General features: G+C 42.1%; 2 protein-coding genes and 1 long non-coding RNA gene across 3 annotated transcripts; 2 read left to right on the forward strand and 1 right to left on the reverse strand.

Annotated features, from left to right (window-relative positions):
* The first annotated feature begins 2,732 nt into the window (after nt 1–2,732).
* On the forward strand, nt 2,733–19,984 carry LOC307181158. Its single transcript, XR_013826048.1, has 3 exons — nt 2,733–2,794; nt 12,972–17,306; nt 18,850–19,984. It is a non-coding gene; the product is annotated as an uncharacterized lncRNA (long non-coding RNA).
* A 4,545-nt stretch (nt 19,985–24,529) lies between these two features.
* On the forward strand, nt 24,530–27,509 carry LOC307181157 (nuclear envelope pore membrane protein POM 121-like). The gene is made up of 2 exons (XM_079946598.1): nt 24,530–25,829; nt 26,060–27,509. The coding sequence occupies exons 1-2, from the start codon at nt 25,805–25,807 to the stop codon at nt 27,505–27,507; spliced, it is 1,473 nt and encodes a 490-aa protein (XP_079802724.1). The 5' UTR covers nt 24,530–25,804; the 3' UTR covers nt 27,508–27,509.
* A 6,397-nt stretch (nt 27,510–33,906) lies between these two features.
* Nucleotides 33,907–45,444, reverse strand: LOC307181159 (uncharacterized protein; the record flags this gene model as incomplete). The annotated part of the gene is made up of 2 exons (XM_079946599.1): nt 33,907–34,674; nt 44,856–45,444. Coding segments are annotated over 2 exons (672 nt in total), but the record flags the coding sequence as incomplete, so codon positions are not given.
* Nucleotides 45,445–70,170: the final 24,726 nt, after the last annotated feature.

Raw genomic sequence — 70,170 nt, forward strand, 5'->3', positions numbered from 1 at the left:
CAGGGCCTGGGAGCTGCGGCCTCACAGTTGGGCTCCAGAGGAAGATGTGTGTTACAGACCTCAAACTGACCCAAAACACGGAGCAAAACCAGCCATCTAGAGGTCTAAAAGAGGGCCACTGCAGCTAGCCAATAGGTCCAAGAAAAATAAATTCTTGTTTATGGAACTGAGTTTTGGGTCGATTTGTTCCAAAGCATTATCACAGCAAGAACTGACTAACACAACATCCTCCAAATCATTGTTATGTAAATGGCTGCCACCATGCCTACAAGTAAGGCAATTGTGTACTCAAATTGTGAGAGTTCTTGAACTCTTGGTGCCTCTCCAACACAATGTACATGGCTAAATTTCCACAAATAAGTTCACTAATATACCACAGAGATCTCCCTAAGCTTTTATTAAATGTAATGCAAAGTTTATTCTTTTCATTTTCTGCTTCTACATAGTTAAAATGCTTTTTGTCAATGTAAAATGGCTCTTACCTTTTGGCTTCTGTCGTGAGAGTCTTTTGAACTCTGAAACACTGTAGGATATCACCTATAAATGGAATCTAAAACATACAACAATTGAACGAATATAACAAAAAAGAAGGAGAGTCACCGATATAGAGAACAAACTAATGGTTGCCAGTGCGGAGGGGGAGGAGGGGGCAATACAGGGGTGGGGAAGTGAGAGATGTAAACTACTGGGTGTACGACAGGCTCAAGGATGTATTGTAGAACACAGGGAATATAGCCAATATTTGGTAATAACTGTAAATGTAAAGTAACCTTTAAAAAAGATATAAAATTTTTTTAAAAAAGAAATCTTACTTAAAATTCGAAACAATTTAAATGTCCATCAACAGGAAAATGCACATATAAATTATTGGATTTCCCTACATGGGAATCCTACGTAGCGAGGAAAGTACATGAACTAGACAGATCTTTACGTGTCAGCATGGATGAACCTTGCAAAGATAACGCTAAATAAAGCAAGTAACAAGAGAAAACAAAATAAAATACGATATGCAGTTTAAGAATACTTAAACATGTAGCCTACATAGAAAGACATCCATGCCACTGATGGAGACCAAGTTCAGAAGAGTGGTTACCCAGGGTCAGCTGGGGAATTGCTGTGCTTGGGAAAGTGGTCACACCAGAGACTCTTCAACAGGAATGGTAATGTTTCACTTCACACACTGGCTGGAGGACGGAGGAGTGTCTGCGGTGTTATAATGTGAGCACGCTGCATGTAAAAGCCATTGCTGACCACATCTAGGGGAACTGATGAGTGGGAGCTGGTAGTGGGTGGAGGCATCCAGAAGGTGGTGGTAGAAGAGGAACATTGTACACGTAACGCCTAAGGCCTGACCAGAGGACGACCATTGCTCTAGAAACTGGACACAAATCCAACTTCTACGGCCAATCCTAGAAGACAAACTGAGGCATATTTAAAATTTTAACACTTTATGTGCGCAAAAATAGATTCAATTCACGCACCACAAAGCGGAAGAGGTGAGGAGCACTCCAGCCACAGGAGCTGCAGAGATGTTTATTTTAAAAGGGCAGAAGCAAAGCAAGGAAACGAGTGATTTGCTATGGCTTTAACGCCTAGTTGGTGGTTTGTGACTGGGTGTCCTCAGCGGTGTTCGTCACCCTGAGGCGCTGACAGGCTTAGATTTGGGTTGGTTTAAGTGGGCGACCGCATCGCTAGAGCCACCGCAGGCTAACGGCCTCCTTGCAGGGTTAATTTACTAACACCAATTGTCTGAGTCCTTCCTCTTACTCAGTCACTTCACTTCCTACGCCTCACTTTCTCTTCTGCAAAGTGGATATTCAGTAGTAAATTCTCTGTGGAGGTGTCAGTACAAAAAAAGTGATTATTAGGAACCACGATCATGTCCTGAATGCACGGAACACGTCACCGTTTGCCAATCACCGTGTCAAGCCAGCAGAAACGACAGAAATTAAGAGCTCTCCGCAGAAATTCACACACCCGTGCACCAGGTAAGGGACCACAGGCAGACGTTCACTCAGCCTTTCCTGTGTCCCTCACGGAGTTCACGCTCTCTTCTGGGCGGGGCGAGCACAGACACTTAGCGGGAGTTTAACTACTTTTAAAATGTGCTGATACAACCATGTCTCACTTTTGTTTGGATCAGTCAGCAAACGCTTTTTGGAAACCCCAAATTCTCCACACCTCCTACCTTTCACGCTCCCCTAGTCTCGAAGCTGCCGACACCGCTCCTCAGGCCGCGTCGTCAGGAGAGGCGGGTCTGCGTGCGGACGCACGGCGAGCTCGCAGAAGTCCTCGAGCCCCGCCCCCACGGGCCCGCCGGGAGGCTTAAACCGCAACCGCGCGGCTCGGGAGGGCGTTGATGCCCGCGCCAACACCAGGCCGCGCGTGGGCTCCGGAGCGCGGCATGGAGGGCCCGGCCTAGCTTGGGCCCGTGGCCCTGTGTCTTCGGGCCGCAGCCGCCGGGCGGTGGGCGCCCGAGGGGCCGGGAGGCGAGCCGGGGCCCCCAGGCGGGTGTGGGCATCCTGTCTGCAGCCAGCGTCCCCGAGGCCGCGCTCAGGCCGTGAACACTCGGTGAAGCTGCGCCCGGACAGCGCGGCCGACTCCTTCTCGCGCTCTGAGGACCTGTGCGCGCTGCAGGACTCGGTGCCTCTGCCCTCCGTGCGGGCTTCCCTGAGGGAGGGCCTGCTGGACTTAACGCCTTCTGCCTCCGCGGGTAGACTGGGCGCCACTCCTGAGCACCCTCTGCCCCTGATCTGTATCCAGAGCTTCTTCCAGCCACGGCTTGTCGAGACAGGTTTGTACTTCCCGCTTCCAGGGGCCCTCGTGTGGGCGGTGAGAAGCGGGGTTTTAAATGGTTAACGGTGGAGGGTGGGCACTGGAACCGGTGCCCAGTGACCGGGTGTACGTGCACTGGACGGGGCGTGCGGCCTAGGACTCCTGCCAGCTCGGTGACCCCGGCCGAGTGCCTTAAGGCTTCAAGGTCTCAGTGTTCTCATCTGTAGCATGGGCTTCACAGGACCCAGCCTCTGTGGCGGTTACAAGGATGCACTGTGTTAATGCTTCTAGACTCTACAAAGTAGAACACTTAGCACAGTTTGGAGCATCGTTAATTGTTGCACAGATGTTACCTGGTCTGTTGAATGACTTTGCCTGGTACACACCAAAGCGATTAGGAAATGGATATATCCCAGCTTCATTTCCTTTCCATTCAAACAGGGCTCAGGAAAAAAAAATTTTTTTCAATAGGTGTATCATATATAGTGAAAAGAGCACCGGTGTCAAGGCAGCTTAGGGTTTGAATTCCAGGGCTTATGCTCTCTGTGGCCTGGACAGGTTTCTTTTGCACTACAATCCCCACACTTGTAAAATGACATTAAAAACCACTCTTTCTGTGGGTTCTTAGAATTAATTAAGCAGGTTATGTGTGTAAAGTATCCTGGCACTTGAATGAGTTGTCAGAACCAAGGGCTGCTGGAGACGATGCTTCTGCCCTAGGTAATCGTCCCTTCTACTGGGCAGCAAGTAAACACAAGCACAGGAGTCAGTGCTCTGGAAGAAGTGAGTTCTGCTGCTACAGAGCACAGAATCTCTTTTTTCTTTGATTTAATTTTTATTCTATATTGGAGGATAGTTGATTTACAATATTGTGTTACTTTCAGGTGTACAGTAAAGTGATTCAGTTATACATATATCCATTCCTTTTCAGATTCTTTTCCCGTACAGTTTGTTACAGGATATGGAGTAGAGGTCCCTGTGCTATGCAGTAGGTCCTTGTTGATGATTTTATATATAGTCGTGTGTATATGTTAATGCCAAACTCCTAATGTATCCCTCCCCGCCATCTTTCCCCTTTGCAGAGCACAGAAACTTGGAAGGGAAAGTTCAGGGTAGGATTCTTGGAGGAAGGGCTGTCCTCTCTAAGGATATGTAGAAGCTCCTGGGGTGGCAGGAGAAAGCAGTGTGTGTTGAAGTTTGAGAAATGTAAGAAAATATGGCAAAACTAATGTACAGGGCTGGAACTCAGGGTTTGGGAAAGAAATGAGAGTTAATACTGAAAACTTAGTGGGGCCCAACAAAAAGGCGCCTTGTTTGTCCTGTCAGATGTTTGGATGTTTATCCTGAAGGCTGCAGGAAACACCAAAGAACAGTGAAATGGAATTCTGGTTTAGAGACTCACTTGGACCTCCATGTGGAAGGCAGTTGATTGGGTGCAGGGTGAATTGTAATCTAAGGGTCCCACTTAAGTTATAAAAGGTGGGACCGGGTTTTGCAGATCTGAGAGAGAATGGGTGAGGCCTGGTGACCAGTTAGAAAAGGGAGGGCAGCAAGCGTGGGTGACAGTTTACAGCTGCATCTTTTTGAGAGATACAGAGCACAGTAGAAAGGGATTGGGGGTGGTGAGAGGATCTTCCTTCATCTTCAGTGCTTTAGAGGGGCCTGGTAGACAGGTCTGGGCCCAAGGTACAGATGTGGGCTTTTGGGAGGACAGGTGTTTGAAGGCATGGTAGAGACTTAGGTTAACCACAAGAATATCCAAAGGATCATAGGTCTGAGAGTTTTTTTAAGTGAGTATATTTGAGGATGTTTATAAGCTGAGAGAAAGTAGCCAACAGAGGAAGGGTGTAAAGATCTAGGAGAGGAAGTGATTGTTCATTTGTTTTTGAAAAGCTGAACACTTGTCGTGTGCCTGGCCCGTTTCTAGGATGTGGGGTTCACACCATCTGTTACCTCTTCTGCAAGGACAGTTCAATTCATGCCCTGGTGAACAGAAGTCAGATTATTCTTTGCATCCCATTCAGGTGTAAGAACTGTTTTGTACCTCGGAAGGGAAGCAAGCTGTATCATTTGGTCACCTGCTGATGATAATAGCATTGGCTGAGACCTGACCATTTACAACGAAGGCACTTCTGTAGGTAATAAGTTCCAGGAGGGCCCAAACTGAGTATGTCTGTTTCAGCATTTAGCATGGTTTAGCATCTGAGAGGCCGGTACATTATTGGCATATAGTAGACTTAAAAATGAATATTTGTGGATTGTCTGAATGAGTGGATGTGTGTGATTCACCTCCTATTTGCAGGTCCTATGCCCTGCAATGGATTTTCAGTGTCAGGTTGTGACAGTATTTATGATGGGGATTGGCATTGTTCCCTATCTAATGGATAAAGATTACACATGAAAGGACTTTACAGTGACATCTCAAAAGCCTCATAGGAATTACTTAACAAAAAAATAAAATTGGATTCTGTATAATTTTTAATTTGTAAGCTGGCCAGAACACTGGTATTTCAGCCAGTCCTCTGGTAGTTCCGATGACGTCCCCATGATCACCCAGGCATAATCAGAATGGCTTTAGGATTTGGGAGCCAAAATGTTCCTCAGTATTTACGGCTTTGCTCGTCCATTTAAGAAAATGGACTATTGAAAAAATAGCTTCAGACACAATATGGCATTTTATGATTTAGCATGAAATCTGAGAAATATAGAGGTTATCTGAAGCCTGCAATGGTAAAGTTCCCTCTGCTATTGAAGTTATTGTCTTTAAACAAACATTCTACATCACTAATGCTATATATATATTTTTTATGATATTCAGGTTAATTTCCTGTTCTCTCTAAGGAAGTAATTGGTTGCTTGGTATGAGAGATGGTGTGGCTTCCAAAGGTGAAAAGTATTATTTTGTTGTAATTTCCAGCTACCTAAGGATGGGAGAGGCCCAGGACACTGCAGTCAGTATATTATGTGGAGCAGGTTATATTGTGGTTTATTTATGAACTTTTACATGTTTATTTTCTTCTTTGCGGTACGCGGGCCTCTCACTGTTGCGGCCTCTCCCGTTGAGGAGCACAGGCTCCGGACGCGCAGGCTCAGCGGCCATGGCTCACGGGCCTAGCCACTCCGCGGCATGTGGGATCTTCCCGGACTGGGGCACGAACCCGTGTCCCCTGCATCGGCAGGCAGACTCTCAACCACTGCGCCACAAGGGAAACCCACATGTTTATTTTCTATGCAAGTTTGTGTGCTCCTTTTTGAGTTTTGGTAGATAAGTGTTTTGTAACTTTGGAATACTTGGAGTTTTATATATATATATAACTTATATATATATATTTTTTTAACGTAGTAGTTAAAGCCGTGGAGAGTGTACTAGTCTACCTAGGTTCAAATTCTGGCTTTACCCTATGAATTCCCTGTGGCTTCCTCTGCTCACCTATTAAAATGGAGGATAATAAGACTGCTGTGGTGAGTTACTTACTAAATGCTATTTAAGCATTTGCTATAATGATCCTGTATACTCGAAGGCAAGGAACTTGCCCCTTGATTGTCTCTGTATTCCTAGTGTTTAAGAATTCCTAGTGCTTTCCTAGTGCATTGTCTTAGGATAGAAATAGCTCAGTATAGTTCTTCTCACTATAAAGTACTGTTACGTTGAAAGTCTTTGCTTATGTACTAATAATCTATGACATATCTGCTGAGGACAAGGAAAGGAATAGTTTTAAAACTGCAATGGATAACAAAAGATTATATGATGTAATGCCTTTATTATGTAATTATAAAACTAACAAATGATCATGGTAGAAAATTTGAAAAACTCCTAGACAAAAGAGAGGTCAACAAAATTTGGAGTAACTTTCAGAGTGTAGAGTTGTCCATGAATATTAGTGCTTTCATTTTTTCTAGGACTTTAAGTCGACTGCTTCTTAAGAATGTATTCCTGATATTTTACTTTAATGATGTTTTCATCATGGGGACACACACACACACAGAAATCTGTCAAAAAAAAAAGGCATGTAAATCACTGATGTTTCAGATAGCCACATGAAATAAAGTGAGAAAGGTCAACAAGCTGAAAGAATGTGGAGTAGCATCTCCTTAATTGCTTACATAACTCTGATAATTACCTCTTTGTGGATAAAGTAATTAATGGGGAATCTAATTCAAGAAAAATGTATGAACTTCAAGCCTTCTCAAAGCCAAGTATTTCTTTCCACAAAAGGTTACTTTCCACGGCCGTGCTTCCTTATTACCAGACAGGGAAAGAGTATTGTATGGCAAAGGATCTTCCTGAAGGAGGGTGCTTCCCACACTGATTGTCATAAATGACTTCGGAATTACTGTTGCTGTATTACCAAAATCTTAAACTAGGATATTTTTGACAAATGCGGTTCTTAGTTAATTTTTAGAGCTACAAACTGTCAGATGGCTCTGAAATAACAATTGTCTGGCTATTCTTCAGGGTGATCACAATATGGTAATGACCTTGAGGTATCATTAAAAAGCAGGAAGGTGTGAGTCTTCCTTTGGTGCCAGAGTGAAATGCGAGTTGGAGTTGGAAAAGAGGCCCACAACCAAGTGATAGAGAAGGAAATGTGAGGTCATTGGTGAAAAACCAGGTTGAAGTTAAGGGGAAGAGGCATGAGGAAATGGTCAACTGTTACAGTATTACAAAGATCATCAAGGAGCATATCCATGAATGTGGTTTGTATTGCAATCTGCTGAAAAAGAGACAAATATCCTGGCCTGGCCTTCATGGAGATTATATTTTGTTGATTCTGATAATAGATTATTGTTGAAAAGGGCCTCCTATAAATTATAACCATGCAAAGGCAGCAAGATAAATTTATTTTTCTTTATGTATGTGTTTCTCATTCCTACTCACTTCTCTCTTAGGTGAAGAGAAAATCACACACACAAAAAATGTCAAGTCTCAGCTATTCCTTTTCAAAATAATTTTTTTCCAAATTCCAGTGGAGGCAATAGGTTAACTGTTAAGATTTGTAAGCCTCAAAAAGCTAGATTTTTACAAAGTGTAGCAAAATTTTATTACATAAATAATAGATTTGGAAAGAATATATGATGAAGAAAATTTGGCAAAAGCTGGCTTTTCTTCCGTGAATGACTTCACTGTGTTGGGAGAAGAGGCAGAGAAGAAATCAAAGTAATTAAACATGGGGTGAGTTTTCCTGATAGGGGACTCTAGTGCTTTAAAATAGACTAGATAATCCTAGAGATAATCTGAGGGTAGAACAGACCAATGCCTCATTTCCAATCTGGTACCCTGGAAGAAAACAGTATATTTTCTTTGAGGTCTTGAGAGGTTTTTCTTCAGTTTTGTTTTGGTTTTGGTTCATTTTGTAATCAACCTTATTAAGGTATCATTTACATACAATAAAATGCAGACATTTTTAGTCAACGGTTCAGTGACTTTTAATTAATGTATACATTTGTTTAACTACCACCCCCATAAAGATAGATAACAATCCTAAAACCCTAGAAAGTTTCCTCCTAGGCTTTTGCAAAAGTATCCCCATCTCCCACCCCAAGGCCACCACGGATCTGTTTTTTATCTTTAGAGATGACTTTTGCCCAGTTTAGAATTTCATGTAAGTTGAATAATACAGTCGGTGCCCTTCTGATCTGGCTTCACTTGCTCAGCATATGGTTTTTGAGATTCATTCATGTTGGGATGTTTTAAACCAGGACTTTAGCCTGGGTGGCTGATGTTGTCTGAAGGCACCTATAGGTACATCTGAGTCTCTGGCATTGTCACTGTCTGTTCTTGGCTCCGTATTTTCAACTTTACTAAAAACCACAAGGTTGAAGTAAGGAAGATCATTGTCAGTATAATGGAGGTGAAGTGGGTTCTGTTATATAATATTCTCAGCATAAATTGACCTGCTTGGAATCATTGTGTTGGTAATCAACAAGGATACTCTTCCTCCAAAAGCCTTGATACTATAAAACTTCTAAAGGACGCTGTCGTAGGACTCTTTTAGTTTTCATTTTTTGGGAAACATTTCTGGAAAAATCAAATGCTCACAACCTGAAAGAAGCAATTATTCACCTGAAGGCTAACTCTGCTAAAGTTGAGTTGTCTGACCTCTACATGCTGATAGAACCCAAATAGCCTTGCAAAACAATGCTCTCTTATTGGATATAAGCATATAGATTGTTTAAGATGGACGTGTATATGCAGTAAAGTGAAAAAACAAAGAATCTTTGAGTTTCCCTTGCTGGTTTTTTTTATTTTTTCATTTAAGTTTCTATAGCGTATGCTAATAGTTCAGGGAAACCTCAATTTAGTTTTAGGTCCACTCTACATAAATGTTGAAGTACTCCATACCCACCTTTTTTCTACCTTCCTTCTTTTCTTCCATCTTTCCTTTCTAACTTCTTATAATCCATTATACTTAATCCTGCATTTGCTGAGGTGGCAATTAGTGTAGGAAAATTGAAAGCACTGTGAAATTTTGCTGTTCAGAATGCATGTTGACCAAATTCTATATTGAGAAAAGGTCTGAATTTACCCAGAGTAACCCTTTCTCAGCGTCTTTGAATAAAGGCCATAGAAAGTGGGCTATATATAATATCCTGACAGGTATGTAGAACTCATAGCAATTGCCCTAAAGAGCTTACCTAGCGTAGATGCATATGAATGCATTTAATGATTGTTTTATTGGCAGCAGTGCCAACATACACAGTCTGTTTTGTTTTATATCATTCTCATTACCTGCTGTTTACCACTGTATACATTGCTAATGGCGTGGTTTCTATGGCTTGTGAATTTCACGGCCAAATAATATGTAATTTATTGCACACTTCAGTGTAGAAGATGGAGACTCCATAACTTTTCATGTGCTCTTTGCCGCTTTGGAATGTATTACACTGAGATCAGGCAAAGTAATAAATTTATTTCAAATGTGCGTGATAGCTAAACATCAATTAGGACTGATGGGCAATATTTCTTCTTCCAGCAACATAACAGTTTTTAAAGACTAAGCCACTGAAGGTGGAGTTACTGAACATGGGACTCAGTTCACTGGGATCCTACTTAGAAAAATAAAGGACAACTTGGATTGGATATGTGTGGCTTATTCAAGTAGTAACTAATCAGCTACATCTTGGTGAACTTAATTTGTCACAATCGTTTGGTATTTTATTAACTCTCTTCCCCTTCTTCCCCCGACTCTCACGAGAACGGATCATGAGTATCTTAAAACATACTAAGTCGTCTTCCATCCCTGTTAATCTAACTACAGAAGCACACTTTCCTTATCGAATGCAACTTACTGTCTTTTAGAGTAGCTGTGGTTTTAATTCTCTACAAAATTAAAACCAGCAAAGAGAAACATTTTCAAGGAGCCACACATTGTAGAGCTTTAGAAAGAAGACTTTAGAATTAAGGGCAAATATATCGATTTATAGCTAAAGCACCTGAGGCCTAAAGTAGGCAGGTAACCATCAAGGTCAGGGAAGGGGTTGAATATCAGGTTTCAAGCTGAGAAAGAGTCTACAGGGACTCAATCTGAGCAGGTCAAAAACCGAAAGGAGATCACGAATGTTCTGGGAAGGCTGGCATCTGGCCTCCAGTGTGGGATTCAGATGGGGAGTGGTTCCTGGGGGAACTGAGCTTCTGCAGTAGGCAGAGAAGTCCACCTCCCCTCCGGAAAGTGCCACTGACATCAGGGAGTTGAGGGGAAAGAGCAATGAATTCCAGTCCACCTGAGAAAGCAGGCCAGACTGATTAACTCTGAATTTAGGCTTATTTCAGATACTTCTTGAGAAAGAACTTGGACAAGAGCAAGTCCCACGCAGCCTCTTTTAAATCCATGCCCAGTATTTTCTGGTGGAGCTGCTTAAACCCTCCAAGTGACTCCAGTATTTTAATTTCACTCTGTATTTAATTCCGACAGTTCTATGATTGATTATTTAATGGGAAAATAACTAGGGTCACAAAAGAGTGTGAATGTATTTTACAGGATGAGGATGGGTGGAGTGGAGCAGTCTGGAACAGGACACCAATAAAAAGGGATCTTGGTAAAGAAGAACGTCTATTAGAAATGGACAGGAATTCCCAAGGGAATTAGTGCCTGACACCACGCCCTTCTCTCTGCATGTTTAGAAGCTAGTTTCTAATTTTATTTTCATAGGAGATGTCCCTGTGATGAACTGTCTTTAATTCCATACTATTTATCACATGGACATATTGTGAAGTTTGTGTGAGAGAAAGCAAGTATTAGAATTTGTCTTGCAAGCAGCTATAAGCACTGCCTGTAACAGTCTAGGATAGAAGGAAAAGGAAAGGAAGGTGGAAACAAAGGAGAAAGACAGCTAATGATGCTGGAGTCTCTCGCTAGGATTTGTGGTATCTCGTTTTGAAACTAAGTACAGAAAGTCAGAACTTGACTGATTGTTTCTTGATCACGGTTTGTTTTCATTTTTGCTTTTTTCTTGCTCTCTCATCAGTTATTCCAGCCAGTGCCATGTCATTTTCAGTTTCAGTAAGCATGCCTGTCTTGTTTCCATTTGCATTATTCATGCAAACGTTGATTGAACTGATGACCCCGAGTTATCACGGAAACATTAGATGCACTTGTGGATACATTTCTTAATTTTAGAAAAAAATTCCCGAGTGAAGGTTAAAATAACTCCTCTTCAATTTGTCAGTTAAAAAAACTTCTCCTAACATACAATACCTCATTGCCTAACAATGCCAGATAAATGAAGAATTCCTATGTATTCATGAATGCAGGCTAGTCTGTATATCTTTTGGCAGGTATGACCGTTACCGAGGGTAATGGCCTTGTTTGCTGGCCATGTCCTGTCTCCTAGAAAGTTGTACTTTCCATTTTCTTTCAGTTGGTCCATTGGATATCAGAGGTGAATTTATAAAACTATACTTCCCTTTACACTTACTTTGTTTTGTTTTGTTTTGTTTTACTTGAAGTATAGTTGATTGACAATGTTGTGTTTCAGGTGTACCGCCAAGAGATTCAGATATATATATTTCTTTTTCAGATCCGTTTCCTTTATAGGTTATTACAAGGTATTAAATATAGTTGCCTGTGCTATACAGCAGGACCTCGTAGTTTATCTACTTTATACATAGTATACACTTACTTTGTGTGATCCACGCTGGTCAGACCACATAATTATTTTCACATCTGATATAATTTTTTCAGGTCCAACCTCAAATCTTTGATGAGAAGATATTTTAAAATAAGTTTAGCATGTGTGTGCTCTAAATCCAACAGTAGTTATTAGAGATATGATTTTGCACTAGGTATTCCTCTCTTTTTTGTTCTTGGCCAACCCATTGAAAATTAGTTTTTATTTTCTGGTTGGTTTGCTAGATGTTTATGACTATAATAAACGGGTTAAATTTTCTCTTATATCTTAAAGCACAATCTGAATTAGCAATGGATATTGTGCTATACATAGGGGCTGTGATATAAATATAGTTTCTAACTTCAAAAACATATAGCCTAGAAGGGAACACAGACACATATGCAGCAATTATGGCAACTGCATTTGTTTACTAAGTGAAATAGCACTGAGATGGATAAAGTGCTAGCAAGCCTTGAACAGGCAAATCAGCTTCAAAAATAGATGCGCAGTTCTTTAAAAATCTTTTTAACATTTTTCTGGCTACATGTAGAATATAACTTAGCATAAAAACGGTATGGGTTTGAGGATATGGGGAGGAGGAGGGTTAAGCTGTGACAAAGTGAGAGAGTGGCATGGACATATATACACTACCAAACATAAAATAGATAGCTAGTGGGAAGCAGCCGCTTAGCACAGGGAGATCAGCTTGGTGCTTTGTGACCACCTGGATGGGTGGGATAGGGAGGGTGGGAGGGAGACAAAATAGGGAGGGGTTATGGGGATGTATGTATATGTATAGCTGATTCACTTTGTTATATAGCAGAAACTAACACACCATTGTAAAGCAAATATATTCCAATAAGGTCGTTAAAAATAAATTAAGTAAAAGAAGACTGACTCATCCAATTAAAAAAAAATTCTCTCATCCTGGATTCAAGAGAAGGGATGAAGTAAAAGGATGAGGAAGAACAAGAAGAGGAAATGTGAGCCTGGAGAGGGTAGGAGGAAGAGCAGAAGGCAAATAAGTGTATGTGCTTCCCTTGCCATCCCTGACTTTTTTTTTTTTTTTTTTTTTTTTGGTGCTTCAGGAAAACCCAAAAGCCAGAGGAGAGCACAGAGGTGCTCACCACTGCATGTGAACAAAAAGGTGGAGAGAAGAGAATGGTGGTAATCTGCGCAGGCAACTGGAGGATGACCTGAGTGCATCTCGCCAGGAAACGGTCCCCGTTCCATAGAAGCCCTGAATATGCCAGGCTCTTATGTTTAGATGGGGGGCCGAAGGCATCTGTGGGGTCACCACATACATCACTCCTGGAGGTGTTGTTCACATTGTGTTCTTTGTAAAGAGTGTCCCTGGTGAGGTTCAACATCTCCCTCTGCAGGACCCAGCCTTGCCCTCCCAACCCGCCGAGGTCAGCAGGCAACATCCCCAGTTAATCACCAAGTGTGGTGAGATATCTGGAGTGGCCCTGGTACCCCCCAGTTCAGGCGTCCTGGGGAAAGGGTGAGGAGGACAGAGGCACCGGGGCTTCTTCTCACGCAAGCAGACAGCTCACCTGGCCCAGCGCTGCTGCATCCCTGTGGGCACGCGGTAGCCCTGGCATCCGGTAGGGGACACTGCAGGATCCACACCTGGCTGGGATTTGCCCACCCCCTGGGGACCCCTCAGCCTCTGTGGAGCCCCACTGAAGGGCCTGGGTCACCTCATGGCACCATTTCTCAACCTGAGGTTCTATAGATTTTCCATAGATGTGTTAAAATTGAATACAACACACACACACAAAATGAAGGCAATTCAAAGCAATGCTAATTTAGGATGAGTTAAAGGGCCAGGATTCCAAGTTAATTATGACCTTAAAATTAGATAACAAATACATCTGGTTTTATTACACGCTGAAAAGCAGTGTCTTCTACAAACTTTTCATGTTGGGATACAGCAAAGCTATAGAATTTATGATTCTATGACCACAGCATCAGGATATTTTTAAATTAAAAAGCACAGGCAAGTTTGGCTGGGGTGTTAAAGAAAGAAAAATGATTCTTAGGGGAAAAGGGAACATTGCGGTTCTCTGCCCACTTCCACTGTGCTGATCTCATGATGGGCCGTGTTGCGTGTGGGCTGGAGGGACAGGGTCACTACTCCCACCTGTGTCATCAGACCTCCCACTCACAGCGCCCAGGTGGGAGGGACCCACACTTTTCACCCTGGAGCCCCAGAGCCTCCCCTTTCCTCTGCATCACTTTCACTGTTCAGGGGACCAGTCACTTGAACACCGCCCGGCCAAATGCCCAGGTTAAATCGCCCCTGTAGGACAGGTCTCTCTGCTACCAGAACACACTTGGCAAAGAGCAGCAAAGAGGCCCCAGTGCCCTGGGGATGTGAGCCCTGGGGATGTCAGGGCCCAAAGTCACTTGCAGGGTCTGAGTAGCCCCCCTGGGTCCCACACACCGACCCCAGGGAGCCCACCTCCCCACTGACTCCAGTCCCTGCCTTTGTGTGGCAGGTTCTGGTCTGACACCTGTGAGGACTGTGACCTGGAGGCCTCAGCCTGAGACTCAGAGGGGATGGAGCTTGTGCAGTGTCTGGCAGCTTAAATGAGACACGAGTCCAAGGAAGGAGGGCCGCCTCTCTGCTCCCCCTCTGCTCCTGAGTCAGCTAGTGAGTGCCGGTTACTTCCTGTCGGAGCTGTACAGATTTAGCATAAATTTTAGATACATGTCTTACTTTTAACAGTGAAAGGCTGTTACATCAAGCAAAATTGATCTCCTCCTCGGTTTTTTTTTTTTAAACATTTCTATGTAAGATAACACACAAGTACAGAAAAGCACCCTCCGCAAAGGGAGGGCTCAGTGAATTACAGTGGGCGCTCCACTCTGGGGAGCAGTAGTTTTTCCCTCTGTGAAAGCCCAGATGCTTCTGAGAAGCTCCTCTCAGCTTCCTTACTCTGGCCCGACCTCCACAGCGGAAATCCCAAAGGGACTGGATTCTCCCAGCCCTCCAGCACCCTCCACTACTTTCTGATTGTGCTGCCACACTCATTTTGAGTTATTTGTGTGTAAATCACTGCACTTGGAATATACGTGGAGTAACTGATTTCATTCTTATAACCGAATAAGTCAGCACTTATTCTTCTCCCCTTCTACAGGAGGCAGCCAGGGTGCTGGGGACATCCTGTATATTGAACTGTGTGTTGGTAGCAGATGTGTTTATATTTACAAGAAACCATAAAGCTCTACGCTTAAGATCTGTGCCCTGTACAATACACCAAGGAAACTTCAATTAGAAAGAGATGCCAAAAAAATTTCCCCACAAAACAAACTTCAGGGCCAGGTGGCTTCCTCTGATTTCTACCAAACATTTAAGACAGAAACGATGCCCGTCTCCTACACACTCTTCCAGAGAACAGATACAGAGGGAACACACCCACACTGCTTTCATCGGACCAGGAGAATACTGATGTCGTACCCGCAGCAGATATTACAGGACAGGAGAAATTACAGGCTAAACACTTCTGAATGTCGATGTCAAAATCCAAAAGCAAATATTAGCAGTCTAAATCTAGAGGTTTTCAGAAAGGAAGGAAACTAGGGTTTCGTGGCGGTATTTCCAGTGGTTGATGTGGACAGGATCACTGGGTGTTTGGGTGCTGCCTGGGAACGTGGAGAGAAGGGACAATGCCATCGGGTTAGTGGAATGAACATTTGGTGACAGAGATTAGGAGGGCCTGGGTCATCCTCAGAGACAGTCCTGGGATGGGGTCTCTAGGCTGTGGCTATGGAGGGGTCCCTCTAGAAGGGCATGGGCCTCTCTCCTGTGCCACTGCAGGGTCTAGGGATGGATGAGGAGTTTGTAGGGGCTGGATTTTGATGAGGAAGGATGAGCAGGGAAGGTGCGCCCTCAGAGCCAGTGCAGCCACGGCCCCTCCCCAGCCAGGCCGTAGCCCAGGCTACTCCGACAGTTGCTCACATCAATAGTCAGGCGACAGTGGGGCACGCCAGCTTCACCCACTAAACCACCAAGCACAGCCCAGCAGGCCACTGTCCTCATTAATCAGCACTACCTGTGCATCCAGGGCTGGTTGTTGAAGACCAAGCTAATTTGTTAGAGACGTGCCATGTGGGCAACTGGCTTGGAGAGACCAGGGCTCTGAGCCACGTGGAGACAAGCCGACCACTGGTCAGACCACCAGGAGGCTCACCCAGTGTGTGAAGACGCTGAGGGAGGAGGGACGTAGATGGGACCCCCTGATCCTTCAAGGGACCTTCTTTCAGGGATATTTAAGAGCTGTGGGGTCAGGGATCAACATGTAAGGGAGGCAGCGGGTCAGGCATGGGCCCTCCTGTTGGCTCAGACCCCTCCTGTCCTTGGAGCAACCATGGGGCAGGCAGGAGGATTGGGGTCATGGAGGGAGGGGAGCCCTGGGCTCAGGGGTCCAGAGCACCATCTAGAGGATTCAGGGGTTCAGGGATTTCTGTCCCAGGGAACCAACTACATTCCTGTCCCACATCCATCTGTCATCAGCTTTGCGACTCCGGGAAAGTCACTTAAAATCTCAACATTTTCGTGCCATGTACCATAAAATATGGTTCACAGCACCTGCCATGAGTTCCCCACGGGGCTGATGTGGGGATCACAGGAGATGATGACAGATATTCTTCACAAGCTCTAAAGCATCACACCCATAACCTTCCCCACTCCCCTGCCCTGTGGCATCCAGGTCCCCTCTCTGGAGGCAGCACTACCACATTTCTTGCTTATTCTTCCAGACATTTAATATTTGCACACTTAGGTAGAACTTATGAAGTAACCATCATTTTTCATCAGGGTCTACCTGATTTGCTGTATTAAGCTTCATCATGTAATACTAATAAGTGGGCCCTATTAACGTTTCCATTATCACAGAACAAGGAACTGAGGACAGAGGGTCTGCATAACTTTCCAGGTTCATGTGGCTTCTGGTATGATTTGAATCCAGACCATCAGGCACCAGCCCCCACTCTGTCGGTCACTGTGCTGTGCTCCCTTTCTGTATTATCTCACTAAATAAAGTCATGTCCCCGTGCAGTCAGGCTGCTGGCTATTTTAAGGGCACACCACATTGCAACACCCTCTTCTCAGCCCAGCTTCGATTCACTTGACTCCCCTAGACTCCCCTAGGAAGCTGGTGAACAAAGAGAACAGACGTGTGACCTGGGAATGAATTGACACCTCTGCATGGTCTTCTCCCAGCAACATATCAATAGTTCTCTCAGTTTCTGTCGTGTTTTCCAGGATCATGACTCGGGTACCAAGAAGAAAAGGAAGATTATAAAGGAGTCAAACACAGGATGCACAAGAATATCATCTGCGATCAAGATAATCTGCTGGCCATCTGCAGCAGTGGTTCAGGTACATCAGAATCAGCATCTGGCCAAACAACAAGGTAGGGACACAAATAGCACCCCCACTAACCACTCCATTGAAGGTACTGTGGAAATAATACCAGCAAGTAGATTCAGGAGCAATGGCTGTAGTTTGTACAGCAGAGCCTGGATCTGGCTGAGGGAGGATTGGGCAGGGAAGGTGCCCACTCAGAGCCGGTGCAGCCACTGCCCGCTCTTAGGCAGGCCTTAGTCCAAGCTGCTCAGATGATTGGTCAGTTTCTAGTCAGTGAGACCCTGGGGTCCTGTAAACTTCATCTGTTAAGCCACCAAAACACCAGCCCAGTAGACCCTGTTCCCAGCTAATGAATATTAACTGCTCATCATCCAGGTTTGATCAGTTGAAGATGATGCTAATTCTCTGTGCAACTGTCATGTGGGCAGTTGGTTTGGACTGTCCTGGGTTTTGAGTCAGTTAGGGAGTCAAGTAGACTACTGGTCATTCAGGGTGGTCACCTGACCACCAGGAAGTCTCACTGCAAATCAGCTGCTAGAATCAAGTGCTGAGGGGGAAGGGAGGGGAGATGCACACATATTTGGATACCCCGGTCCATCAGGGGGTCTGCATTTGGGGGAAAGACATTGTATTTGGGGTCAGGGATTGAAACGTAGAGCCAGGAGGTAGGTCCAGATTTGAGCCATTCTCTTGGGCCAGGCACCTCCTCCGAGTACCAGCTGTCTCCCTGCAGCATCCTTGGGGCAGGAGGATGTGTGAAAGGGAGCGAGGAGAGCTCTTGGTTTGTGTATCCAGGGCATGATCTCATGTCCATGTGTTCAGGAATCTCTATCCCTCCCCTGCCTCAGACCCATCACTCATCAGTGTTGTGACTCTGGGCAAGTTACTCAATCTGTCTAAATTTCAGTGCCCTGAACCATAAAATATGGGTCACAGCCCCTACTCTGCCCACCCCACAGTGCATCACAAGAAATAATATTCTTTCCATGAGCTCTAAAACTTCTTACTCATGTCATCAATGTGAAAAAGTAGGCTCTATCCTCCTGTTTGTAGCCTCCTAGGTGCCCTTTCTGGAGACGACCTACTTATTCTTCCAGGCATTTAATACTTGAACATTTATGTAGGTAGCACTTATGAAGTACCCATCATTTTTCTTCAGGCTTTGTATTTACTAATTTTTAGCCTCAGAACATAATACGAATAAGCAGGTCCTACTAATATTTCCATATCCCTGGCCAGGGAACTGAGAAACAGAAGAGCTAAGTTACTAACCTTCCCAGGTACACGTGGCGTTCAAATAGGATTTGATTTCAGGCCATCAGGCACCAGCACCCATACTCTCCCTCTTTGTGTTGTGCTGACTTTGTACTTGTCTCATGTAAATAAAGTTATTTTCCCCGTGTGATCAGCCTGTTGGGTATTTTAAGTGCACGCTAAAATGCAAGGTCCATCTTCATAAGCCCTACTTTGCTTCAGGGGACTCCCCGGGCAGCTAGTAATAAGGAGATCTGAAGTTTCACCTGTGAATAAGTTAAGGCTTTTGCCAGGAAGGTGTCAACACCTCTCACTATTGTGAATGTATTTCCTAGGAACTTGTTTCAGGAATATGAAGAGAAAAAGACAAGGATTCAAACCAAGGATACATATGGGGATTGATCCTCCGTGAAGAAAATATACTGGCTTGCCCTCACCGTCATTCAACAGCTCAAAATGAACATCTAGTCCCAAAGGGTTGAGCCTCAAATATCATCCCATACAAGCCACTCCATTGAAGTCACTGTGGGAATTCCATCCTGAAACTGATCAAGAGTAATGACTATAAAAATGTTGTCATATTATCTTTTGATTGAGATATAATCCATATTCCATCAATTCATATATATATATATTTTTGGCGGTACACAGGCCTCTCACTGCTGTGGCCTCTCCCGTTGCGGAGCACAGGCTCCGGACGCGCAGGCTCAGTGGCCATGGCCCATGGGCCCAGCCGCTTACGCGACATGTGGGATCTTCCCGGACCAGGGTATGAACCCGCGTCCCCTGCACCGGCAGGCGGACTCTCAACCACTGCGTCACCAGGGAAGCCCCACATTTTTTATTAACTGTGTGATTCGGCTGCTTTTAGTGTACTCAGGTTTTGCAATCAACATCTCTAATTCCAGTACATTTTCATCATCCCCAAGAGAAACCTTATACCTAGTATCAGTCATTCTCATTCTGTCCTCCCCTTTCACCCCAGCCCTGGGTCTTTCTGTCCCTATTGATTTTCCTATGCTGGACATTTCATATGAAAAGAACCACACAATGTGCGGACTTCTGTGTCTGACTTTTGCAGTAAGCAAAATGTATTCAAGGTGCATCCAGGTTGTAGCATGTATCTGTCCTTCACCCTTTTAATGGCTGAATAATATTCATTGTATGGATATAACACATTTTATTTTTCCATTCCTCAGTTGGTGAATAGTTGGGTTGTTTCCACTTTTTGACTATTATGAATAATGATACGACAATGTAACACTCATGTACAAGTTTTTGTGTGAACATATGTTTTTTATTTCTCCTGGACATATACCTGGGAGTGAAGTTCCTGGGCCATACTGTATCTCTGTGTTGAACTTTTTGAGGAATGGCCAAACTATTTTCTTTTTCATATTTGCACCAGCGATGCTTGAAAGTGCCAGTTTGCCCACATCATTGCCAACCCTTGTTTTTAAAAAAATTATATGGCACAATAGTGGGTATGAAGTGGTATCTCACTGTGGTTTCAGTTTGCATGATTTTGACTAATAATTTTGGACATGTTTTCATGTGCTTATTGGCAATTTGTGTCTCTTCTTTGGAGCAGTATCTATGCAGATTCTTTTTCTCATTCTTAAAATTTGGTTATTTGACATTTTATTGAGTTGCCAGTGTTCTTTACATATTCTGAATACTAGGCTTTATCTGATATATGACTTGCAAACATTTTCCTTCATTCTGAAGGTTGTATTATGTCTTTCTTGATGGTGTTCTTTGAAACACAAAGGATTTTAATTTTGATAAAGTCCAATTTCTTTTTCCTTTTGTTGCCTGTGCTTTTGCTATCATATTTAAGAGTTCATTGCCAAATCCAAGACTATGAAGATTTACCTCTTTTTTTCTTCAGAACTTTGTATAGTTTAACTCTTATATTTAACGCTTTCATCCATTTTAAATTCAAAGTCTATTTTGTCTGATATTGGTATAGACACTCCTGCTCTCTTTTGGTTACTATTTGAGTTTTCTCACTGAGGTTGGAATTCCTTTTTCTATCCTTTAACTTTCAACCTGCTTGAGTCTTTTGATCTCAATTAAGTCTCTTGTAGACAGCATATAGTTGGATCATATGTTTTTACCTATTCCGCCAATCTCTGTATTTTGATTGGAGTGTTTAATCCATTTATATTTAAAGTAACTGCTGACAAAAAAAAGACTTATTTCTGCTATTGTGCTGTTTCTTTTCCATCTGCCCAAAGCTTTTTTGCCCCTCATTTCCTGCATTCCTATCTTTCGTTGTGTGTGTTTAGCTGATTTCTTACAATAAAATATTTAAATTACTTTCTCACTTCCTTTTGGGACTATTCTATAGCTATTTTCTTTGTGTTTACCATGGGGATTACCTTTAACATCCTAAAATTAAAACACTCTAATTTGAACTTATACCAGGTTAAACTCAACAACATCCAAGTTCTTGAAGCTAAAAGAGCATCCTACTATCTCAATGCAAAAGACCTTCTCCAAGACACACTGCAGTTTCTGCCTGGCTGGGACATTGCCCCAGAGTGGGGTTAAGTTTAAGGAGTCGAAGGAGGCATACATTTCCATCCTCTGGATCACTGCTCACCAAAAAATACATAATGCCAGGCACTTATGTAATTTTGAATTTTCTACTGAACACACCAGGAAAATGAAAATGGTGAAGTCAATGTAAATAATAGATTTTTAATTCAGTATCTGCAAAGTGTTAGAATTTTTACATGTGGCACGAGAAATGTGGTCATATTACGAGGGCTTGAGAGCCGCATGGGGCAAGATAGAGGACAAACAGCATGCACTTGAAACTCTAAGAAGTGAATGCTAACAGGCAGATGGGGCCTGGAAGTCCAAAGTTGAATAACAGCCCATAACAGGGTGATTATGGTGGGTTTTTTTCCTATCTCTGTCTCCCAGTTTACGCAAGGCACCCAAAGTCCAGCAACAGCTGAAAGTTAAAACCATGGGATCAACCTTTTATTTCTAGCCAGACAAGTGAGAAAGTGGGGGGCTTGGATGTTGAGGAGTGAGGGGGTCATCCCCATTGGTCTTTTTCTTCCCAGTTACCACATCTCCCCTGCAACCTCAGTGATGGCAGAGGCCTTCACTGAGAAATGGCCTGTGTCTCTGGACAAAGGAACAGGTTAAGAGGCTCCTATTGTCTGAAAAGTGTGGGGGCATGCCCGTTATTTTCCTTTCTTTTCTCTTGCTATTTAAATTGACAAGAACAGATACTACACTTGATCTTAGCCAAAAGGCTGAGATGAAATAGACAAAATAAACTTTAAGCGAAAATTACTGTCAAGTATAAATTTTACTAATCTAGTAATTCCAAAGGACCAAAGAGCAGGGCAGTGGCTTTATTGAGAACCCAGGATTTCCGAGTGTCCACCGTGCTCAGTCACTTTTAAATCATCAGTACAGCCCTATAATTCAGAGATTTAGGTGAAGTGACTTGCCCAGGGTCACACAGCTAAGTGAGAGTCTTCTGGGACCAACAGTAACTTTTGCAAAGGCGTCTCTTGCTATACTTAATCACTGCCATCATCTGACACTCACATTCTTTCTTTTTATACTATTCTGTTTCCTTGGGTCAAAGAATCCGACCCCTGAATTAAGGTTAAATAGGAATTAGTGGCAGATCAAAAGCCAAAATCGCTTCAAGATATTCTTTTAATTACCCCAAGTAATGCCTTTAGTCACAAAAATATAGAACAATATAGAAAATTACAAGTCAAGTGACCTTAGTGTTCACAGGCAAGCACTAATACATTTTAATGTACCATGATCATATTAAAATAGAAATAACTATGAAACATTTTCTGCGGAGAAGCAGCCCCTGCAGCAGGCAGCAGAAAGGGACAGGAAGGCTGCATGGCGCCCAGGCCACCAGTGGCCTAGGTCTCACCCCGCAGCGCACTGTTGATGCGCCGGAACGCTGCTTCCTTCTCGGAGTCTAGGTCTTCAGCGGCAACAGGGAAACCCAGCTCAGGGCCTGGGGGCAGCCTCAGAGGCTCCCCTTGCCGGTGCGGCAGCAGAGGAATCCTGCGTTTTCGGGGCCTGGGACTGTCAGATGTGCGGGAGCCGTTCCTCCAGGGCCCTTTCTGCACTCTTGTCTCTGCATCTTTGTCAGGCTGGTTTTTCCTCTGGGAAACCACCGGAGCTGCAGAGGGCGATGGAGGGCCCTCCTTGCTCCCTTTCTTTGCAGACTTCTGGGGCAGCCCTTGCGGTATGGTGGGACCCCTCCTTCTCTTCACTGGCGGGAAACCTCGGGTGGAGCTATATGAGCTCGTGATGGCGTTTCTTTGGGGGCAGGAGCTCATACAAGTGGTCTACAGTTTCCTGGTGGATCTGTCTTCTGCCCATTTGGTGTGGAGGTCTCTCTGCAGAGGTCCAGGCCTGGGCACGAAGAAAGAGCCCCCCAGGGGCCTAAATGCAGATCGTGCGCCCCCGGTGTCATCGGGGCCGCTTCTCTGGTCTTCGTTCCTCCCTGTGACTGTGGGGACTTCCTCCTGCTCGGCCATCCCTTGCCCGCTCTCCTCCAGGGCCCTCAACACCGTCTTCTCTGTGCTGTAGTTGTAGTTCGGGACACAGCTGGGTGTCGTGGCCGGCACTGGCTGCCCCTGCGCCACACTGACAGTGACTGTGTCCACTGCGGACACTGAGCTGCGGGACGTCGTGGAGGTGCGAGCACCCATCTCTGCCTTCTTCCGATGGCCTCGCCTGAAGATGGAGATAAGGATCCCCATAAGGAGTGCAGCGTCTGCGGGATGGTAGAACGGGGTCTCAGAGACTCTGTGGCAAAGCGTAGATGCAGAGTCACTGGACACTTGTGGGCTGGCCTGCGAGTGGATAGCCGGCCATTGACAGCTGGGTGACCCGGGCCGGCCACGGGAAGTCGGTGGGCGCGGGGAGCGGGCTGGGGGCAGCCGAACCCTCCTGGCAGGTGCTGGTCCCCCAGTGCCCGGTGTGAGGGTGAGGGGCAGGGCCTACCTAAGTAACTGCCCCTAGAGAACTTGGGTGAGGTTGGTTCTTGGTTAGAGAGCTGGGCTCCGAGCACTCTCCTTCAGCTGCCAACTCGGCCAAAAGCGGAGTGCGCTCTCTTTGGCCTGTTGCTGGGATGCAGCTCTGAAACCTGTGAGCGAACAATGGGCGTGCGTTGGCGGGGCGCAAAAGTTTAGGGAGGGGTGGCGCATGCGCAGAGTACACGTCAGGCCCTGGGGCGCACAGGTGAGGATGCGCGCCCCTGGACCGTCTAGCGCTTCTGAATCTCCCCGGGGGTCTGAGGGCTGGAGGTGTTTGCCTTGAGGGTGATGAGCTTCTTGGCAGGGCAGCTGCCCCTTCTCTCCCGGCCGGCTCTAACTGTACAGGATGGGTCCCCGGCCACCAGAGCAGGAAAGCTGGAGAGCAGGGTACCTGGCTCAGCAGCCGCCGCCCGAGGTGGCAGATTTGGCATCAGCGGCTGTGCGTCCGCCTGCCCTCCCACCTGGTAACATTGGAGGAGAGAGCCGCTAAGAACAGAAGTGCAAAAAAAAAAAAACCCAGAAGTGCCCAAGCCAACCAGATCCTGCTGGGGTGACAACTGAAGGGGGATAAATGACTGAACAAAAATTAAGTCTCAGAGACATGTGAAACAATATTGCAAGTTCTAACTTTTGTGCCGTTGGAGGGTCTGAAGGAAAGGTGCAGAAGAAAATATATGAGGAAAAGAATAGTTGAAAACGTCACTGATTTCAAGACACAGACCTAAGCTCAGAAAGCTTCACCCTGACACACAACCTGATAAAAAAGCCAAGGTGAAGAATAATCTTGTATAACCGACCTGTTATACATCACAGAATGTCAACTTGAAGGAGTGTGATTTCTCATCAGAAAACAGAGACCAGAAAAGAATGGAATAACATCTTTAAAGTATTAAAGGAAAAGACCAACCAGGATATGATATCCTTAAAGCAAGGATATCTTTAAAGACTGAAAGTCAAACAAAAGCCAAAATGAAGTCTGATGGAGATGAGAGAAAACTAAGAGAATTCATCACCAGACAATTTGCTATAACAATATTACATGAAAGGAACTTCTTCAGGCTGAAGTGAAATGACACAACAAAGAAGTAAGCTTGCAACTTCAGGAACAAAGGAAGGGCAACAAAAATGGCAAGTATCTGGAAAAATTACCCTCTTACATTATTTTGTATATGTATGACTTTTTTTTTTTTTTTTTTGGCCACGCCTGCGTGGCCTGCGGGATCTTAGTTGCCCTACCAGGGACTGAACCCGGGGCCCCAGCAGTGAAAGTGCTGAGTCCTAACCACTGGACCACCAGGGAATTCCCTGTATATGTATGAAAAAAGGATACCACAGTCTCAGAGGGTGGCGTTGACGTCATATAAAGGTGACACATATGACAGCTATAACAAAGAGTGGAAGGTAAAAGAATCTATATGGATGTAAGCCTTCTGAATTTTATTTAATTGGTAAAATATTAACTCTAGACTGTGAAACAATACGTATACATAGTGTTATTCCAAGAACAATTAAAAAATGACAAACTCAAGAAAATTGGATAACCTCAATAGTCCTATATTTAGGAATTGTGGACAAGATAGGTAAAACATTCACATATGTGTTTTGTGAAAAGTTTTTCTCTTGGTTAATTGCCTAGGAGTGGGTTTTTGGGTCATATGGTAAGTATGGCCCTCTCAGCCAGCCCTGGTCACCACTTCAGGTGTCACCCCAGCAGGATCTGGATGGTGTGGGCACTTCCGTTCTTAGCGGCTCTCCCCTCCAGTGCCGCCAGGGGAAAGGGCAGGAGGACGCAGAGGCGCTGCTGCCAAAGCTGCCGCCTCTTGTGGGAGCTGCACAGACAGCGACCTTGCCCCACTTTGCTGGGCGGGGATCCCGTCCAGTACAGTTAGTTACCCCGACAGCACTGGGGCACGGCCAGGGGAGAAGGGCCAGCTGTCCTGCCAAGAAGCTCATCACCCTCAAGGCAAACACCTCCAGCCCTCAGACCCCCGGGAGATTCAGAAGCGCTAGACGGTCCAGGGGCGCGCATCCTCACCTGTGCGCCCCAGGGCCTGACGTGTACTCTGCGCATGCGCCACCCCTCCCTAAACTTTTGCGCCCCGCCAACGCACGCCCATTGTTCGCTCACAGGTTTCAGAGTATAAAAAGGCAACAGGCCAAAGAGAGCGCACTCCGCTTTTGGCCGAGTTGGCAGCTGAAGGAGAGTGCCCGGAGCCCAGCTCTCTCTATCCACGGACCGACCTCACCCATGTTCTCTAGGAGCAGTTACTTAGGTAGGCCCTGCCCCTCACCCTCACACCGGGCACTGGGGGACCAGCACCTGCCAGGAGGGCTCGGCTGCCCCCAGCCCGCTCCCCGCGCCCACCGACTTCCCGTGGCCGGCCCGGGTCACCCAGCTGTCTATGGCCGGCTATCCACTCACAGGCCAGCCCACAAGTGTCCAGTGACTCTGCATCTACGCTTTGCCACAGAGTCTCTGAGACCCCATTCTACCATCCCGCAGACGCTGCACTCCTTATGGGGATCCTTATCTCCATCTTCAGGCGAGGCCATCGGAAGAAGGCAGAGATGGGTGCTCGCACCTCCACGACGTCCCGCAGCTCAGTGTCCGCAGTGGACACAGTCACTGTCAGTGTGGCGCAGGGGCAGCCAGTGCCGGCCACGACACCCAGCTGTGTCCCGAACTACAACTACAGCACAGAGAAGACGGTGTTGAGGGCCCTGGAGGAGAGCGGGCAAGGGATGGCCGAGCAGGAGGAAGTCCCCACAGTCACAGGGAGGAACGAAGACCAGAGAAGCGGCCCCGATGACACCGGGGGCGCACGATCTGCATTTAGGCCCCTGGGGGGCTCTTTCTTCGTGCCCAGGCCTGGACCTCTGCAGAGAGACCTCCACGCCAAGTGGGCAGAGGACAGATCCGCCAGGAAACAGCAGACCTCTTGTATGAGTTCCTGCCCCCAAAGAAACGCCATCACGAGCTCATATAGCTCCACCCGAGGTTTCCTGCCAGTGGAAAGAAGGAGGGGTCCCGCCATACCGCAAGGGCTGCCCCAGAAGTCTGCAAAGACAGGGCGCGAGGAGGGTCCTCCATCGCCCTCTGCAGCTCCGGTGGTTTCCCAGAGGAAAAGCCAGCCTGACAAAAATGCAGAGGCAGCAAGAGGGCAGAAAGGGCCCTGGAGGAAGGGCTCCTGCACATCTGACAGTCCCAGGCCCCGAAAACGCAGGATTCCTCTGCTGCCGCACAGGCGAGGGGAGCCTCTGAGGCTGCCCCCAGCCCCTGAGCCGGGTTTCCGGGTCACCGCCGAAGACCTAGACTCGGAGAAGGAAGCAGCGTTCCGGCGCATCAACAGTGCGCTGCGGGATGAGACCTATGCCATCGGGGACCTGGGCAGCTCTTCCCAGCTCTTCCCCAGGAAACGGAAAGCTCCAGCCTTTGCCTCTGCTCCAAGCCCCCCAGTTTTGGGCGGCCCCGCAGATCTGAGCTGCATTTTTGCAGCTCTCAGAGTTACGGCAAGAAAGAGGGGGCCCCCGAGCACCACACACAGCAATGGGGGCAGCATGGGCCTGAACTCCTGGGGCCCGCCTCACCAGAGCCACCCCACGGTGACCATGGGACCTAGCCCTAAGAAGCAGCCTAGGTCTGGAGGCACTACTGCCCCCATCTTACATCACATCCCTGGGGGCGCACCCAGGCAGGGCCCCCCTGCTTCCAGCGGAGGGCGCAGCCCATGCCCAGCCAAGGCTGACTTTAGGGGTGTGTCGGATCCAGCCTCTACTCCTATCAGCCTCAGCTCCACAGTGGGCACAGCAAGGTGCAGCCTTGCTCTTAGGGCCCCCTCATCACCTGCCCAGGGCGTGGCTGGACAAAAAACCACTGGGCCATCGACCAAGTCATTCTCCTCCAGGTCTCCATTCATTACCTTGGGGTTTAAGAGGAGGAAGTTGGCCTGAGCCAATAACTTTGGGGTGAGGCCATCAGTGTCCACCTCCTCCCAGGCTGGGCCTCGTGTGGACCCTGTTTCGATGTGAAACTTACAATAAAGCTTTGTTCTTGTTCTTTTGCATAATCCTCACGTGTCTGTGATCTGTAGATCAAGTGTGGAAAAGCACTGGCTTGTATGAGTGGTAACATGGAAAGCCAGACCTGTTGACAGTTTCCTGTGACCCTGCTCATGGGTTGTGAAGAGTAGCACAACAAGATGGCTACAAGGGCCCTATATTAAAAGTGTGTTTTGAGTTTAAACGATGCAGCCCGAAATAAAATGGGCCCAGAGGGAGGGGTAAACAGGGAGGGTCATCCTTGTCTGTTGTAATTGCTACTTCCCACCCACCTCTCTGGCCTGGAGGGGGCTGGGTCATCCCGAGCACACACCAGCCGCCCATACTCTACACGTTTAGTATTTTCTAATGTAGCAGTTTCTTTGACTTTTTCATTTTGCTTTAATAAGTCTTAGGCAAATCATTTACATGCACATCTCACTCAGAGAGTATATGTCCATACAACCTAAAACAATCTACAGATCGAGTGCAATCCCTATCAAAATTCCAATGACATTTTTTACATAAATAGAAAGAACAATCCTAAAATTCGTATGGAACTGCAATAGACTTCAAAAGCCACAGCAATCCTGAGAAAGAAGAACAAAGCTGGAGGCAACACTTTTCCTGATTTCAAATTATACTACAAAGCTAGAGTAATCAAAATAGTATGGTACTGGCATGAAAACAGACACATACACCATGCAACAGAATCAAGAGCTGAGAAATAAATCCACACACATACAGGCAACTAATTGACAGGGATCCAAGAATACTCAACAGGGAAAAGATAGTCTCTTCAGTAAATGGTGTTGGCAAAACTGGATACCCACATGCAAAACAAAGAAAGTGGACCCCTATCTTACACCATTTGTAAAAATTAACTTGAAATGGATTAAAGACTTAAATGTAAGCCCTGAAACTGTAAAACTCCTAGAAGAGAACATAAAGAGAAAGCTCCTTAACATTGGTCTTGGTGATGATTTTTTGGATATGACAACAAAACCACAAGCAACAAAAACAAAAAGCAACCAATGGGACTACATCAAACTAAAAAGCTCCTGGAGAGCAAAAGAAACAATCAACAAAATGAAAAGGCAACCTAGGAATGGGAAAAAATATTTGCAAACCACATGTATGATAAGAGGTTAATATCCAAAATCTATAAGGAATTCAAACAACTCCATAGCAAAAAACAAACAAACAAACAAAAACAAATAATCTGATTCTAAAATAGGCAAAGCAGGGGACTTCCCTGGTGGTGCAGTGGTTAAGACTCCACACTTCCACTGCAGGGGGCATGGGTTTGATCCCTGGTCAGGGAATTAAGGCCCGCATATCATGCAGTGTGTGTAAAAAAATAAAATAAAATAGGCAAAGCAAGACTAGGAAACAACTAAGTGTCCAACAGGTGAATGGATAAAGAAAATGTGACATATCCAGATATAGATAGATAGATAGATAGATAGATAGATAGATAGATAGATAGACTATTTGAACGCCACGTGTACCTAGGAAGGTTAGTTACTTAGTCCTTCTGTTTCTCAGTTCCCTGGCCAGGGATATGGAAATATTAGTAGGACCTGCTTATTCGTATTATGTTCTGAAGCTAAAAATTAGTAAATACAAAGCCTGAAGAAAAATGATGGGTACTTCATAAGTGCTACCTACATAAATGTTCAAGTATTAAATGCCTGGAAGAATAAGTAGGTCGTCTCCAGAAAGGGCACCTAGGAGGCTACAAACAGGAGGATAGAGCCTACTTTTTCACATTGATGACATGAGTAAGAAGTTTTAGAGCTCATGGAAAGAATATTATTTCTTGTGATGCACTGTGGGGTGGGCAGAGTAGGGGCTGTGACCCATATTTTATGGTTCAGGGCACTGAAATTTAGACAGATTGAGTAACTTGCCCAGAGTCACAACACTGATGAGTGATGGGTCTGAGGCAGGGGAGGGATAGAGATTCCTGAACACATGGACATGAGATCATGCCCTGGATACACAAACCAAGAGCTCTCCTCGCTCCCTTTCACACATCCTCCTGCCCCAAGGATGCTGCAGGGAGACAGCTGGTACTCGGAGGAGGTGCCTGGCCCAAGAGAATGGCTCAAATCTGGACCTACCTCCTGGCTCTACGTTTCAATCCCTGACCCCAAATACAATGTCTTTCCCCCAAATGCAGACCCCCTGATGGACCGGGGTATCCAAATATGTGTGCATCTCCCCTCCCTTCCCCCTCAGCACTTGATTCTAGCAGCTGATTTGCAGTGAGACTTCCTGGTGGTCAGGTGACCACCCTGAATGACCAGTAGTCTACTTGACTCCCTAACTGACTCAAAACCCAGGACAGTCCAAACCAACTGCCCACATGACAGTTGCACAGAGAATTAGCATCATCTTCAACTGATCAAACCTGGATGATGAGCAGTTAATATTCATTAGCTGGGAACAGGGTCTACTGGGCTGGTGTTTTGGTGGCTTAACAGATGAAGTTTACAGGACCCCAGGGTCTCACTGACTAGAAACTGACCAATCATCTGAGCAGCTTGGACTAAGGCCTGCCTAAGAGCGGGCAGTGGCTGCACCGGCTCTGAGTGGGCACCTTCCCTGCCCAATCCTCCCTCAGCCAGATCCAGGCTCTGCTGTACAAACTACAGCCATTGCTCCTGAATCTACTTGCTGGTATTATTTCCACAGTACCTTCAATGGAGTGGTTAGTGGGGGTGCTATTTGTGTCCCTACCTTGTTGTTTGGCCAGATGCTGATTCTGATGTACCTGAACCACTGCTGCAGATGGCCAGCAGATTATCTTGATCGCAGATGATATTCTTGTGCATCCTGTGTTTGACTCCTTTATAATCTTCCTTTTCTTCTTGGTACCCGAGTCATGATCCTGGAAAACACGACAGAAACTGAGAGAACTATTGATATGTTGCTGGGAGAAGACCATGCAGAGGTGTCAATTCATTCCCAGGTCACACGTCTGTTCTCTTTGTTCACCAGCTTCCTAGGGGAGTCTAGGGGAGTCAAGTGAATCGAAGCTGGGCTGAGAAGAGGGTGTTGCAATGTGGTGTGCCCTTAAAATAGCCAGCAGCCTGACTGCACGGGGACATGACTTTATTTAGTGAGATAATACAGAAAGGGAGCACAGCACAGTGACCGACAGAGTGGGGGCTGGTGCCTGATGGTCTGGATTCAAATCATACCAGAAGCCACATGAACCTGGAAAGTTATGCAGACCCTCTGTCCTCAGTTCCTTGTTCTGTGATAATGGAAACGTTAATAGGGCCCACTTATTAGTATTACATGATGAAGCTTAATACAGCAAATCAGGTAGACCCTGATGAAAAATGATGGTTACTTCATAAGTTCTACCTAAGTGTGCAAATATTAAATGTCTGGAAGAATAAGCAAGAAATGTGGTAGTGCTGCCTCCAGAGAGGGGACCTGGATGCCACAGGGCAGGGGAGTGGGGAAGGTTATGGGTGTGATGCTTTAGAGCTTGTGAAGAATATCTGTCATCATCTCCTGTGATCCCCACATCAGCCCCGTGGGGAACTCATGGCAGGTGCTGTGAACCATATTTTATGGTACATGGCACGAAAATGTTGAGATTTTAAGTGACTTTCCCGGAGTCGCAAAGCTGATGACAGATGGATGTGGGACAGGAATGTAGTTGGTTCCCTGGGACAGAAATCCCTGAACCCCTGAATCCTCTAGATGGTGCTCTGGACCCCTGAGCCCAGGGCTCCCCTCCCTCCATGACCCCAATCCTCCTGCCTGCCCCATGGTTGCTCCAAGGACAGGAGGGGTCTGAGCCAACAGGAGGGCCCATGCCTGACCCGCTGCCTCCCTTACATGTTGATCCCTGACCCCACAGCTCTTAAATATCCCTGAAAGAAGGTCCCTTGAAGGATCAGGGGGTCCCATCTACGTCCCTCCTCCCTCAGCGTCTTCACACACTGGGTGAGCCTCCTGGTGGTCTGACCAGTGGTCGGCTTGTCTCCACGTGGCTCAGAGCCCTGGTCTCTCCAAGCCAGTTGCCCACATGGCACGTCTCTAACAAATTAGCTTGGTCTTCAACAACCAGCCCTGGATGCACAGGTAGTGCTGATTAATGAGGACAGTGGCCTGCTGGGCTGTGCTTGGTGGTTTAGTGGGTGAAGCTGGCGTGCCCCACTGTCGCCTGACTATTGATGTGAGCAATTGTCGGAGTAGCCTGGGCTACGGCCTGGCTGGGGAGGGGCCGTGGCTGCACTGGCTCTGAGGGCGCACCTTCCCTGCTCATCCTTCCTCATCAAAATCCAGCCCCTACAAACTCCTCATCCATCCCTAGACCCTGCAGTGGCACAGGAGAGAGGCCCATGCCCTTCTAGAGGGACCCCTCCATAGCCACAGCCTAGAGACCCCATCCCAGGACTGTCTCTGAGGATGACCCAGGCCCTCCTAATCTCTGTCACCAAATGTTCATTCCACTAACCCGATGGCATTGTCCCTTCTCTCCACGTTCCCAGGCAGCACCCAAACACCCAGTGATCCTGTCCACATCAACCACTGGAAATACCGCCACGAAACCCTAGTTTCCTTCCTTTCTGAAAACCTCTAGATTTAGACTGCTAATATTTGCTTTTGGATTTTGACATCGACATTCAGAAGTGTTTAGCCTGTAATTTCTCCTGTCCTGTAATATCTGCTGCGGGTACGACATCAGTATTCTCCTGGTCCGATGAAAGCAGTGTGGGTGTGTTCCCTCTGTATCTGTTCTCTGGAAGAGTGTGTAGGAGACGGGCATCGTTTCTGTCTTAAATGTTTGGTAGAAATCAGAGGAAGCCACCTGGCCCTGAAGTTTGTTTTGTGGGGAAATTTTTTTGGCATCTCTTTCTAATTGAAGTTTCCTTGGTGTATTGTACAGGGCACAGATCTTAAGCGTAGAGCTTTATGGTTTCTTGTAAATATAAACACATCTGCTACCAACACACAGTTCAATATACAGGATGTCCCCAGCACCCTGGCTGCCTCCTGTAGAAGGGGAGAAGAATAAGTGCTGACTTATTCGGTTATAAGAATGAAATCAGTTACTCCACGTATATTCCAAGTGCAGTGATTTACACACAAATAACTCAAAATGAGTGTGGCAGCACAATCAGAAAGTAGTGGAGGGTGCTGGAGGGCTGGGAGAATCCAGTCCCTTTGGGATTTCCGCTGTGGAGGTCGGGCCAGAGTAAGGAAGCTGAGAGGAGCTTCTCAGAAGCATCTGGGCTTTCACAGAGGGAAAAACTACTGCTCCCCAGAGTGGAGCGCCCACTGTAATTCACTGAGCCCTCCCTTTGCGGAGGGTGCTTTTCTGTACTTGTGTGTTATCTTACATAGAAATGTTTAAAAAAAAAAAACCGAGGAGGAGATCAATTTTGCTTGATGTAACAGCCTTTCACTGTTAAAAGTAAGACATGTATCTAAAATTTATGCTAAATCTGTACAGCTCCGACAGGAAGTAACCGGCACTCACTAGCTGACTCAGGAGCAGAGGGGGAGCAGAGAGGCGGCCCTCCTTCCTTGGACTCGTGTCTCATTTAAGCTGCCAGACACTGCACAAGCTCCATCCCCTCTGAGTCTCAGGCTGAGGCCTCCAGGTCACAGTCCTCACAGGTGTCAGACCAGAACCTGCCACACAAAGGCAGGGACTGGAGTCAGTGGGGAGGTGGGCTCCCTGGGGTCGGTGTGTGGGACCCAGGGGGGCTACTCAGACCCTGCAAGTGACTTTGGGCCCTGACATCCCCAGGGCTCACATCCCCAGGGCACTGGGGCCTCTTTGCTGCTCTTTGCCAAGTGTGTTCTGGTAGCAGAGAGACCTGTCCTACAGGGGCGATTTAACCTGGGCATTTGGCCGGGCGGTGTTCAAGTGACTGGTCCCCTGAACAGTGAAAGTGATGCAGAGGAAAGGGGAGGCTCTGGGGCTCCAGGGTGAAAAGTGTGGGTCCCTCCCACCTGGGCGCTGTGAGTGGGAGGTCTGATGACACAGGTGGGAGTAGTGACCCTGTCCCTCCAGCCCACACGCAACACGGCCCATCATGAGATCAGCACAGTGGAAGTGGGCAGAGAACCGCAATGTTCCCTTTTCCCCTAAGAATCATTTTTCTTTCTTTAACACCCCAGCCAAACTTGCCTGTGCTTTTTAATTTAAAAATATCCTGATGCTGTGGTCATAGAATCATAAATTCTATAGCTTTGCTGTATCCCAACATGAAAAGTTTGTAGAAGACACTGCTTTTCAGCGTGTAATAAAACCAGATGTATTTGTTATCTAATTTTAAGATCATAATTAACTTGGAATCCTGGCCCTTTAACTCATCCTAAATTAGCATTGCTTTGAATTGCCTTCATTTTGTGTGTGTGTGTTGTATTCAATTTTAACACATCTATGGAAAATCTATAGAACCTCAGGTTGAGAAATGGTGCCATGAGGTGACCCAGGCCCTTCAGTGGGGCTCCACAGAGGCTGAGGGGTCCCCAGGGGGTGGGCAAATCCCAGCCAGGTGTGGATCCTGCAGTGTCCCCTACCGGATGCCAGGGCTACCGCGTGCCCACAGGGATGCAGCAGCGCTGGGCCAGGTGAGCTGTCTGCTTGCGTGAGAAGAAGCCCCGGTGCCTCTGTCCTCCTCACCCTTTCCCCAGGACGCCTGAACTGGGGGGTACCAGGGCCACTCCAGATATCTCACCACACTTGGTGATTAACTGGGGATGTTGCCTGCTGACCTCGGCGGGTTGGGAGGGCAAGGCTGGGTCCTGCAGAGGGAGATGTTGAACCTCACCAGGGACACTCTTTACAAAGAACACAATGTGAACAACACCTCCAGGAGTGATGTATGTGGTGACCCCACAGATGCCTTCGGCCCCCCATCTAAACATAAGAGCCTGGCATATTCAGGGCTTCTATGGAACGGGGACCGTTTCCTGGCGAGATGCACTCAGGTCATCCTCCAGTTGCCTGCGCAGATTACCACCATTCTCTTCTCTCCACCTTTTTGTTCACATGCAGTGGTGAGCACCTCTGTGCTCTCCTCTGGCTTTTGGGTTTTCCTGAAGCACCAAAAAAAAAAAAAAAAAAAAAAGTCAGGGATGGCAAGGGAAGCACATACACTTATTTGCCTTCTGCTCTTCCTCCTACCCTCTCCAGGCTCACATTTCCTCTTCTTGTTCTTCCTCATCCTTTTACTTCATCCCTTCTCTTGAATCCAGGATGAGAGAATTTTTTTTTAATTGGATGAGTCAGTCTTCTTTTACTTAATTTATTTTTAACGACCTTATTGGAATATATTTGCTTTACAATGGTGTGTTAGTTTCTGCTATATAACAAAGTGAATCAGCTATACATATACATACATCCCCATAACCCCTCCCTATTTTGTCTCCCTCCCACCCTCCCTATCCCACCCATCCAGGTGGTCACAAAGCACCAAGCTGATCTCCCTGTGCTAAGCGGCTGCTTCCCACTAGCTATCTATTTTATGTTTGGTAGTGTATATATGTCCATGCCACTCTCTCACTTTGTCACAGCTTAACCCTCCTCCTCCCCATATCCTCAAACCCATACCGTTTTTATGCTAAGTTATATTCTACATGTAGCCAGAAAAATGTTAAAAAGATTTTTAAAGAACTGCGCATCTATTTTTGAAGCTGATTTGCCTGTTCAAGGCTTGCTAGCACTTTATCCATCTCAGTGCTATTTCACTTAGTAAACAAATGCAGTTGCCATAATTGCTGCATATGTGTCTGTGTTCCCTTCTAGGCTATATGTTTTTGAAGTTAGAAACTATATTTATATCACAGCCCCTATGTATAGCACAATATCCATTGCTAATTCAGATTGTGCTTTAAGATATAAGAGAAAATTTAACCCGTTTATTATAGTCATAAACATCTAGCAAACCAACCAGAAAATAAAAACTAATTTTCAATGGGTTGGCCAAGAACAAAAAAGAGAGGAATACCTAGTGCAAAATCATATCTCTAATAACTACTGTTGGATTTAGAGCACACACATGCTAAACTTATTTTAAAATATCTTCTCATCAAAGATTTGAGGTTGGACCTGAAAAAATTATATCAGATGTGAAAATAATTATGTGGTCTGACCAGCGTGGATCACACAAAGTAAGTGTATACTATGTATAAAGTAGATAAACTACGAGGTCCTGCTGTATAGCACAGGCAACTATATTTAATACCTTGTAATAACCTATAAAGGAAACGGATCTGAAAAAGAAATATATATATCTGAATCTCTTGGCGGTACACCTGAAACACAACATTGTCAATCAACTATACTTCAAGTAAAACAAAACAAAACAAAACAAAGTAAGTGTAAAGGGAAGTATAGTTTTATAAATTCACCTCTGATATCCAATGGACCAACTGAAAGAAAATGGAAAGTACAACTTTCTAGGAGACAGGACATGGCCAGCAAACAAGGCCATTACCCTCGGTAACGGTCATACCTGCCAAAAGATATACAGACTAGCCTGCATTCATGAATACATAGGAATTCTTCATTTATCTGGCATTGTTAGGCAATGAGGTATTGTATGTTAGGAGAAGTTTTTTTAACTGACAAATTGAAGAGGAGTTATTTTAACCTTCACTCGGGAATTTTTTTCTAAAATTAAGAAATGTATCCACAAGTGCATCTAATGTTTCCGTGATAACTCGGGGTCATCAGTTCAATCAACGTTTGCATGAATAATGCAAATGGAAACAAGACAGGCATGCTTACTGAAACTGAAAATGACATGGCACTGGCTGGAATAACTGATGAGAGAGCAAGAAAAAAGCAAAAATGAAAACAAACCGTGATCAAGAAACAATCAGTCAAGTTCTGACTTTCTGTACTTAGTTTCAAAACGAGATACCACAAATCCTAGCGAGAGACTCCAGCATCATTAGCTGTCTTTCTCCTTTGTTTCCACCTTCCTTTCCTTTTCCTTCTATCCTAGACTGTTACAGGCAGTGCTTATAGCTGCTTGCAAGACAAATTCTAATACTTGCTTTCTCTCACACAAACTTCACAATATGTCCATGTGATAAATAGTATGGAATTAAAGACAGTTCATCACAGGGACATCTCCTATGAAAATAAAATTAGAAACTAGCTTCTAAACATGCAGAGAGAAGGGCGTGGTGTCAGGCACTAATTCCCTTGGGAATTCCTGTCCATTTCTAATAGACGTTCTTCTTTACCAAGATCCCTTTTTATTGGTGTCCTGTTCCAGACTGCTCCACTCCACCCATCCTCATCCTGTAAAATACATTCACACTCTTTTGTGACCCTAGTTATTTTCCCATTAAATAATCAATCATAGAACTGTCGGAATTAAATACAGAGTGAAATTAAAATACTGGAGTCACTTGGAGGGTTTAAGCAGCTCCACCAGAAAATACTGGGCATGGATTTAAAAGAGGCTGCGTGGGACTTGCTCTTGTCCAAGTTCTTTCTCAAGAAGTATCTGAAATAAGCCTAAATTCAGAGTTAATCAGTCTGGCCTGCTTTCTCAGGTGGACTGGAATTCATTGCTCTTTCCCCTCAACTCCCTGATGTCAGTGGCACTTTCCGGAGGGGAGGTGGACTTCTCTGCCTACTGCAGAAGCTCAGTTCCCCCAGGAACCACTCCCCATCTGAATCCCACACTGGAGGCCAGATGCCAGCCTTCCCAGAACATTCGTGATCTCCTTTCGGTTTTTGACCTGCTCAGATTGAGTCCCTGTAGACTCTTTCTCAGCTTGAAACCTGATATTCAACCCCTTCCCTGACCTTGATGGTTACCTGCCTACTTTAGGCCTCAGGTGCTTTAGCTATAAATCGATATATTTGCCCTTAATTCTAAAGTCTTCTTTCTAAAGCTCTACAATGTGTGGCTCCTTGAAAATGTTTCTCTTTGCTGGTTTTAATTTTGTAGAGAATTAAAACCACAGCTACTCTAAAAGACAGTAAGTTGCATTCGATAAGGAAAGTGTGCTTCTGTAGTTAGATTAACAGGGATGGAAGACGACTTAGTATGTTTTAAGATACTCATGATCCGTTCTCGTGAGAGTCGGGGGAAGAAGGGGAAGAGAGTTAATAAAATACCAAACGATTGTGACAAATTAAGTTCACCAAGATGTAGCTGATTAGTTACTACTTGAATAAGCCACACATATCCAATCCAAGTTGTCCTTTATTTTTCTAAGTAGGATCCCAGTGAACTGAGTCCCATGTTCAGTAACTCCACCTTCAGTGGCTTAGTCTTTAAAAACTGTTATGTTGCTGGAAGAAGAAATATTGCCCATCAGTCCTAATTGATGTTTAGCTATCACGCACATTTGAAATAAATTTATTACTTTGCCTGATCTCAGTGTAATACATTCCAAAGCGGCAAAGAGCACATGAAAAGTTATGGAGTCTCCATCTTCTACACTGAAGTGTGCAATAAATTACATATTATTTGGCCGTGAAATTCACAAGCCATAGAAACCACGCCATTAGCAATGTATACAGTGGTAAACAGCAGGTAATGAGAATGATATAAAACAAAACAGACTGTGTATGTTGGCACTGCTGCCAATAAAACAATCATTAAATGCATTCATATGCATCTACGCTAGGTAAGCTCTTTAGGGCAATTGCTATGAGTTCTACATACCTGTCAGGATATTATATATAGCCCACTTTCTATGGCCTTTATTCAAAGACGCTGAGAAAGGGTTACTCTGGGTAAATTCAGACCTTTTCTCAATATAGAATTTGGTCAACATGCATTCTGAACAGCAAAATTTCACAGTGCTTTCAATTTTCCTACACTAATTGCCACCTCAGCAAATGCAGGATTAAGTATAATGGATTATAAGAAGTTAGAAAGGAAAGATGGAAGAAAAGAAGGAAGGTAGAAAAAAGGTGGGTATGGAGTACTTCAACATTTATGTAGAGTGGACCTAAAACTAAATTGAGGTTTCCCTGAACTATTAGCATACGCTATAGAAACTTAAATGAAAAAATAAAAAAAACCAGCAAGGGAAACTCAAAGATTCTTTGTTTTTTCACTTTACTGCGTATACACGTCCATCTTAAACAATCTATATGCTTATATCCAATAAGAGAGCATTGTTTTGCAAGGCTATTTGGGTTCTATCAGCATGTAGAGGTCAGACAACTCAACTTTAGCAGAGTTAGCCTTCAGGTGAATAATTGCTTCTTTCAGGTTGTGAGCATTTGATTTTTCCAGAAATGTTTCCCAAAAAATGAAAACTAAAAGAGTCCTACGACAGCGTCCTTTAGAAGTTTTATAGTATCAAGGCTTTTGGAGGAAGAGTATCCTTGTTGATTACCAACACAATGATTCCAAGCAGGTCAATTTATGCTGAGAATATTATATAACAGAACCCACTTCACCTCCATTATACTGACAATGATCTTCCTTACTTCAACCTTGTGGTTTTTAGTAAAGTTGAAAATACGGAGCCAAGAACAGACAGTGACAATGCCAGAGACTCAGATGTACCTATAGGTGCCTTCAGACAACATCAGCCACCCAGGCTAAAGTCCTGGTTTAAAACATCCCAACATGAATGAATCTCAAAAACCATATGCTGAGCAAGTGAAGCCAGATCAGAAGGGCACCGACTGTATTATTCAACTTACATGAAATTCTAAACTGGGCAAAAGTCATCTCTAAAGATAAAAAACAGATCCGTGGTGGCCTTGGGGTGGGAGATGGGGATACTTTTGCAAAAGCCTAGGAGGAAACTTTCTAGGGTTTTAGGATTGTTATCTATCTTTATGGGGGTGGTAGTTAAACAAATGTATACATTAATTAAAAGTCACTGAACCGTTGACTAAAAATGTCTGCATTTTATTGTATGTAAATGATACCTTAATAAGGTTGATTACAAAATGAACCAAAACCAAAACAAAACTGAAGAAAAACCTCTCAAGACCTCAAAGAAAATATACTGTTTTCTTCCAGGGTACCAGATTGGAAATGAGGCATTGGTCTGTTCTACCCTCAGATTATCTCTAGGATTATCTAGTCTATTTTAAAGCACTAGAGTCCCCTATCAGGAAAACTCACCCCATGTTTAATTACTTTGATTTCTTCTCTGCCTCTTCTCCCAACACAGTGAAGTCATTCACGGAAGAAAAGCCAGCTTTTGCCAAATTTTCTTCATCATATATTCTTTCCAAATCTATTATTTATGTAATAAAATTTTGCTACACTTTGTAAAAATCTAGCTTTTTGAGGCTTACAAATCTTAACAGTTAACCTATTGCCTCCACTGGAATTTGGAAAAAAATTATTTTGAAAAGGAATAGCTGAGACTTGACATTTTTTGTGTGTGTGATTTTCTCTTCACCTAAGAGAGAAGTGAGTAGGAATGAGAAACACATACATAAAGAAAAATAAATTTATCTTGCTGCCTTTGCATGGTTATAATTTATAGGAGGCCCTTTTCAACAATAATCTATTATCAGAATCAACAAAATATAATCTCCATGAAGGCCAGGCCAGGATATTTGTCTCTTTTTCAGCAGATTGCAATACAAACCACATTCATGGATATGCTCCTTGATGATCTTTGTAATACTGTAACAGTTGACCATTTCCTCATGCCTCTTCCCCTTAACTTCAACCTGGTTTTTCACCAATGACCTCACATTTCCTTCTCTATCACTTGGTTGTGGGCCTCTTTTCCAACTCCAACTCCAACTCCCATTTCACTCCGGAACCAAAGGAAGACTCACACCTTCCTGCTTTTTAGTGATACCTCAAGGTCATTACCATATTGTGATCACCGTGAAGAATAGCCAGACAATTGTTATTTCAGAGCCATCTGACAGTTTGTAGCTCTAAAAATTAACTAAGAACCGCATTTGTCAAAAATATCCTAGTTTAAGATTTTGGTAATACAGCAACAGTAATTCCGAAGTCATTTATGACAATCAGTGTGGGAAGCACCCTCCTTCAGGAAGACCCTTTGCCATACAATACTCTTTCCCTGTCTGGTAATAAGGAAGCACGGCCGTGGAAAGTAACCTTTTGTGGAAAGAAATACTTGGCTTTGAGAAGGCTTGAAGTTCATACATTTTTCTTGAATTAGATTCCCCATTAATTACTTTATCCACAAAGAGGTAATTATCAGAGTTATGTAAGCAATTAAGGAGATGCTACTCCACATTCTTTCAGCTTGTTGACCTTTCTCACTTTATTTCATGTGGCTATCTGAAACATCAGTGATTTACATGCCTTTTTTTTTTGACAGATTTCTGTGTGTGTGTGTGTCCCCATGATGAAAACATCATTAAAGTAAAATATCAGGAATACATTCTTAAGAAGCAGTCGACTTAAAGTCCTAGAAAAAATGAAAGCACTAATATTCATGGACAACTCTACACTCTGAAAGTTACTCCAAATTTTGTTGACCTCTCTTTTGTCTAGGAGTTTTTCAAATTTTCTACCATGATCATTTGTTAGTTTTATAATTACATAATAAAGGCATTACATCATATAATCTTTTGTTATCCATTGCAGTTTTAAAACTATTCCTTTCCTTGTCCTCAGCAGATATGTCATAGATTATTAGTACATAAGCAAAGACTTTCAACGTAACAGTACTTTATAGTGAGAAGAACTATACTGAGCTATTTCTATCCTAAGACAATGCACTAGGAAAGCACTAGGAATTCTTAAACACTAGGAATACAGAGACAATCAAGGGGCAAGTTCCTTGCCTTCGAGTATACAGGATCATTATAGCAAATGCTTAAATAGCATTTAGTAAGTAACTCACCACAGCAGTCTTATTATCCTCCATTTTAATAGGTGAGCAGAGGAAGCCACAGGGAATTCATAGGGTAAAGCCAGAATTTGAACCTAGGTAGACTAGTACACTCTCCACGGCTTTAACTACTACGTTAAAAAAATATATATATATAAGTTATATATATATATAAAACTCCAAGTATTCCAAAGTTACAAAACACTTATCTACCAAAACTCAAAAAGGAGCACACAAACTTGCATAGAAAATAAACATGTGGGTTTCCCTTGTGGCGCAGTGGTTGAGAGTCTGCCTGCCGATGCAGGGGACACGGGTTCGTGCCCCAGTCCGGGAAGATCCCACATGCCGCGGAGTGGCTAGGCCCGTGAGCCATGGCCGCTGAGCCTGCGCGTCCGGAGCCTGTGCTCCTCAACGGGAGAGGCCGCAACAGTGAGAGGCCCGCGTACCGCAAAGAAGAAAATAAACATGTAAAAGTTCATAAATAAACCACAATATAACCTGCTCCACATAATATACTGACTGCAGTGTCCTGGGCCTCTCCCATCCTTAGGTAGCTGGAAATTACAACAAAATAATACTTTTCACCTTTGGAAGCCACACCATCTCTCATACCAAGCAACCAATTACTTCCTTAGAGAGAACAGGAAATTAACCTGAATATCATAAAAAATATATATATAGCATTAGTGATGTAGAATGTTTGTTTAAAGACAATAACTTCAATAGCAGAGGGAACTTTACCATTGCAGGCTTCAGATAACCTCTATATTTCTCAGATTTCATGCTAAATCATAAAATGCCATATTGTGTCTGAAGCTATTTTTTCAATAGTCCATTTTCTTAAATGGACGAGCAAAGCCGTAAATACTGAGGAACATTTTGGCTCCCAAATCCTAAAGCCATTCTGATTATGCCTGGGTGATCATGGGGACGTCATCGGAACTACCAGAGGACTGGCTGAAATACCAGTGTTCTGGCCAGCTTACAAATTAAAAATTATACAGAATCCAATTTTATTTTTTTGTTAAGTAATTCCTATGAGGCTTTTGAGATGTCACTGTAAAGTCCTTTCATGTGTAATCTTTATCCATTAGATAGGGAACAATGCCAATCCCCATCATAAATACTGTCACAACCTGACACTGAAAATCCATTGCAGGGCATAGGACCTGCAAATAGGAGGTGAATCACACACATCCACTCATTCAGACAATCCACAAATATTCATTTTTAAGTCTACTATATGCCAATAATGTACCGGCCTCTCAGATGCTAAACCATGCTAAATGCTGAAACAGACATACTCAGTTCGGGCCCTCCTGGAACTTATTACCTACAGAAGTGCCTTCGTTGTAAATGGTCAGGTCTCAGCCAATGCTATTATCATCAGCAGGTGACCAAATGATACAGCTTGCTTCCCTTCCGAGGTACAAAACAGTTCTTACACCTGAATGGGATGCAAAGAATAATCTGACTTCTGTTCACCAGGGCATGAATTGAACTGTCCTTGCAGAAGAGGTAACAGATGGTGTGAACCCCACATCCTAGAAACGGGCCAGGCACACGACAAGTGTTCAGCTTTTCAAAAACAAATGAACAATCACTTCCTCTCCTAGATCTTTACACCCTTCCTCTGTTGGCTACTTTCTCTCAGCTTATAAACATCCTCAAATATACTCACTTAAAAAAACTCTCAGACCTATGATCCTTTGGATATTCTTGTGGTTAACCTAAGTCTCTACCATGCCTTCAAACACCTGTCCTCCCAAAAGCCCACATCTGTACCTTGGGCCCAGACCTGTCTACCAGGCCCCTCTAAAGCACTGAAGATGAAGGAAGATCCTCTCACCACCCCCAATCCCTTTCTACTGTGCTCTGTATCTCTCAAAAAGATGCAGCTGTAAACTGTCACCCACGCTTGCTGCCCTCCCTTTTCTAACTGGTCACCAGGCCTCACCCATTCTCTCTCAGATCTGCAAAACCCGGTCCCACCTTTTATAACTTAAGTGGGACCCTTAGATTACAATTCACCCTGCACCCAATCAACTGCCTTCCACATGGAGGTCCAAGTGAGTCTCTAAACCAGAATTCCATTTCACTGTTCTTTGGTGTTTCCTGCAGCCTTCAGGATAAACATCCAAACATCTGACAGGACAAACAAGGCGCCTTTTTGTTGGGCCCCACTAAGTTTTCAGTATTAACTCTCATTTCTTTCCCAAACCCTGAGTTCCAGCCCTGTACATTAGTTTTGCCATATTTTCTTACATTTCTCAAACTTCAACACACACTGCTTTCTCCTGCCACCCCAGGAGCTTCTACATATCCTTAGAGAGGACAGCCCTTCCTCCAAGAATCCTACCCTGAACTTTCCCTTCCAAGTTTCTGTGCTCTGCAAAGGGGAAAGATGGCGGGGAGGGATACATTAGGAGTTTGGCATTAACATATACACACGACTATATATAAAATCATCAACAAGGACCTACTGCATAGCACAGGGACCTCTACTCCATATCCTGTAACAAACTGTACGGGAAAAGAATCTGAAAAGGAATGGATATATGTATAACTGAATCACTTTACTGTACACCTGAAAGTAACACAATATTGTAAATCAACTATCCTCCAATATAGAATAAAAATTAAATCAAAGAAAAAAGAGATTCTGTGCTCTGTAGCAGCAGAACTCACTTCTTCCAGAGCACTGACTCCTGTGCTTGTGTTTACTTGCTGCCCAGCAGAAGGGAAGATTACCTAGGGCAGAAGCATCGTCTCCAGCAGCCCTTGGTTCTGACATCTCATTCAAGTGCCAGGATACTTTACACACATAACCTGCTTAATTAATTCTAAGAACCCACAGAAAGAGTGGTTTTTAATGTCATTTTACAAGTGTGGGGATTGTAGTGCAAAAGAAACCTGTCCAGGCCACAGAGAGCATAAGCCCTGGAATTCAAACCCTAAGCTGCCTTGACACCGGTGCTCTTTTCACTATATATGATACACCTATTGAAAAAAATTTTTTTTTCCTGAGCCCTGTTTGAATGGAAAGGAAATGAAGCTGGGATATATCCATTTCCTAATCGCTTTGGTGTGTACCAGGCAAAGTCATTCAACAGACCAGGTAACATCTGTGCAACAATTAACGATGCTCCAAACTGTGCTAAGTGTTCTACTTTGTAGAGTCTAGAAGCATTAACACAGTGCATCCTTGTAACCGCCACAGAGGCTGGGTCCTGTGAAGCCCATGCTACAGATGAGAACACTGAGACCTTGAAGCCTTAAGGCACTCGGCCGGGGTCACCGAGCTGGCAGGAGTCCTAGGCCGCACGCCCCGTCCAGTGCACGTACACCCGGTCACTGGGCACCGGTTCCAGTGCCCACCCTCCACCGTTAACCATTTAAAACCCCGCTTCTCACCGCCCACACGAGGGCCCCTGGAAGCGGGAAGTACAAACCTGTCTCGACAAGCCGTGGCTGGAAGAAGCTCTGGATACAGATCAGGGGCAGAGGGTGCTCAGGAGCGGCGCCCAGTCTACCCGCGGAGGCAGAAGGCGTTAAGTCCAGCAGGCCCTCCCTCAGGGAAGCCCGCACGGAGGGCAGAGGCACCGAGTCCTGCAGCGCGCACAGGTCCTCAGAGCGCGAGAAGGAGTCGGCCGCGCTGTCCGGGCGCAGCTTCACCGAGTGTTCACGGCCTGAGCGCGGCCTCGGGGACGCTGGCTGCAGACAGGATGCCCACACCCGCCTGGGGGCCCCGGCTCGCCTCCCGGCCCCTCGGGCGCCCACCGCCCGGCGGCTGCGGCCCGAAGACACAGGGCCACGGGCCCAAGCTAGGCCGGGCCCTCCATGCCGCGCTCCGGAGCCCACGCGCGGCCTGGTGTTGGCGCGGGCATCAACGCCCTCCCGAGCCGCGCGGTTGCGGTTTAAGCCTCCGGGCGGGCCCGTGGGGGCGGGGCTCGAGGACTTCTGCGAGCTCGCCGTGCGTCCGCACGCAGACCCGCCTCTCCTGACGACGCGGCCTGAGGAGCGGTGTCGGCAGCTTCGAGACTAGGGGAGCGTGAAAGGTAGGAGGTGTGGAGAATTTGGGGTTTCCAAAAAGCGTTTGCTGACTGATCCAAACAAAAGTGAGACATGGTTGTATCAGCACATTTTAAAAGTAGTTAAACTCCCGCTAAGTGTCTGTGCTCGCCCCGCCCAGAAGAGAGCGTGAACTCCGTGAGGGACACAGGAAAGGCTGAGTGAACGTCTGCCTGTGGTCCCTTACCTGGTGCACGGGTGTGTGAATTTCTGCGGAGAGCTCTTAATTTCTGTCGTTTCTGCTGGCTTGACACGGTGGTTGGCAAACGGTGACGTGTTCCGTGCATTCAGGACATGATCGTGGTTCCTAATAATCACTTTTTTTGTACTGACACCTCCACAGAGAATTTACTACTGAATATCCACTTTGCAGAAGAGAAAGTGAGGCGTAGGAAGTGAAGTGACTGAGTAAGAGGAAGGACTCAGACAATTGGTGTTAGTAAATTAACCCTGCAAGGAGGCCGTTAGCCTGCGGTGGCTCTAGCGATGCGGTCGCCCACTTAAACCAACCCAAATCTAAGCCTGTCAGCGCCTCAGGGTGACGAACACCGCTGAGGACACCCAGTCACAAACCACCAACTAGGCGTTAAAGCCATAGCAAATCACTCGTTTCCTTGCTTTGCTTCTGCCCTTTTAAAATAAACATCTCTGCAGCTCCTGTGGCTGGAGTGCTCCTCACCTCTTCCGCTTTGTGGTGCGTGAATTGAATCTATTTTTGCGCACATAAAGTGTTAAAATTTTAAATATGCCTCAGTTTGTCTTCTAGGATTGGCCGTAGAAGTTGGATTTGTGTCCAGTTTCTAGAGCAATGGTCGTCCTCTGGTCAGGCCTTAGGCGTTACGTGTACAATGTTCCTCTTCTACCACCACCTTCTGGATGCCTCCACCCACTACCAGCTCCCACTCATCAGTTCCCCTAGATGTGGTCAGCAATGGCTTTTACATGCAGCGTGCTCACATTATAACACCGCAGACACTCCTCCGTCCTCCAGCCAGTGTGTGAAGTGAAACATTACCATTCCTGTTGAAGAGTCTCTGGTGTGACCACTTTCCCAAGCACAGCAATTCCCCAGCTGACCCTGGGTAACCACTCTTCTGAACTTGGTCTCCATCAGTGGCATGGATGTCTTTCTATGTAGGCTACATGTTTAAGTATTCTTAAACTGCATATCGTATTTTATTTTGTTTTCTCTTGTTACTTGCTTTATTTAGCGTTATCTTTGCAAGGTTCATCCATGCTGACACGTAAAGATCTGTCTAGTTCATGTACTTTCCTCGCTACGTAGGATTCCCATGTAGGGAAATCCAATAATTTATATGTGCATTTTCCTGTTGATGGACATTTAAATTGTTTCGAATTTTAAGTAAGATTTCTTTTTTAAAAAAATTTTATATCTTTTTTAAAGGTTACTTTACATTTACAGTTATTACCAAATATTGGCTATATTCCCTGTGTTCTACAATACATCCTTGAGCCTGTCGTACACCCAGTAGTTTACATCTCTCACTTCCCCACCCCTGTATTGCCCCCTCCTCCCCCTCCGCACTGGCAACCATTAGTTTGTTCTCTATATCGGTGACTCTCCTTCTTTTTTGTTATATTCGTTCAATTGTTGTATGTTTTAGATTCCATTTATAGGTGATATCCTACAGTGTTTCAGAGTTCAAAAGACTCTCACGACAGAAGCCAAAAGGTAAGAGCCATTTTACATTGACAAAAAGCATTTTAACTATGTAGAAGCAGAAAATGAAAAGAATAAACTTTGCATTACATTTAATAAAAGCTTAGGGAGATCTCTGTGGTATATTAGTGAACTTATTTGTGGAAATTTAGCCATGTACATTGTGTTGGAGAGGCACCAAGAGTTCAAGAACTCTCACAATTTGAGTACACAATTGCCTTACTTGTAGGCATGGTGGCAGCCATTTACATAACAATGATTTGGAGGATGTTGTGTTAGTCAGTTCTTGCTGTGATAATGCTTTGGAACAAATCGACCCAAAACTCAGTTCCATAAACAAGAATTTATTTTTCTTGGACCTATTGGCTAGCTGCAGTGGCCCTCTTTTAGACCTCTAGATGGCTGGTTTTGCTCCGTGTTTTGGGTCAGTTTGAGGTCTGTAACACACATCTTCCTCTGGAGCCCAACTGTGAGGCCGCAGCTCCCAGGCCCTGTCTTCTCACAAAGTTCACTGAAACATAAGAGGTGAGCCCAACTGCACAAGCCCATTTAAGGCCTCTGCTGCTCATTGAAGGCCATCATGTCTGCTCACACTTCATTGGCCAAAACATGTCACAGATCTAAGCTGTATTTAGAATATGTGTATTTGTTTAAAGTTGGGTGCCCTCACAGAAGAATATTGCATTTTGGACAGTGTTACCTTAGCATTTTCATTGGCATTTGCAAACGTGATAAACGCCGTGTGCACTTTTTCACCTTTGAGAACTTTCTGAAATTGTGGGACCATTTCTATTGGAAAAGAGGAAGGTACACTTTAGAACTCAACTCTAGTTACGGCATTGTTGGGAGAAGAATTACTGAGATAAGGTCAATACAAGTGAAAGATTTGGGATCACATATTCATCATTAACATTAGCATTCTACAGAACATTCCTGGAGAATTGTGATGCTTGCTTTATGTGATTTCTATCATAAATCATTAGAATTTGACCAAGACACTTCAGTGAAACATACATCATACAGCACATCGCATTTTAGTTTTTCCTACCACTCCACAACTTATCATCAATACTTCACCATAACTCAGAAACAGAAACAGAAACTGAGTGAGTTCATTGTTAGCAGACGGGCTTCACAAGCAATACTAGTGGAAGTTCTTCAAATGATAGCAGACAGTAACTCAAGCCATACAAACAAAACAAAGAATGCTGACTAGAGCAGTTGTGGAGAGAATTATAAAAGATACTGTAATTTCAAATTTCTTCTCCTTTCTTCTCTTAACTAATTTAAAAAGTAAGTGTCTAAACAATATGACTATATTTGGATTGTTCTCTATATAACATAAAAAAATCATATATTTGATGATATGGCACAACGAAGGCAGTGAGAACAAAGCTGTGTTAGAATAAAAATGACAGTAGATCATAAGCTGAATCCGCAGGAAGAAAGGAAGAGAACCAGAAATGGTAAATAGATTAACCGGACAAACTCAAAAATATTTATTTGCTCAACTTTCTTCTCTAAGCTCTTTGAAAAAATAAGCTTGTGAGAAGTAATTATTATAATAATATGTTGTTAAGTATGTAACATATATAAATGTAATAAAAACAAAAAAGAGGGGAAGGCATACAGCTCTATAAAAGTACAGTTTCTGTTTCTATCTGGAATGAACCTAGTAAAAATCTGAAGAGATTCTGAGATGTATTACATAAGCCCTAGTGCAGCCATTACTCAAACAATGTGGTTAAAAATCATTAAAGGAATTACATGTTACGGTAGAAAATATCTACTTACTATAAAAGGAAACTGGAGGAACAATAACAAAAAAGCAAAAACATGAGGCATGTAGAAAACCAAAGGTAAAATGATAGACATAAATAAATCCTACCATATCAATAATAAAAACTAAATGTAAATGAATTAAACAGTATAATCAAAAGGCATATATTGTCGAACTGGGTATTAAAAAATGTTTTCTATAGGAGACACTCCTTGGATTCAAAAGTCTAATGTGTACAAAGTAAAAGGATGAAAAAATATACATCATGCAAATAGCAACCGTAAGCATTGCTGAAGTGGCTATACTAATACCAGAAAAAATAGACTTTAAAACAAACAAAAAAGTTACTAGATATGAAAAGGGACATTTTATGATAAAGAAAGGGAAGATACAAAAATCTTTACCCTATTTGCCCTGAATAAGGTAAAACCAAAATACACGAAGAAGAAAATACCAAAATCCATGAAGAATTGAAGGAAAAAATAGATAATTGCACAACATTGGGTAGAGGCTTCAGTACTCCACAGTCAATAATGGATAGAACAGTTAGGCAGAAGATCAACAACGATATAGAAGACTTGGACAAGACTATGAATTAACAAGACCTAATAAATGTTTACAGAACACTCAACCAAAGAGTAAAATACTCATCCTGCTCAACCACATGTGAAACGTTTCCAGCATAGATGACATGCTAGGCTGTAAGAGAAGAGATTGAAACCCACATACATTGCTGGTGGGAATGTAAAATGGTGCGGCCATTTTACAAAACAGCTTGAGAGTTCCTGCAAGTGTTAAACATAGAGTTACCCTATGACCCAGCAGTTCCAGTACTAAATATATACCTAAGAGAAATAAAAACTTATGTCTGCACAAAAGCTTGTACGTGAATGTTCATAGAAGCATATTTCTAAAAACAAAAGGTGGAAATAATTCAAATGACAACTGGATAAATGAATAAACAAAATGTGGAATATCCATACAATAGAATAGCATTCAGCTATAGAAAGGAACGATCTACTGATCCATGTTACAACATAGATGAACCATGAAAGCATTATGTAAAGTAAAAGCAGCCACTCACAAAAGATCACATATTGTACGGTCCCATTTATATGAAATGCCCAGAATAGCAAATCTGTAGAGACAGGAAGTAGATGAGTGGTTGCCTAGGGCTGAGAGGGTTGAGGAGATTGAAAAAAGCTTGTTAATGTGTAATGGGTTTTTTGTGGGGGGACAGAAATCTAAAATTGGATTGTTGTGATGCTTACCCAAGTCTTTTAGTGGTTACACTCAGAACCACTGAATTGTATACATTAAAGTGTTGAAATTATGGTATTTAAATAACATCCCAATAAAGCTGTTAAAATTATGACAATTTTATATTTATAAATTTGAAAATTCATCGAAAATGACAAATTCTTTAAAAATGCAAGCTAACAAGACTAACCCAAGAAAGAAAACATATCTCAAAAACCTATATCTACTGCAAAAGTTGTTTGTATAATTAAGTACCTTTACAGAAAATGATTGCCAGGGATAAATGGCTTTCCAAGTAAATTCTTCCAAATATTTAGGGAAGAAATATTGGTAATCTTACATAAAAATCTTCCAGGAGACAGAAAAGTATATATTGCTCAAATATTTATAAGGCCAACATAAGCTTCAGATCAAAACTAAAAAGAATATTACAAGAATAGAATCACAGGCCAGTTTCTCTTTTGAACATGCATGCAAAATGTGTAAACAGAAGCACAAACTGTATCCATGGTATGTAAAACAATCATATATCACAATCAAAGTAGCTTTATTCTAGTAATGCAAGGTTGGTTTAATGTTCAAACATGAAACTGATCCCAGGAATGAATTAGAGTGGGAAAAAAAGTCATTTAAAACAGAAGTCTTGGGACTTCCCTGGTGGTCCAGTGGTTAGAACTTGGCGCTTTCACTGCTGGGGCCCTGGGGTCCAATTCCCGGTCAGGGAACTAAGATCCTGCAAGCCATGAGGCAGGGCCCCCCCCCCCCCCCCGCCAAAAAAAAAAAGGAAAAAAAGAAGACAACCAGGAGAAGCAGAAGATCGAATAAACATAACAGATAACACCTTATGAAAAGTAGGTGAAGATTATGGAATATTCTAAAATTTTAAAACAAAAAGAAACATTTAAAGATTCAAGAGGATGTGACAAATATTGTACATAGGCAAAGAATAAAATAAAATAAAATAAACGGATGATGGGAGCCCAAAAATCCAGATGCCCATGTCCTGTCTCTGAAGATTCTCATTCAATGGGTTATGCATTTCCTCTATGTTTAAAAACCTACAGGTGTTATAAAGCAGAAACTAACACACCATTGTAAAGCAATTATACTCCAATAAAGATGTTAAAACACAACCAAACAAACCTACAGGTGATTCTGATATGATGCACAGACAATGTAAAGCTTCTGCTTTACAGGAAATAATACCAGATTATTTTGTTATTTTATAGTTATAGTAACAGGTTGTACTATTGACTGGTAAGTCTGATGTCAAAATGCACTCCCCACTAGGGATATAAAAGGAACTAATAGTCTCTACGGCTACTTGGTGGCAGCATGCATGTATCGCAAGGGCAATTATTGTAGGAATCCAAATGAGTGGAACATTTTAGAATTGGAAGACTACATACAGATCATCTAGTCAAGCTTCCAACTATGATAGTTGTGAAAACTAAGGCCCATATAAAAGAAATGATTTATCTCCAAAGAGCGTTAGTGAAAGAGTATGAAATTAAAAATATCTCTGAACTTTTAATTTAATGCTGTTTTTATTAATCTCATGTATTAGCTTAAACTTCAGTGTGACAGATTTGGGATTGAATTCTTGCTCAGATTTACTGATTGCGTGCCTTTTAGTAAGTTACTAAAACACTTTTTTAAAAAAAAATAGATTTATTTATTTATTTTTGGCTGCGTTGGCTCTTCCTTGCCATGCGCGGGCTTTCTCTAGTTGCGGTGAGCGGGGGCTACTCTTTGTTACGGTGCGCGGGCTTCTCATTGTGGTGGCTTCTCTTTGTTGCTGAGCACGGGGTCTAGGTGTGTGGGCTTCAGTAGTTGTGGTTCACGGGCTCTAGAGTTCAGGCTCAGTAGTTGTGGCGCATGCTCTTAGTTGCTCCGTGGCATGTGGGAGCTTCCCGGACCAGGGCTCAAACCCGCGTCCCCTGCACTGGCAGGCAGATTCTTAACCACTGCACCACCAGGGAAGCCCTACTAAAACACTTTTAACTTCGCTTTTCACATATGTAAAATGGTGAGCCTTGGCTGATATAGAATATGAGATAACCTAGCACTGTTCTTAACACATACACGTAGTTAACACTTTTTGGCTCTCATCCCTCTTAAACAGCCTCTATCCTCTTAACAATGAAAGTGTGTTTCAGCTAGCAAAGCACCCCAGAGCTGACCACATTCTGGCAAGAGATATAGGATTCTTTTTCTTGCTGGTGGTTCTTTATACCTGATATTTGAACTGCACTGAAACATGAACATCTCTTGTTTATACTGTATTAATGGATTGATGAATCTGATAATTTGATAGATGAATTTTAAAAAGTAATATGCAGGAAAAAAAGTAATATGCAGGAATTGAGCTGCCTTACTCTCAAGAAATATAATTTGATAGTGGTGGCTAAAACGATAAACAGTGTTTGCACAGGGAGTCCATATTGGATGTGAACTACCTGTACTCCCATTTGTCTATTAAGAATAAATAGAATCCTTTCAAAATCTGTTTTAAAGCACAGTTATTTCCTTCTGACTCATTTAAGTTACCTGCAAGAAACAGACAATCTCCTGAATCCTTGCTTAAAAGGCTTTTAATATAAAGCAGATAATTTTTTGCAACATTTCCCAAACTTTTCATTATCAAATTGGCTGAGGCTTCTCAACGATTATCATTTCACAACAATATCTCCCTTTTCACCTTTTTTAAAAGAGTTGGCCTCGTAGATGTGCCCTTCAAACAGAGCTTCACTCTCAACTTATTTTAAATTTTGTATTCAAACAGTATGAAGAAAACAGGATCAGGGAATTCAGCCATAAAAGTGAATGGATTAATGATACATGCTACATCATGGATGCAACTAAGTGAAAGAAGTCAGGCTCGAAAGGCTCTATATTGTATGCTTCCATTTATATGAAATGTCCAGCAGTGGCAAATCCATACACACGGAAAATATTATACATTAGTGGTTTCCAGGGGTTTGGAAGAGAGGGATATAGGGAATGACTCCTCAAAATGGGTGTATGTTTCCTCTTGGGGTGATGAAAATGTTTTGTAGTTGGACAGTGGTGATAGTTGCACAACATTGTGACAGTAGTAAATTCCACTGAATGGTACAGTGAATTGTAAAATGATCAAAATGGTGGATTTTGTGTTATGTTCATTTTACTACAATAAAAAGGAGAAAGAATTAGGGAAAGACTTAGAGTTTGGGAAACTAAGGTGAACTGGTCAAGAAAAAGACAGCTCTACTGTTGAGTGTTCTCTCAGCTCTCCCAGTGCATTAATCCTCAGCAAAAAGTAGCCTGAACTTGTCGATGATAGTCATTCAACACAGTCCAGGGAAAAGTAAATAAAATAAAACCCAACTCTTCTTCTTTAGCACATCTATGAAAGGTTAACTTGCTGCTCAGCCACGTGGACATTCATGAAATCGTTTCACTTTAGGTGTCCTCTACTTCAGTACTTTACTCACAGCTCATTCACACCTGTAGGCAACAGCATTCCTTAATTGGATGGAATCTGCAGTGCTGGTTGTGATCGGTCTCATGAAAAGAAAAGGGAAGGAGGAAAAAGCCTCCACATTGACTTGGTGGTCTTGACGAAATGGATGCAGAAGACAGCTTGAGTGTCAAACTGGAAACTGTTATTTTCCTTTTCCTTTTCTTTTTATCTTTCCTATCAGGTCTTCTGCCCACTTCCCACCCCCTTCTCTCAAACAGGAAAGACACTAATTAGCTGCTTTTTTGTGTTTTTGGTAAAACACCTATTGTTTTGCGTTTCTTGTTGTTCGGTTTTTACTGCCAAATGAGCTTCAGTGGTTGATGTAGGGGGCCTCTTGGGAACTTAACGTTTTCCAGTTTAAGTGGAAAAGCTTTTTTGTTTGAATTGGCTTTTACTGGGTGCTTCAAGGTTTGCTCTTGGCTCTTTGAAGGGGGACTAAATAGCACTGTGTTTCCTTTGAGGTTCCAATGAAGAAAGGATCCTATGTCCTGGGCACTTTTTGTTGATTTTGCTGTGTGTCCTCTCTAATAGCCAGATGCAGATTCCAGGAGAATGACATAAAAATGAATATAAGTAATCTAATATTTTTACAATTTGCTTTGGCCATACTCCTGGTCTTATTCTACTTGTAGCAGATGGCTTTAAAGAGCATTAGCTATGTATATATTAAAAATAATATAAATATACCAATATTAAATATTATATTGATGTATAAATGTAATATACTAATATTTATATTAGTGTATAACAATTATGTATTATATTAATATATATTTTTGCCTAGCATATATTATATACAAAATATATGAGTAATGAAATGTATTTCTATGGTTAATATGTTCATAATATTAATATGATATATCCTGTAATATTGATTTTAAAACAATTATATCATAATATATAAATATATAATTATTATTATCTGATATAATACACTATAGTTAATATATTCTATATAACACAATATATAATGTATTAGTATAATTGTATTATATAATATAAATATAATACATATATAAAACTATATATCTTTTGGTTATACATTACACATACGAGTATGTATAGCTATTTATAATTTTATTTACATAGGAATCTGGTCATCATAACAATTGATGTAAAAATATGCAATATTTTCAATCAAATGGGCCTTAACCTCACTACCTACACATAACTACTTTTAAAATCTTGAACCCTGTCTAACTCATGCTTCCATATCTCTCAACCTGCTTTTCTACACATGCACATAGACACACGTTTATACATGATATATATGTATACCACCAGTATTCAGTTCAATGTATATAAATATATAATATATAATGATATTCCTGTGTATGTATACAAATATAAATCAAAGGTATGTGTATAGGTATGTATTTCATATGTTTATATAAATATATCATACAAATAATGTATGTGTATATAAATACATGACTGTATACATACATACACAGAAATACACTTATTTAAACAAAAGGGACCTAAATAAACATAGTTCTCTAAGAATAAAAGGTTATGTCTCACTCTTTCAATAACAGTTTATAGTTTTCTACTGTATGTGCTTCTATAATTGTTATGAACATTTCCCATTTTTGTTGAATGTTAAGTTGTTTTAATTTTTTGCCTTTTTTTGTTTTTTGTTTGTTTTTTTGGTACGTAGGCCTCTCACTGTTGTGGCCTCTCCTGTTGCGGAGCACAGGCTCCGGACGCGCAGGCTCAGCGGCCATGGCTCACGGGCCCAGCCGCTCCACGGCATGTGGGATCTTCCCGGACCGGGGCACGAACCCGTGTCCCCTGCATCGGCAGGCAGACTCTCAACCACTGCGCCACCAGGTAAGCCCAGTTTTTTGCCATTATTAATGAAGTTCTGAAAAATATGGTGGGCAAGATTACTTGAAAAACTCTCCTAAAAGAAAAGGGTTAGGTATGCTAGGTTAAATGTACACAACTTATTTTTAAGTGCGTGGTTGATTTTGGAAGTGTGCAGTCGAAATTTCCAGTACCCATGAAGGAAGGGTGGTCCATGTGTGAGAGTGATAGCTCTATTAAGAGTGGATTGAAGATCTTGATAGCTTAGAACAGAAGCTGGAACTCCTGTTTTTATGGAGCCAAATGGCAAATATTTTAGGCTTTGTAGACCAAAGAGGCCAAATTGAGGATATTATTTAGGTACTTAGGTAACCACTTAAAATGCTACCAGTTAAAACGTGAAAACTATTCATAGCTCATAGGCCATAAAAAATAGGCAGCTGTCTGGATTTGGAATACAGGCCGTAGTTGAATGACACACCTGGTATAGAGACTTGCTTTTCAATGGCCATGACCACATGGGAGGCAGGAGGTAAGACTCCATCCCTACTAGATGGGAAGTTAGAACTAAACCTACCTATCCCTGGCTTCACCTTTAATGAAAGGGTGTGCCAGGAGAAAAAAATATCTGCTGGCAAAGGGAGACTAAGAGCAAATTCTCTTGGCCTCTGCTCTGGGTAGGAAACAGGTAGGAAATCTTGAGAATTCTGAACCGCAGATCTGTGTTCACAGTGTTTGGGTTGCAAATTTATTTGCGGTCTTGCAAACAGAAGCTAAGAAATTAACTTACAATGCTCCCAAATCGGTGGTATTCCAAACACAAAACTAAACCCTTTCTGGAGAGGTAGACCTTCAACACAGGCCTATAGCGTTCCCACAGATAAAGTTTAGCTAAACGTGAGCTCATGATCTAAATTTACACAATAATGAAGAAATCAGCTACAAGTGGAGAGAATCAGCAAAAACAATCAATAGCAGAATTAGATTCCCAAGGCCATCCATCAGATGTTGGAATAATCAGGTGCCAGGCAGAAAATATACATAAAACTAGAACTGAAACAAGGAGCAAGGATGTTTTAAAAGACTGGGTAGGATCTTTCAAACATTTTTAGAGTACATGTCATTGTTAAAGCTAAAAACTCGAAGGTCGTGTAATACAGCAGATTAATCGTGGAGAAGAGTGAAATTATGCTGTTTTTAAAAATATGGCAGGTCAGATTTCCTGCCTAATTATATAAGTTGATTTATCTTAAAAAATACACAGTATTTTAAAGACTTATTGGCTGTAAAATAAGTTAAGGGTATTTCAAAGGGCTTCTCTGCAAAGAGAAGTGAGAAGTAGCAAAACACAGAAAGTCGAGGGGAAAAAATGTCAATATATACATGGCTATAGGGTGAACTAAGCCTTAGGCCAGCAACTATGAGGAGGAGCTGACCCTTAGATACGTACAACTAAGCTGGAACCTTCAAAAAGTTCAACTGTTTATAAGTCAAAAGATTTATTAAAATTAATAACCAAGTGTTTTAATTGACATCAGAAGAGTAAAACAATAAACCCTGAGAACATAGAAAAAGAGACAATAAAGATATGAGCAGAACTTAATAAAACAGAAAACAGTATAAAATTGAGGTGATTTAGTAAGTCAAAAGAATATTCTTTGAAAAGATTTAAAAAAACAAACTTTGATTAAGCAAAACAAAAACGTAAGTAAACAATATACAGAAAGAATCAGGACAATGTTATAGCAGAGAGTACAAACAGAGAATATATGAAATGCCAGTAAATTTGAACATTTCTGTAAAGTGGACAATTTCCTAGCTCCTAAAGTTTACCAAAACTGACACAAGCGGAAATTTGTAGCTGGAGTTCTTACACCAGTAAAGGAATTAAGTCAATAGTTTACAAGCTTTCACCAAGAAAATACCAGACCCGGCCAGATCATTTGGGAGGTGAATTCTATCAAACTTCTGTTAAACAGATAACATCAATATTAACAAAGAAAAACTTCTAGGGAGTAGCAAAGGAAGAATGCTCCTTTATTCATCTTATGAAGTCTATATAATCCTAATACTGAAAATAGATTAGGACTGTAAGGAAAAAGAAATTTACAGGTCAAATTTACTTGTAAATATAAAAGGAAAACTTTTAAACTATGATATTAGCTACCCAAGTTCACTAGAGTAAGAAAAAGCACGAGCAAGTTAGGTCATCCAATGTAGTTTAATGTCAAGAATATATATCAATAGATTGAAATCACCACATTTTATTTCTTTCATGTGTCTCTTTAACAAATTGGTAAGTACTTATATTGATCTCTCTTGTACTAGGCACTGTGCCAAGTCACTTACATATTTACTCCTTTAAACCTTCTATCATCCCTGGGGGAAAGTTCTATTTTGCTTCCATTTCTTAGCTAAGACGCTAACCCCCAGGAAAGTAAAGCAACATTTGTAAGTTTTTGTGGATGGTCAGTGACGGGACCAGTACAGGAACATCCAAAGTCTGTGCTTGGAAGCAGTGCCCCATGTTGACACTCGCATTACAGATGAAAGGAAAGGAACCATGCACTTACATATAGATTAAATCTCACATTACAGGTTAAAGGAAAGGAACCATGCACTTACATTATAGATTAATACCCACATAACAGGTTAAAGGAAAAAGAAACATGTGCTTCTCTCAAAAGTTGTAAAGAAGGCATATCCATTTCTAAATATATTTCCCAATTTCTTTTGCTTGTTTTCTGACCTTTATAGTGCATTTTGCCATGAGGAAAATTTTAATTCTTATATAATTAAATGTATCCTTTTCTCTTTGTATCTTAGAAAGGTATTCCTCATGAATAATTTATTTCAAGTCTCCCGGGTTTCTGATACTTTTACACTTTCATTATTTTTTAACTTTTAACTGGTTGCTGTATCTAGAATTTAGTAATTCTATGATAGCCATATTTTCCCACTTTTGTTGAATAATTTTTGCTACTGATCCAAAATGTGAATTTTATTTTAATCTCAATTCCCTTATGCTCTTGCATCTAATTTTAAGATACTTCCTATTCCACTGGTTGTTTTGTCTATCTAAAACAAAATGCTACCTTAAAAATAATGTAATTATAATATAATAAATGTCATTAGTAAACAGAATACAATATATAATAAATAGCATAATATAAAATAACAAAATATAATTTACCATATAACAAGGTCAAAGGAGAGCAAAAGTATACAGTCACTTGAAATATCCCCCAAAAGATATTTTATAAAATTCAATATTCATTTGTAATTTAAAAGAAAGAGTAAAATAGGGATTGATGAATGCTTCCAAAATAAGAAGAAATTATATGTCTAAAAGAGAAAGAGGTAAGTGATAGACTTTAGTAACACTGGCAATAAATGCAGGACAAGATGAGGATGCCTGATGTAATGTTAAAGAAGAAGTATTATGTAACATTGTGTTTGCAGCACTGATGAGTTCAGTGAAAAGAGAATCTCATAGAAAAGAGTATCTCGTTCTTCTTAATGTATGTACACTTGTCCATTGCATGAACATAACAGCTTATTTAACCAATATGTTACTGATCTGCATCTGGATTTCTAGGTTTTCATGGAATTTTATTATGCACAGTTGTTTCAAACACTAGGACTTCCTCTTATGTTTATATCTTTTGAAAGAAACACTATCTCCACCGATGATTTATCTGTGCTGGCTGCTAGCTGACTTTGGGTACTTCTCAGTTCTTCCCTTTACCTTCCTAGTCAATATGAAAAGGGAAGGCAAGAAGGTCTCCTGTTTCGAGACTGTAAAGATAGGTCTTGGTGATAAAGTCTTGGTGGTAAAGGCTAAAAGTATTAACCCAGAACAAATGTTTTTCCAGCTGTAACTGTGTGTGATTCCCTTGGCTTGATTCCGTAGAGGATGTAAGACAAGACTGTAGAATCTGCCCTCAAAGAGCTTCCAGTAGGATGAGCTAAGTCAAGTATGGTGGCATATCTAATTCAAGACAAAATATCACGTCTCCTTTTCTCTCCTGGCAAAACTTGGTGGAGTGAATGTCGAAGTCACTGTATGCTTTAAATTAAAGCAACACAATAAATCGTGTATTGGAAGGTGATTATTCTGGTCTCTTTGTGGAGACGAATTGGAAGTTGTCTAGAAGAAGGAAAATTAGGTTAACCAAAGTTAAACTCATAAAAAATTGAGCATTAATTAAATATCTGTGGTCTATGTTTCTCTTTGATCATAACTTCTCCCAATTTATAGACCTCTTTGATACCTGATTAATCCTTGTCAAAGATGCAGTTAACTGATTATTACTGTGTATTAGGTTTTGCCTGGGCCCTGAAGAAACTATCCTAAATCACCAGCTATGATTGTCACTTGATTTCCTCACAGAGAACAATCAGAACTCCTTGTCTTAAGTGGCTTGGGATGTGAAACTAGTTAGTCTCTTAGATACTGTTAGAGGACCCTACAGAGCCCATTGGTGAAAGTTTGGAAAACACTGGGCTTCTTAAAATTGATTCTTGTAGTGCTTCAGGAAAGATCACTGAACCAAAAGGATAACGGTGTTTCTGGTTCTGTTGTTAGTGTTCTCCATGGAAACATTGCTGAAGCTTCTGGACTCAATTTCCTTCCCCATGTGTGAATGTCACTGAAAATATCCAACTCCATTCTATCCCCATGTAACTTCAGAAACTAAGCAAAATGAAGACTCAAAATTCATTTCAAATAATGAAATGAATATATAACGTAGAATGGAACTGGGAAAATACCTGGTTTAAATTCTAGAAAGTACCAACTATACAATTCTGGATAAGTTGCTTCATCTTGCTTAGTCTGATTTAACGCCCATCTCACAGGATGTTATGATGATTAATTTAATATCTTTGTATAACGTACAGTGTTATGTAATTTCTTCTTGTTTTTCTTGAGTAAATTCATATCCTTAAGCAACTCACTGTAAACAATAGTTACTTACTTGCTTAAATTACTCTTATCTTCTATTATCAGCTGAATTGTGTCCTGCTCAAGTTAATATGTGGAAGTCTTAACCCCCAATACCTGGTAATATGACTGTATTTGGAGATAAGGCCCTTAAATAGGTAACTGAGGTCAAATGAGGTCAAATGGGTGGGCTTTAATCCAATATGACTGGTGTCCTTATAAAAAGAAAATATTAGGACACAGACATGCACAGAGAGAAGACCATGTGAAGACAAAAGGAAAACATGGCATCTACAAACCAAGAAGAGATACTTGAGAAGAAATCAATCCTGCTGACACCTTATGTCAGATTTCTAGCCTCTAGACCTGTGAGTGAGTAAATTTCTGTTGTTTAACCTCCTCAGTCTCTGGTACTTTGTCATGGCAGCTCTAGGAAACTAATACAACTTTTTATGGCCTCCTTGTCTCATGTTGAAAGTTCAATATTTGGCATCATAGCTAGGAAACAAAAATATCATCTACATTCCTTGTTGTAGTCTTTCTTCCCCATTCTCATTGCTAGTAATTTCCATATTTGGGTCTGTTTTCGGTGCCTTGTAAACAGAGCGTTACGCTCATTTCTGGTCTTACTGCTAATATACAGTAAATGTGCAGATACTGAATAGATTTTGGAGAAGTGCAGCATATAGTTGGCACATGTGTGTATGTGTGTGTATTCATATAATTTATACTTTTTCTCTATTTTCTTCCTTTGGTGAGCTAAGATTCTCTGCTTTTGTGACTAGTACTCCTGAATACTAATCCCTGAATTTAATTCACCAAAAATTGCCAAAAATAATAATAATATGGGGAAAGAGAGAGTGATAGAGGGAGAAGAACAAACAATCAGGCAAGGGCAGTACTGTGAATTATTAGGGTCTTATTAATAAGATTATGTTAGTCTAGCGGAAATGACCGTAAATATCATCAGTGAGCCCAGTTGGTCTTTACTGACTGCTAGACACATCCCTGAGTTCTGTTCTTAGTCTCCAACTGTGTGATTACTACTGTCTGGAAGTATTATTTGAACAACTAAAGTCACTTAATGGAAAAGGAATATGTCTTTAAAGAATCAACAGTAAGTTTTCTATCTGATTACAAAGGAATGTTGACTATCTGGAAACCTCAGTCATATCTGTAAGCAGGAAAGCATTGGCTATTAAAAGTGGATGATATAAAAAGATGAGCAGAAACTTTGGCGATAGGTATACCTGGATTTAATTCTCACTCCTACCGCTTAGCAGCTGGATAGCCTTAGGCAAGTTTCATACCTCCCTGAAATTCACTTAATTCAGTCTGTAAAATGGCATAATAACTTATTATAGCATCCTTTTAGGAATTTTAAATCAGTTATTGAAATAAAAGTACACAATATATAGACAAGTATGGATTCCTCAATAGGTGTTTGACTTTTCATTTCTCCATTATCCCACCCGCATCAAATAAAGAAAAATACTTTTTAAAATTTATGAATATTTCATTGTTCTAAAGTTAAAGCCATAAAAATAGAAATAATCAAATGGCCTACTATCATACCATTAGAAGAAAAAAAAAGTGTTCATGAGAGTTCCATATTAGAATACAAATTTTCCTTAGGCACCTGTTTATGTATGCTATTCTGCTCTTTACAATAAATAATTAAATTTAAAAGACTTAATTCCTCACTTTTAAGACCTTATTAGTTTACAAATTACATATTGACCTATGCTACATTTTATACCGACCCATGCTAATGAATTCAGTGCAGAAAACAAAAAAAACTGCACTCAAGCAAACTACATATATATATATATATATATATTACTTAAATGCATTTATATCCTACCATGTCTCATAAAGCATTGTGGTAACTCACCGGAATACAGACAATCAAATATAATGGCAAAAGCACTTAATATAAACAGGGCCAAGGAAACATAGACAGAAGATGAAGAAAAGATGAGGGAAATGTGAACAGGAGGAAGTGTAGTTAATCGAGTTGTATGTTTTGACCTTAAGATTCTCTGTGTGGGGACTTCCCTGGTGGAACAGTGGTTGGGAATCCTCCTGCCAGTGCAGGGGACATGGGTTCGGGCCCTGGTCTGGGAAGCTCCCACATGCCGCGGAACAACTAAGCCCGTGCGCCACAACTACTGAGCCTGTGCTCTAGGGCCACTGAGCCACAACTACTGAAGCCCGCGTGCCACAACTACTGAAACCCTAGCGCCTAGAGCCCGTGCTGCACAACGAGAGAAGCCAAGGCAATGAGGAGCCTGCACACCACAATGTAGAGTAGCCCCCACTCGCCCCAACTAGAGAAAGCCCATGTGCAGCAACAAAGACCCAACACAGCCAAAAATAAATAAATTTATTAAAAAAAAGATTCTCTGTGGATAAAACAACATGTAAATAATTGGTTACAAAGCCATATTATTTGAAGGTGCCAGACTGCACATTAACAGTCTGACACAAAGGGACAGCACAGGATAACTATTCAAAGATAAAGATTTTTAAATCTTTGCAGTTTGAAACCTTTTAGAGCAAGTATAATGAGCTCGACACACATTTCAACACTCCACATGTTAATCACATGTTCAAAGCATGTCTCAAAGTCATTGGAAATAGTTGCTGTCTCTGTCTCTGATATGTAAAACAGACCTGTGATGTGTAAAACTCAGGAGGTATTGATATCCACTTTTTGGCATCTGAACAGGAAACAAAGTTGTTTCGCAGTGATAATAAAGAATGAAGTAAATGCAACAGTCAAATAAAAGACAAAGTACTGAGGGAATGTATTAACAAAACGAATCCAACTAAATTCTGGTGGCCTGGGGCCTACGATTGTACACACTGCATGGAAATACCCCAGCCTAAATACTGGCATAGGAGGAAGGGTACTGCTAGGCCCATCACAGTATAATCCTTTTAAATGTCCCTTTCAAGGTTGTCTCCACTCAACACTGAGTATAGGAAATCTTCCCATCCGGCAGAAACACTGGCTGCACAATGATTGACCAAGAAATTAACACACTAATGAATAAATGATGCTAATTTATTTCTATCCCTGACAACGGGAAACAGCACACACTCTGTGTCAATGATATGTCCTCTTTCCCACTTTTCTAAATGGTCAAGTATGATTTTCCCTTCATTGCTTTATATCATGTGTGGCAGGCATGATGGGAAATGGCTACCAATGGTTCTGTTATTGATTTCTACCTTCATTTCACTGTGGCTAAAGAAGATACTTTGTATGATTTCAGTTTCTTAAAAATGTATTGGTACTTGTATTGTGGTGTAACATATGGTCTTTCCTGGAGAATGTTCCACGTGTACTTGAGAAAAATGTGTATTCTGCTGTTGTTGAGTGGAGTGATCTATATATGGCTGTTAGGTTTAGTTGGTTAAATGTGTTATTCAGTCCCCCTACCTCTCTACCGATCTTCTGTCTAGATGTGTTATCCATTATTGAAAGCAAGGTATTGATCTCCAACTATAATTGTAGAACTATCTATTTCTTCCTTCAATTCTGTCAATGTCTGCTTCACATATTTGGGGGATGTTTGGTACATATATGTTTATAGTTGTTATATCTTCTTGATAGATTGAACTTGTTATCAACATATAGTGGCCTCCTTTTCCTCTTGTGATAGTTTTTGATTTAAAGTTTATTTTGTGTGATATTAACGTAGCCATCCCAGATCTACCTTCCTTCCTTCCTTCCTTCCTTCCTTCCTTCCTTCCTTCCTTCCTTCCTTCCTTCCTTCCTTTTTCTCTCTCTCTCTTTCTTTCTTTTTGTTACTATTTGCATGGGATATTTTATTCTGTGCTTTAACTTTCAACCAACTTGTGTCTCTTGAAATCAAGTGAGTTTTGTGCGGACAGCATATACTTGGATTATGGATGTTTTTAAGGTCCATTCTGCCAATATTTATCTTTTTATTGGAGAGCTTAATCCACTTTTTCAAAAATTACTGATGAGGAAGAACTTAATTCTGTCTGTTTCCTGGCTGTTTTCTGTATGTCTTATGCATTTTTTGCCCCTCATTTACTCCATTACTGACTTCTTCTGTGCTTAGCCGATTTTGTTGTAGTGAACTCTTGATTCCTTTTTCATTTCTTTTTGCATATAGTCTATTGATATTTTCTTTGTGGTTATCAAGAAGATTACATTCACCCTTCTAAAGTTCAACCAATATCATTTGAATTGGAACCAACTTCAATAGCACACAGAAACTCTGTTCCTCTACAGTTCCATTCCTCCTCCTTACATTATTGTTGTCACAAATTACACCTCTATACTTTGTGAGCCCAATAACATGGATTTATGATTATTTTATGCATTTGTTTTTTCAATCATGTAAGAAATAAAAAGTAGAGTTACAAGCCAGTAGCACAATACTGGCTTTAGTATCTGCCCATGTATTTATCTTTACTGGAGATTTCTATTTCTTTATACAGCTTCGAGTTGCTGGCTAGTGTCCTTTCATTTCAACCTGAAGGTTCAATTTAGCATTTGTCATAGGGCAGTGTTAGGAAGTTGTAAAACAAACGCCCTCAGCCTTTGTTCATCTGGGAATGTGTTAATTTCTCCCTAAGTTTTGAAACCAGTTTGGCCAAATATAGAATTCTTGGTGGACAATTTTTTTCTTTCAGCACTTTAAATATGTCTGGCTTCTTCCGTGGTTTCAGATAGGAAATTAGCTATGAATCTTTTTGAGGATCCCTGCTTTGTAACAAATTTGTTTTTTCTTTCTCCTTTGGGAGTAAAGATTCTTTCCCTGTCTTTTGGCATCTGAGAGTTTGATTATATTGTTTCTTGTTCTGGCGTTCCTTGAGGTTCTCTTAGTCCTGAAATCAGGCAAAGATTTACAGCAACCAAACACATACTGAACCAGGGAAGAGGCAATTGGAAAAAGGCAGGAAAGCTTTGTGGCATTTTTACTTGCCCTTGCCCCATCCACTGTTAGTGTAGTGGTGGTCTTAAAGTGGTGGGGTCTTAATGCAGTGATAGTCTTAAAGTAGCAGCAGGCCATTCCTAGTATGGGACCCTCAATCCTGCTTCAGGAGGGAGCAGAAGAGACCGTACTCTCGGATTATTATGTGTATCTGTTCTAACCTGTCTGGGAGCTACCTGAAGGACTGACACAAGATGCTTATCTCTGTCTTAGCTAACCTGGAACACAGTCTGGAAAAGCAGCGGTCATTGCTCAAAAAAAGTGCAAAGCAGAGATGCCTGGGGCAGAAGACTGTGCATTGAAATACAATAGACCACATAAGATGCAGGAGCAAAAGTTGGCGGAGATTCTTTGGGAACTTAGAACATACAAAAAGTACACATGTGTCCAGAGAAATTAAGAAAGCCACATGCATACTCAAGATAAGATGCATGTTCTGAAAACACCAGAGGAGTCTAAGCTTTTACCATGGGCTGAGCCCTGAACTCAGTGCAGGTCAGCTAAATGTTGAAGGAGTGATCCAGCAATCTGCACAATGGGGAGAGGTGTGTGGTTTTGAGTGTGCATGTGGATGTGCTTGTGTATATTTGTTTTTGTTTGTCTTAGGTGCAGGAATTCAAGGACATCTCTGTCAAAACATTAGCTAAACATGAACTAAAGGAACAGAGACTTCAGTGCCTACATACGATAAGGAGTACAGTCATTGCAAAACTAGTTTGGAAAGGTCCCTAAACAAACAGACTACTACAGCCTTCAACAATCCAAAGGCCAGAAAACCCTGGGAAAGTAGGAGAATCTGATTTCCATAGACACCACATTATAATATTTGAAAGCCAGATGTTCAGCCAAAAAACTCACAAGGTATACAAAGACATGGTAAAGTATGGTCCATTTAAGAAAACAAATTAATTGATGACACCATCCCTAAGGAAGCCCAGACTTTTCTCCATTGCATATTCTTGCCTCCTTTGTCATAGATTGATTGACCATAAGTGCATGGGTTTCTTTCTGGGCTCTCTATTCTGTTCCAGTGATGGATGTTTTTGTGCCGGTACCATACTGTTTTGATTACTGTAGGTTTGTAGCACAGTCTGAAGCCAGGGAGCATGATTCCTCCAGTTGTGTTCTTCTTTCTCAAGACTGTTTTAGCTATTCAGGATCTTTTGTGTTTCCATACAAACTTTAAAATTATTTGTTCTAGGTCTGTGGAAAATGCCCTTGATATGTTGATACAGACTGCATTGAATGCGTAGATTTCCTTGGGTATGATGGTCATTTTAACAATATTAATTCTTCCAATCCGTGACCACGGTATATCTTTCCAGCTGTTTGTGTCATCTTTCATTTCTTTTATGAGTGTCATATAGTTTCCTGGGTTCAGGTCTTTTACCTCCTTAGGCAGGTTTATTCTTATGTATTTTATTCTTTTTTATGCGATTGTAAATGGGATTGTTTCCTTAATTTCTCTTTCTGATAGTTCACTGTGAGTGTATAGAAATACAAAATTCATATATAGAAATCTATTGTATCCTGCAAATTTACCAAGTTCATGTTTGCGCTCAAATAGTTTTTTGATGGTGTCTTTCAGATTTTCTGTGTATCATGCCATCTGCAAACAGTGACAGTTTTACTTTTTCCTTTCCATTTTGGAGTCCTTTTATTTATTTATTTTTTCTTGTCTGATTGCTGTGGCTAGGACTTCCAAAACTCTGTTCAATAAAAGTGGTGAGAGTGGGCATCCTTGTCTTGTTCCTGATCTTAGGGGAAATGCTTTCAGCTTTTCACCATTGAGTATGTTAGCTATGGGCTTGTCATATATGGCCTTTATTATGTTGAGGTATGTTCCCTCTGTGCCCACTTTCTGGAGAGTTTTTACCATGAATGGATATTGAATTTTTTCAAAAGCTTTTTCTGCATCTATTGAGATGATCGTATGGTTTTTAGTCTTCAATTTGTTACTGTGATGATAAGAGACCTAAGACAGCTACAGAGGCTAAGTGTCCTTTCTTCCCTGAATGGGTAGGTATCCTTGTTCTGCCTTCTAATTGAGTTAGTATCTGAGTAAAGAACTGCCAGGTGTCATTTAGTTCACAGTACACTGCTGTGGCAATATAGAAATGAATTTGCCTAAGTCATTTGGCTTTTCTCAATTATAGTAAATGAATATACTGAATGAATACTTCAACTTAAGGAAATGTTCTTAAAAATATATTAATGTAGGCAACTTCAGTGGAGAACTGAAAACAAAACAAAACATTCAGGTAAAGGGTTGAAATAAAAGTACACTCAGTTGTATCCAGTTTCCTCTTGTAAATCTCTCTTTTTAATTTGAGTGGACAGTCACTTGAGAATATCTGACTTGGGGCTAAGGAAATCTAAGCCTTCTTGGCCACACTGTATTCTCTTATGTCATTTACTAAAGACACCAGTTGGGCTGCTGAAAAAAGGTGGGAAAAATCAATCCCTCACATCCAAAGGGCGGCTCTTGAAAATATGTGTGTTGTTGTAGTTATTTTGCTCTTCTGGCCTCAGAAGTTCTAATCTTAACCTTAGCCCCTCATGGAGAGAGACTTTGTAAACCAGTTCCCACGTTACTCATTATGTGACCGTTGAAAAAGAGAAACCCAGCACTTTTCCTGTGCTTTCAACCAGTTATCTTCTTCAAAAATCTGTTTGGATTGTTATACCTTAATCTTGCCTGGCAAGGGACTTATGGGAAGGTTCTTATTGTTTGAAAGTTTGGTGCCAGTATCTGCAAAGAAAGAAGAAAGATGTGTTTATCAAACATCCCAATAGTGAAGGTGTGTGAAAGCAACTTTTGAAAAAGTTAATCTGTCAGAGTTTAGCCGTATTATTACATTTTATTTTATTCATTGAAAATAAATAATTATCAATGAATCCTTTCTACATTTTCTAGTTTCCCAAAGTTCCCTGTATTCACATTCTAAGAGGAAAAATGGTATTTTAAGTCACTGTTCTCCACCTTATATTATTTATAATCACTCCTCGTGATCTCTTCCTTCCAAGAAACGTGATCCTGAGAAGTGTCCTTTGTTTGTCTTTGTGGAATAAGTGATGAGGATGCATCCTGGAGACCTGTGAGATGTTCAACTTGTGGCATAATGAAACTAGGATGGAGAGTTCTGGAAAGATCTGGAAAGGTGGCTGGTAGAGTGTGGCCAGATGTGGGAGAAGAGAGACATACAGAGAGAGGGAGAGGAAATTTTCAGAGGGAGAAAATGAAACAAATAATTAAATAAGTTTTGTTGTGTGGTGTGGGACGCAAGCCTTTCTCTCCCCCTTTCCTTCACAATGTCTTTCTTAAAGACTGTGTTTTTCATTAGTTTTACTGAGATAGGATTTGCCGTTTTGTTTGGATACTGAGAATGGACCCATGGGAACAGTTACATTTGGGTTATCTCTGACTATCTTTAACGAAGAACATAAATATTGGCCACACTATCTATGCACATGCTATCACCATGCCTTTTTTGTTCTCTGTTCATATATCTAAGTCCTCTTCTTTCTTTAAGGTCAATCTCAAATCTCATCTGAAATGTACATTTATTGATAGATTCAACCCATAATGAACTGTCCCTTCTTTGTCCTCCTTAGGCTCTGATTATTTATAAAAACTCATTTTTGAACTTAGAAACTGTCCAATATGATATATTAGTTATTTCACCAGCATATGTTATATCCTCAACACAATTATACGCTTTTGTGGGGCTGGGATCATACATTCTGTAATTTTTCTCAGTACTTACACTTACTTTGATAAAAAGCACATTCATTCATCTAAACATCATTTATTGGGTGTTAATTAAATATCTCAACTCAGTAAATATTGTTTGAATGAATGCATGCATGAATGAGGGAGTATGCAATAGGTAGCCTAATGTACCGCCCAATGTGAGAAAACCAAAAACATAAACACAAAAGCAAGCCAAAAAGTGGACCAGGACTTTCTGTAAAATATCCTGCTTTTTGTTGGATGATGCCATGAAAATCAAGGTGATCCTGAACGGTCTTAATAGCTGACCAAGAATAGTAAACAATTGAAATTCTCTCAGGCTTCTTCAACCCTATCACTGGACACATTTATACCTCTCAGGAATGGTATTAAAAGAAGAGATTAATAAAGCTTTTATAGATGAGTTGATAAATCTCTAAATATTTAAGTCTTCATTGCCTCCTAGGTTTTCTCTATTTTGGGTTTCCAAAAGATTTCAATAAACCACAGGATAATTAAAAATTAGACATTATCTTTCTTACCTTGACGTTTTTTGATGGTAAACACCTTTTTATTGTCTCCATAGTGCTGCCCGATTTCCACCAGTACAGTACTTAAGTGAATTTTGCTCTGGATGGTGGACTATATAAGATGGAAACGAATTGTTTGTATATGTTTTAGAATTCTTCAAAAGGGCCTGGCCATGGAAATGCATTGAATATTACTTAAATAACTAAAGTAACTTCCTCAGAATTATTATTCTATTCTGGTTAGGATACTATCTGCTCTGGTTTGTTAAAATTTCGCTTTAGAGTGGTTTTAATTTTGTTTCTGATAGGGTCCTAGGATTTATTGCCACGCCCATCCTGCATCTGTTTTTCTTTGAATTACTCTCCTTGCAGTTTCTGATTCATACAGGGCCTTACAGGTTAGTGACAACCTGGCCATCACAACGCTGGGAAGGACAGGCCTACTTTTCAGAGGTGTTGATGTTTTCCGTACCTGAA

This window comes from Stenella coeruleoalba (assembly GCF_951394435.1).
Source record: "Stenella coeruleoalba genome assembly, contig: scaffold_404, whole genome shotgun sequence".
NCBI lineage: Eukaryota > Metazoa > Chordata > Mammalia > Artiodactyla > Delphinidae > Stenella > Stenella coeruleoalba.

Bases quoted from the DNA above. Each gene is read 5' to 3' on its own strand.
- LOC307181157 (XM_079946598.1), top strand. From the start codon at position 25,805: ATGTTCTCTAGGAGCAGTTACTTAG. The intron at 25,830-26,059 runs GTAGGCCCTGCC...ACCATCCCGCAG, and splicing joins CTCTAGGAGCAGTTACTTAG to ACGCTGCACTCCTTATGGGG.